Source organism: Cannabis sativa, chromosome 8 (assembly GCF_029168945.1).
Source record: "Cannabis sativa cultivar Pink pepper isolate KNU-18-1 chromosome 8, ASM2916894v1, whole genome shotgun sequence".
In the NCBI taxonomy this organism is placed as follows: Eukaryota; Viridiplantae; Streptophyta; class Magnoliopsida; order Rosales; family Cannabaceae; genus Cannabis; species Cannabis sativa.
This window is the reverse complement of record NC_083608.1, coordinates 35,695,154-35,767,242: the sequence shown is the minus strand read 5'-3', so window position 1 is coordinate 35,767,242 and position 72,089 is coordinate 35,695,154. Positions and strand designations below refer to the sequence as shown.

Genomic DNA, 72,089 nt, shown 5'->3' with positions numbered 1-72,089 from the left:
AAGTCAAAGTCAAAGTCAACTCTCGGGAAAAGTCAACTTTGGATCAAAACATGCAAATCAAGCTAGAAAACTCATCTACATCAAGACTACAAACAATCAAATGGTATAAATTTGATTTAGTCTTGTTAAAGTAATTTGCATAGTACACTAGGATTTATAAGTTCAAAAGTTTGGCTCACTAACTTGTGCGACAAGTTATTTCACAAAAAATGATATCTAAATTTTCTAAATTGATTTTTAAGATCACATATCATTTAACTAAGAGAACGCAACTGGAATTTTTGAAATCGGATAAACGAGTAAAAAGTTATGCACGTTTTAGTTCGAAAAATTGAACCTTTTGCATCTGGAATTCTGGTTGCCAACCGGAATTCCGGTTGTAACCAATCCGGAATTCCGGATCACGGCTGAAGTGGCCTCGAAAAATGTGCTAACGGCTATAAACGGCTAGTTTTCATTCCTACACTATATAAACTCGTTTTTCACTCAAAAATGGAGGTTGGTTGAGCTTCTATTCATCATATAACATCATTCTAAGTGTTCTAAACTAAAGAGTTATCATCTTTTCATAAACACACCAACCACACACACTTGAACCAAACTTGTTCTTATCTTCTCTAGTGTGCTTGCAATTCTCTCTAGGATTTTACTTTGTTTTCCATCTTATTAGAGAGAGTTTGCTTTGTATTTCAAAATTACATATTCATTGTATTGAGAGGTGAGGTTGGCACCGGTAGAAAAACAACTCGGTTGTAGGTGAGGTTGACACCGATTTTGTAAACAACACGAGAAAAGTGAGATTGGCACTTCAACAATCTGGCGAGGTTATAGTCCTTGGAAGAAAACTATTGTGAGAGGTTTGGGAAAAACCTTGGTGAAAAATTCCTTGCCAGGGTGGTTAGTCAAGCCCGTTAACTTGGCTCGATATTGGAACTCAAAGCTAGGTCCATAGCTTTGAAGACCAAGGACGTAGGTGGCATAGTTCTACCGAACCTTGTAAAAATCGAGAGTTTGCATTTTCTAATCCTTAAACTCTTTACTTTACAAGTTTGATTATTTGTCATAATATATTGCTTGCCATATTACTTGCTTTTATTTGATTAAGTGGCTAATTGCTTAATTTTGTGTTAAAAGTTTTGATTTACCGAAATTAGTATAAATTTCCAATTCACCCCCCCTCTTGGAAACATATCTTGGGCTAACAACCACGATATAGATACGTTATGATTATCCATTGTTACAATCTTAATAGTCAAAGATCCTCTATAGATGATCTACATTGAATAGGGACAAATTTACTATTCTACCCTTCAATGTGTTTTATCCTTAAAACACTTAGCTACCTATAAATGATACTTCAGTAAACTAATATAATTACTGAAATGAGGCCTCAATCATTTATCTCTATTCCGCCAAGCTTGAAGGAAATCCTTGTTTCACTTCTAAATACTTATAGAAGCTATAGATTCCATATCTATGATCAGTGCTCCCACTCAATTGAACTACCATGTTCCCAAGATGTAAATATCTACCAGAACCATTAGTTAGCTTCCACGAACAACTTGAAGAACATAAATAATACAACTAAGTCGAATCTAACCATATAAGGATTAAGATCCATAGACTTAAGATCAACCATTGATATTGATTTAGAAAGATATAATGGTAAGTTTATGGTATCTTATTAAAGATCAATATCGATCCCTTCCAGTGTATACTCCATACATCTGATACTGGTAAACTTTGCCAATGCCTTGGAAAGGACATAACAATTATCCAAGGTGTAACTATACCCTATCGCCGATTATCATGTCAGTCTAAATCCAGTGAATTGACAAATCATGGAAATTAAACTTTTGAACATATAATCATGATTATATTCTACTGTGCTGACGATACTATAATCATGAACAAATATATATTAATATATTTATATATGTTCTGGACTTGATAGAATCTACCATTAAACATAATCATGAAATAAATCATGTGAACCATGCAACATAAAATAATTTATGATCTTATATTAATTAGTAAATATGATTATATTGAAATGAGTTTTATTTACGGTACAAAACCCAACAGTACTGACACATAGTAGAAATGGATTAGCACTCTTAGCTCACCCTAACATGCTATTAAAGTATTAGGTTGATACTTTCAAACTACAGTATATTTGATAAATAAACTTTCCACTCTAATCCTGTAACATAAATCACCATTTCAAACCCTTTTTAATAAGCTGCCTGACTATTCCTTTCTCAAAGTTTTTGGCTCATTTTATTTTCCTTATATAAGACCTTACCAAAACAACAAATTCCAACTCCACTCACTCAAGTGTATGAACCTAGGGTACAATAATTGTCACAATGGGTATAAGTGCTTGAGTTCAACAGAAAAAGTGTATATATATATATATATATCTAGAAATGTCATTTTTAATGAAAATGAATTTCCCTTTAAATGTGGGTTTTTAAATACTTATGCCCAAAAGAAAGTGACAATAGTTCAAAAAAACCCACTAAAGTCAACTATGTGATTTCACTTCACTAAATTTTCCCAACCGATTGTCACACTAGAAGTTGATGATAATTCTAATGATTCATCTCTACCTTCCCTTGGAACACCATCTGCCACGCAGAATCAACAAGAGGTAAGTGAACATACTGATTCAGCTATTGATAATGTTGAACACTTGGTCATCCAGTGCAATCTCATCCAATAGTGATACGTGACAAAGGCATATTCAAGCCTAAAGTTTACCTCGAACAAGCAAAATAGAAGCCTAACATTGCTAAACCAAGCACCCTTGAAGAAGCCATGAGCTTAAAAGAATGGTCTTCAACAATGGATGTTGATTTTAATGCTTTAACAAAAAAATTAAACTTGAACTCTTGTGCCAAGAAGTGATGAATACAATTTGGTGGGAAATAAATGGGTGTACGAAATAAAGATTAATGTTGATGAAACAATACAATGCTATAAAGCAAGATTGATAGCTAAAGGATTTCATTAAAGAGCTGGTATAGACTACAATGAAACATTCAGTCCTGTTGTAAAGGCATCAACAATTAGAATCGTCCTCACTATTGTTGTGTCTAGAAACTGGTAAATCAAGCAACTAGACATTAATAATACTTTTCTAAATAGAACTTCCAAAGAAGATGTCTATACGGTTCAACCACCAGGTTATGAAGATCCCAAGAAACTAAACCATGTGTGCAAGCTCCATAAATCCTTGTATGGCCTAAAACAAGCCCCAAGGGTCTGGTTTGATCAATTGAAAAAAACCCTTCTTGAGTGAAATTTTACAAATTCAAGAGAAGACTCATCCATGTTCTTTTACATAACTAATCACACTATTATCACGATCTTAATCTTTGTGGACAATATTATAGTGACAGGCAATGATAATGGATAGTTGGAAGAATTCACAACAAGACTGAACAAAAGTTTTGCTCTTAAGGATCTTAGAGCACTGCTTTTTTTCCTTGGCATAGAATTACAACGGGATGAAACTAGGTTGTGTCTAACTCAAACCAAATACATCTCAAATTTGTTACATGAGTACAAAATGCTGATACTCAAGATGTGTCCCACTCCCATGGTCTCACGGAAGCCTCTGTCAAAGTCTGATGGAGTAGAATTGTCTAATCCAACTATCTATCGAAGTGCTATCAGAGCTTTGCAATATATGTGTCATACCAAACATGATATTGCATTTTTTGTAAACAAATTAAGTTAATTCTTGCAGGCTCCAACTACTAGTCATTGGAGTGGAGTAAAAAGGGTGCTAAGATATTTGAAAGGAACAATCAACCATGGATTGCAAATCAGCTATAGAGATCACTTGTCTCTTGTTGGGTACTCAGAAGCGAATTCAACTTCTTGTCCTGATGACAGATGGTCCATTATTAGATACTGTGTTTATTTTGGAGATACCCTTGTTGCTTGGTCATCAAAGAAACAATTAGTTGTATCAAGATCCAACACCAAGTTAGAGTATCTTACCCTAGCTCAGATCTCATGGATTGAATCACTGCTCAAAGAACTCAAATTCAGACTCCCTAGTAGATTAGTCACCTAGTGTGACAATCAAAATGCAAGTGCACTTGCCTCCAACCCAATTTATCATGCAAGAACTAAACACATTTAGAGTGATATTCATTTTGTTCGAGACAAAGTGCTAAAGAAGGAGCTTGAAGTTTAGTATGTGCCAACTTCAGATCAAGTTGCACAAAAGGATTAACACACTCAAGATTTCAGATCCTCGTCGACAAACTTGGAGTGAAGGTATCACCCCTTTGTTTAAGATGTGGTGTTAAGAATGAGGCCTAAGGTACACTGTTGTATTGGCTCTTGTTGTATCGATCTTGGCATTTTACTGAAATCATCTCTCTCAGTATCAATTGAGCTGAAAAACAATTTCCAATTGTCCTTAAAATCTATCTCTCTGTAACCTCAAAATTTTTAAAACTGACTTTTAACTATTTAATTGTAGGAAGCTATATAATGAAATTCAAGTGATCCAAGACTTTAAACGAATAATAATGACTAATTTTGAAATGACATCTTCCAAAAGCTCATCAGCGAAGAACACTGTCATGAGTAAATGACGGCCTTTATCTTAAATATACTGTTATACAGTTCACAATACTATGAACAAGGAACACTGTTACATGTGAAGATAACACACTATTTTGAAAAATCATACAAAAAAATCTGCCTACCAAACACTCCAGGTAGAGCAATATCCCCTATACTAGATGGATTAAATAATCATAATGACTGCTGCTGCCACTTTTCCCTTGGTTGTTTGTTTTTTCACTATACAATTGAACCTACAAATCTTCAGTGGTCAGCTTTTCAAGCATCCTCTCAAAGATTCTTTCATGAAAAAATTCCAAGCTAACCAAGCTGCACCAACTGCAGGCTCCACCTAATTTTCATTCAAGAAAACAAATATACAAAACTTGTATCAATTTTACATGGGGAAGATTTATTGAATGTAGTGTCACATTAACAGTTCGGTCGAATAATGTGCACGGGTGCATAGGCTTATTATTCACTTCACTCTTATCATTAATAACTTCAATGGTATCACCAACTATGCTATGTCTTTTATTGTTTGTTAAATCAAAACATGAATCAGTGTCTACAGTATTGCCTACACTGCATCCAACCCAAATAACTGGGAAAGGAGATGATTCTCTTCATATTACCTAAACTAACATTTTGTTGTCTAAAGAAACTCAAGCATGCAAATATTTTTGGAATTGGACTACAGGTTGCAATTGAAAGCAAAAGCTTTGGATTTCGAATAACAAATCATTACTAGTATCAAATCCACAAAAGACTGTCAAAATAGGGTGTCAAAAATTATAAATGTTGCCATTATGATGGTCCCTTGGAAAGAAAGAACATCAGAATTTTTTGAAGGGTTGGAGGGAGTCATTCTGAACTAAGGTTAAAGCTTATGGCTCTCTGTACTTTTTACGATAAATGTTTTGAAGATAAAGTGGACTTTGCAGAAGGGCCTTTGAGAGAAAGTTAATTTTTGGTTAGCAACTTGCGTTTTTCAAATTAAAGGCTTTGAGGGTTTATATTTTCTTGATCTTAGTAAAGAGCGGGAAACTTTTATGTTCATTTTACCACGTACTGTTTCTATGCTTACAATTTAGCTTCTTGTGATCTGCACCTGATCTCTTACCTTTATGTTTTAATTAGTATTGATACAAAGACATTTCTTTTCTTTTTTAAACGAGTCTCCTGATGCGGGTAAGGAGTGTCAAGGATTTAAGACAAAGAAATTTCACTTGAAGAGTTCTGTTAGCATCAGGAAGTATTAGAAGATGAAATTTAGAACCATAATACAATTTTGGTTTCTAATTTTGTCTCTTGGTTGAACAATTTAATGATGATTTCTTATGTAATCATATGTAATTACTTAGTATAATCTTTAAAAATAAGAAAACAATAAAAATAATTCATTGTTATCTTTCGTCGTTTCTTTATTATAATTGAAATAATAATAATAAAGTAGGAGGAATATGCTTACCTTAGGCCTAATTGAAATGACACCAGGGTAGTCCTTATTGATGTACTTCACAACTTCTTTTCCTATATCCCACCTCTTATTTGCTTCAAGTACACCACCAACCATGACGAGTGGAAAGGAGTGTTTTCCATCTGCGATAATATTTTTCACAAAAATCACAATACTGAAGATAGAACTCTGCAGAAATTAGGGGAAAGGCATGTTTATATCTCCTACTTCCTAATTCATCTACGCCGGTATTAGCTGCTTCAGATGAAAGTTAAACTAAGTTGGGCCACACCAAACTAAAAATCCAAATGCGTACAACTACATGGTGAAAGCTGTGTGTGGAAATTTCTCTTCTTACTAGACTACCTGGATTTGACCATATCAGTGCATTGTTTAATCGTGTATGATCTCATGGCTACAACAACAATAAGAACCCAAAAAATCTATCTCATAGACCCATGTTAGTTTTGTACATCATACCTTCTCCACCCAAGTCAAGTCTTCGAACAACAGCTTTCACACTTGATGCCAACTCCTCGACAGAATCATACAAAATTCTATTTGCAACATCATCACCAGCCTCCGCGCAAGATACAACAACTGGGACAAGTGCAGCAATTCGAGCCCAAGATGGATCTGCATATGTCCACCTAAATTCCAATAGAAAAAGAAAAAATTGTTTCAGCTGCATACTCAACAAATATACAAAATGCATGATACTTTCTATATTACATAACATATTTCTCATGAATGAATGAGAAAACACATACAGCACAACATTATTTAAACATATACACAAAAACCACCAATAATGAGAACGTCAGTAGAATGACTACAAGAACAAATACAGTGGTGCTGTATAATCATTCAAATTAACAATAACTATGAAAAAAAAAAATACAACCGTTTCTTGAACAAGTCTAAGGATTTTCTAACAAACAAATTTCGAGATAACGATATAAATCTCATCCTTTATATTCTCCAAACAGTGCAAAACAGATTGGCTGCGTAGCAATAAGAGTTTCAGATATATACCCAATTAGTTCATCTGGAGAAGAAAGATCAAGCGATTGTAAAATACTAGATGTAAGTCTTGTATGTGAACCACGGCCATCGTGGGCCTTGATAACTGCAGTTAATGCCTGTGAAGCTATTCCATATCCACTGCAAGTAAACAAGATTATCTAAATGAAATAACAATGGGAAAAAATGAGACAAATGAAAAAGAATGCAGAAATAAAAATTACCAACAGATATGCTGAATATTGGACTATAGTCTTATGGTGAAAAAAAAGAAGATAGCTAACCAAGGCAGTCATACAAGAGCAAGTTCCAGCTCTTTTCTCTACTTTAAACGATTTCATTTTACTTGCTAGTTGTTACATGTGGAAAAGAACTTCTTACATTGTTAACAGCAAATGAGATTCAGATTTGAAGTTCGTCCATGCAATGCTCATTAATGTTCTTCAATTATGTATGATTTATATCCAATCAAAAGGGGGAAAAATGTACATCTATAAAATACATAATGAATCCATGTCTCAAAATTGAACTATTGCTTTCAGTTTTTGCAAAACTTTCACTCTTAATGGACAACAGTACTCACATGTATTTTACTATTTTATGTGTCCACGTGTGTGTGCGTGTGAGAAATGAAACAAAAAAAATTATAATCATATACCTTCCCCAATCACCTAATACAGGCCCAGCACCCGCAGCCCTTGCTTCTCTACCATCTTCTGTGAATCCATAAGCAATGGTTCCTGTTCCGGCAATTAAAACACATCCATGGAGTTTTCCCATAGTTCCGCTTGCCAGAGCAGCTACAGCATCATTCTGAACATATAGCCCGACATGGGTGGGAAAGATATCCCTGTTTATATCAAGAACAAAATGAGTTAAAAGAAACATTACATACTAACTTACCGCTAAAATGTGAAATGCATATTTTCATCTTGTTTCCATATATTGGCTAGATAATCAAAATTACTACAAGTTATGCACTGCAGCCAGAAATAATGCAGTAATTAAACTTAAAAAGTACACCACCAAAGCCTATTCAACTAAAGCCAAGCCACCTAGATTTCATTAACTATGCTGTCCATGACACTAAACATCCAGGTTTGGAGTGCTTGTCACATCAATGAGCAGAAGAAATTTCCTAAGGGATTTGAAATTTAAGTTGAGGGCTTTACTCTACCCCTTCCCATCTGTTTACTTATAATGCCCCAACTTAAATATCCATTTCAGAGATTTTTGATTGTTTTTCTTATATGGGATGCTACAAATACAGCTACTAAATCTTAGTGTCCCTCGAAGTGTACAAATTTTCTTTTCTTTTCCCAATAACTGTTGAGCAACTAAATGCAATCGAATGCTATTTTCACCAGATGATAGCTATCAACATATGATTTTGGCTTCAATTCTAAAAAGTTATGGTACCTAAGCCAGTCTAATATTCTTTCCTGATCAGTTGGATGGTTAACACCAGACACAGCAAGACAAACAGCTCGAACTGCAGACCGGTTTGAACCCGACTTCAGAAGCGCCTCCGCCATAACTTGCTCCAACGTCTCCCTAGCAGCAGCTTCTACAAACACAAAGAAAGAACAGAACTTGATGTTAACAATAATGTTTCCAACCAAAAAGTTAATATCCCACAAGCTAAACATTCGTGATGACAGACTTAAATTTGTTCCCAATACTCTTTTGGTCAAAGTTTTTTAATTTTGACCACCACCATGAGAGGGGTACCTCCTCAAACGAAATGAAACCAGATCACTTGACAGACAAGACACCAAAATACCATTTCCTATACAGGCTCTAATCAAACATTTTCATTCAGTTCAAGTACCTAAAAAAACAATTTTGATTATTCAAGAGAAAAGAATATAGAAAGATCAAGCGAAATTACCACCAACGCTGTTGTGGTTGGAGCAGCCGGCGACGGCGCGTGCGAGCACGTGCGGGCGGTCGGGGAGTGGGTCAGAGAAGGGGATGACCGGCATGCAAATGCAGACAGTAGAAGTAGTGCCACCGTCCAAGCCCAGAATAACATCTCTAGCAGCTAAAGCCAGGGGAACGTGGTGCTCGAAATCCCAAATTTCGCCATTTCTGTACCTTTTCATATTATCACACTCTCTCAAAGACTGACTGATTGGTTACTAGGAATAAGCCCAAAAGACCAATACAAAGGGGTCTCTCTCTCTCTCTCTCTCACTCAACAAAGTCAGTCAATTGGATAAAATGATTTGATTTTGATATTAATTTTGACAATTAAGTAATGGAATGAGACTTAAGTTGTAACTAAAGGAGATTTTGTTTACCAAATATATATTTTCTAATAATAATGAGGGAGATTATGATGATTATAAGTATTTGGACGGCCTAATGGGACAAAAGCTTGAGGTCGGAGTTGGAGTCTTATGCTTCATATTTATACATGTCTTTCCATACTATGATACAACAGTGTATTACAAATTATGTTGATTGAAAATTGTTTCACGTGATTAAAAAGAAAGAAAAAAAGGTAAAAGGTCATTGGTTTGACTGTGATGGATTTTGATTTATACTGTTTGGCTTTGAATCAGAATACATTCCTTCTAATCAACATTTGTTGTGGAAGTGGTGTTGCTGTCATTTTCATTTATTGAAGAATTGAGTTCCAAATTACTTAAAAAAGATGAATAATTAGCAATTTTTTTTATTGAATTTTTGACAATATTGATTTTGGTTTTTAAATATACGGCTTGTTAAGAATTTTTCTTGAACTATTACATTTAAAGAAATTTAGTACGTTCTGTCCTATTATTCTGTTTAAATAATGACGTGTCTTTGTCAATTAATAATTTTACCTCTTAAACTTTAACAACTATCAAATCGTACCCCTCATAATAAAAATAAGAAAGATTTAATATTTTTTTAGTAAATCTTAAAAAAAAATTATTTTGAATGATTAAGAAATTAAAATTTTAAAACTAATTATGGGATATGAAAAATTATTTACTTTTTATTAAAAAATTCATTTAGATATTAAAAAAAATATATTAAAAATTTAATTTGTAAAAATATATTAAAAACTAAATTTTACATGAACAAACTTGAATATATTTTTTTTTATCAAAAAAAAAAATATAGTAAATATAACATTTTTTTTTGTTTAATTTATAATTTTTTTCAAAATAATTTTATATTTTTATTGAATTTTTAATTATTTTTTTATTTGTTAATGTATGAGTTTGTAAATATAAATAAGTTTAATTTTTTCTTTAAAAAATCTTAGTTCAGTTAAATTATTTATTAGATTCTCAATAATTTTGGTTTGATTTTTTAAGATACGTGTGGATAAATAAAATAAAGTTTGAAAATATCTTTTTAAGTAAAATTAATATTTTTTTAATTAATTTAATATTTGTATCCAATTTTAATAATTTTTATTATTTTTTTGAATTAATAGAATATTATAATTTTCAAATTTAATTTTTTTTAATAAAAGGGGGCAAAATTTTGTATTGGTCAAAGTTTAGGGGGTAAAAATACTTATTTTTAACGGTAAAAGAAACGAAACCTAACAGAAAGGACATGATCATGTAACTGTTATATTTTAGGAAGAATTTTAGACAAGCCGTATGTTTTAGGAGACAAAATTAGGTAATATCGAAAGTTCAAATGACTAAAATACTAATTATTCTAAGAAGAAATAGTAATTTGCGGTAAATTTTTAGTTACACTTTTGAAACATTTGTACATCTGAGCATTAAATAGTGTTGGACGAGATAGTCAAATTTTTTAATCTTTTAACAAATACTTATTATTGGAGTGAAAAAGAGTATAAGTAAAGAGAGAAATGCTAAAAATTATCTTATGTGTCAATATTACTAATGGTCTAACTATGTCTCGGATCTCATATAATTTAATATAATAACTTTTAATGAGTATCGCTAGTCAATCGCAAAGCGACACGTCTAGTAGTGCTAGGCACCAATACGCATAAACACTGCTAATGTGAATTTATTTGAGATAAGTTAATGAATATTTTTTATAATTATTAATTAACTAAAAATAATTTCACATTAAAATTAATTGAAACATACTTGCTTTTATGAGAAATGTACCCAAAATATCCTCACATAAGTTAATCACTATTAACTCCTGAAGTAGCCTGAAGTGTTCAATCAAATAGACTTGTTGTGGTATTTTTAACACGCAAGTGTACGTATCGTAAACAAGTAATAGACTCACAAAGAGTGAGGTCGATCCCACAAAGATTGCAGTTAAGTACTTTAAAATTAAATTTTTACTTCTATTTGGTGAATTCAAAATTAAGAGAAAATTAAATTTAAGAACACTAAAGAGAAAGTGAAATTAAAAAGCAAGTAATTCAAAAGAAAAATTAACAATGATTAAAGTTAGGGCTTCGATTTCAATTGTATCTATTGATTATGGCCTAATATGATTATCTTCCTGTTACCAATTTCTATATAATAACAAGTTTACTAAGATAATTTATAGTCTTCTCAGATATATAAATCTCAATTATATGCAATTTTTCTACTCTCGTGATAAATTAAACATACAACATGCATTAAACACATAAATCCTATAAGCTATCTAAACCATACAAGTACTCTCGTCCTATATCAAAATTCAGTTCTATCTCACTATAGCATAATTGACACTCACTTCTCAGATCTCGCATCAAAATCATAGCCAGTTAATTGGTGATCAGGCAATTAAAAGTAATTAAATACGAATGAAATTGTAAAGACCGGTTAGTTTAATTTAGAAATTAGCAGTTTATCATGTTTAATTATGGAAAATTATTTATAGCTATTTAAATAATTATTTATACTATTATTATTGAATTCTCAAAATGCATTTTATGTCATTTAGTGATTTTCATAATTTTATATTTCCGGTGCCCGGTAACATGGAACTCGGTGTTTGGCTCAGTAAAATCACAACTTAGTATGTTAGTATTGTGGGACGGTTTATTAGACATTGGGAATGTCGGGATTAGCCGGGAATTTAGAATTTCCCAAAAATACCCCTTTAGTGCTCTTTATGCTATTTTAGTGTGAAGGGGCAAAATTATCATTTTGCCCCATTTATGTTTTGTCCTTTAGTGGACTTAGAAATCGGAAATTTAAATGTTAATTGATTTTATGTTGGCTGAATATAAGGGATTTATGCTTATTTTCTTTTATTTTCAAAAGTTAGAAAAATTTAGAAAAAGAAAAATCAACCATTTTCTCTCTAGCCTCTCTCTCTCTCTCTCTCTCTCTCTCTCTCTTTCGGCCTCTTTGTGCAGCAAGGGTTCTTGGATTTTTCCTTGTGATTTCAACTCTTTTTGGTGTTCTAATCAAGCTAGGTTAGCTTCCAATCATTTCCTCTTTAAGTTTGTTGAAAATGATGAAAAAATGAGTTATGCATGTATGGTTTTTGATGTTGTTGCTGCTGTTAATTGTTGTTGTTGTTTCTTGGATTATAATGTTTGAATTGAACGGATTAGATAGGTTGAAATGCATGTTGTTTGCTTTGATTCAAGCTTGGTAGTTTTTAGCTCAAAACTATGGTTTTTCTAAGTGAAAAGGTGAAAATAGCTGCTGTAAAGTTTGATTGTGTTTGAGTTCTGTTTCTACAGTTTTAATATGCATGAATATGTGATTTTAATCAAGGTTTGGTGCATGTTAGGGTTGTTTGATCAAGTTTGAGTTTGGAACTCAAAGCTTGATGCTTTAATGGTGATTTTGGTTTGTTTGCTTGAAGCTCAGTTTTTATGCTTTAGAAATGTTCCTTAGGGTCTATATAGCAGGTCAAAAAATGAAAAAATATTTTTCATGGAAAACGAAACTGTACAACATCAACATTCATCAACTAACACATAAACCAACATGAAACCATCCAAATCAACACAGAAACATGCAATCATCGTTTTAATTCATATTACATGAAAGTAAAACATTACCATGGCTCTGGTGCCAGTTGTTGGAAATTATTTTACCAGGATCTAGATTTACTAACAAGTATGTTGGATTAACAACCTAATATGAATTCTAAAACAATGAAAATAAACACATATAAAGTTAGAAAACCTTACAGTGGGTGCAGCGGAATAATATGACTCCTTCCGTTCAGATCTCTAGCCCTTGATTCCTTTCTGTAGCAGAGCATCACCAAGATCTGAACCTGGATCTTCTTTTCTCCTTCCTTGATACAGAAATTCCATAGTCTTCCATACTATGATTGAGATACCACTTGATGTGTGTGGGCACTACTCATTCACTCAAGGGAATTCGAAAAACAGAGAAGAAAGAAAGAGAGAGAGTGGCGGTTTCATAGTGTTTGAGAGAATAAACTGTAAAGTGTGTGTCTCAAACCTGAAACCTTTACCTTCTATTTATAGAATACCACATGGGGTTAAAGTTGAATTATTTGGCATTTAAAAATAAAAAATAAAATGAGAAATAGAAGCATTAAGTGGTCGGCCATTCATTGAGGAAAATAAATCCTTCCACTTTTCAAACTTTCCTATTTCATCATTTCTAGTTTCCCATTTTCTCAAAATTGCCAATTCTCTCTTTCAACTTCATAAATGTCAAATCTAATTATTTAATAACTATAATTAATTATTAAATAATATATTGTCATTTATTTTATTTATTAATAAAAACTAATCAAAGTTTCCCAATTAATAAATATACCCTTTAAACTCTCTATTTACTGTTTTACCCTTGCTTAGTGAAAATTCATAAAGTAGACATAGTCTAACTTTTAGAATTATAATCGATTAATTAAAATCAATTAACTGAGTCTTACAAGCAGTATGGTCTCAACTACTATGGGGACCATGGGTCTATATAACCGAGCTTCCAATAAGTCGAACCGAATTTACCAAGTAAATTCCCTAACTTATTAATTCCTCATTGAATCCACACTTAGAACTTGGAATTGCACTCTCAGTCATATAGAAACGCTCTATATGTTCCACGATATAGACGCGTCATTAGTTATCCATTGTTATAACCCAAATGTGATCAATGATCCTCTATATAGATGATTTACACTGTACAGGGTTTAAATTACCGTAACACCCTACAATGTATTTTATCCTTAAAACACTTAACCCTGTATAAATGATATTTCACCTAAGTGAAATGAGATCTCCACCATTTATCTTCGTTTGGTTAAGCTCGAAGGAAATCATCCTTTACTTCTATTTGCCAAATAGAAGCTATAGATTCCATATTTATGTTAGCGCTCCCACTCAATTGCATTACCGCGTTCCCAAAATGTACGTATCACCCTGATACAGAAGAAGGCTTAACTAACAAATCAAAGAACATGAGTAACACTCTTGAAATTGAGCCTAACCATATCAGGATTTCGATCATGTGATCTAGGATCAACAGGTGATATTGAATTGAATAGATATTACGGTAAATTTCAATATATCTAATCAAAGTTCAATATCGGTCCCTTCCGATGTATACTCAATACATCCGATACTGGTAAACTTTGCCAATGTCCTGGAAAGGACATAACACTTTTCCAAGGTGTAAGAATACCTATCGCTGATTATACCATGTCAGTCTAAATCCAGTGTTCTGACAAATCAGGGAATAAACTTTTGAACATATAATAAAGATTATATTCCACTGTGCTGACAACACTATAATCTTTAACCAACTCATATGTTTTGGACTTAAAAAAAATTCATACATTATATAAACATATAATCATGAAATAAATCATGTGAACCATGCAACATAAAATGTTATTTCTGATCTTTATTAATAAGTAAATCTGATTATATGAAATGAGTTTTATTTAGGGCATAAAACCCAACAAACTCCCACTTGCACTAATATAAAACAAAAAGTGCATTTCAAATAATCATTAACACCTTGATATACCAATAAAGTGTAATAGTAGTAAACTCCTCGTAATGGGATCTGACAGGTTGAATTAAACACAACCTCTTCTCCACCATTACTCTTCCTTAATCACAAAATCCTTGATAATGTGAAATTCCTCTCTATATGTCTACTCTTTTGGGATACTGGATTCTATACTTTTGGGCAACTACTCTTTCGTTATTCAGGAAGTAACCCTAGTAGTTAAGGCAAGTTGGAACACTGCCACAAATGTATAGAACTTTCCTTAGACTGAAAAAGTATCTTTCCTGCAACTTTTAACATTCAGTCTCTTTCTGGTAGACCAAGAGATTTCAGATAGGTTTTTACACTTCTCCAAAATCGCTACTCCACCCCCAAAGTAATCACCATCTCATCAGCAGACTTTCTAGCACAAAGGCAAGTCTTGAAATCTGATGTGGTGTAGTCTAAGAGTTTTAAACAAACACCCTTATTGACTAACATATAGTTCCTCTTCTTAATCTTAAAATTTACTTGATTGTCTTCCAATGTTCCTCTCCTGGATTAATCTGACACTTACTCATTACTCCCACTCAACAGCAGGTGTCTGGTCTAAGGCATACTAAAGCATATCTGAGACCTCTCACTGTTGATTTAAGAAATTCTTTCATGGCTTTATCTTCTCTGGAATAGTTGAAACTTTTCCTTAGATAAATAAAATCTATGTCTAAGAAGTTGTGAAGCTTCTATAGATTTCCATTGGAAAGAAAATGCATCAGCATCTTACTAAAGTAAGTTGCTTGCATTAGAGTAAGTAATTACCAGGTATACCACAAGCCATAGGTTTAGATAAACTCAAACCTACAATACTAGGAATAGGAAGTTTTGTTAAGTCCATTGAATAGACTTATGAACGAAAATTTCCTATCATGTCCTTGTAACAGAAAACTTTAGGTTACTCCATGTGAATGGATCAAACCATAGTTCTCTTGGCTTTCTTCTTAGTTTCTTATCTTGACAATCCATTACTTGTTTAAACTCACAATGGATTTTAATCACTAGTGTCTTCCAAGTCATGAGAAGGTAAAGTTCCTTGAAACTCTCCCACTACGAGAAGGTACCGTGAACTATGTCAAAGAAAACTAAATGGTATTGACCTCTTCAGTTGTGTTAAGACAACAGAGGCAGTGGGGTCATCTTGTAAAATAAGATGATAGAACACTTTTGGAATCAAGAAAAAATATCTCCTTTATTTGCTACTTTATTTTCAGACTTAGTCATTTTCTTAGAAAAGTAGTATTTATTTAAACAAACACTTTCTTATCTAATGAATATGGGATGCTCCACCCCTAATCACTTAGAATAGCTAACAAACATGCAAACCAGGGTTAGCAGTTCTAGCTTTTCTTGAGATTTCGATTAGGTCATCCATGAATCTAGTAATGATTTACATTAAGTATACAACCATTATATCATTCTGAAATTTTATTTCCATAGATGGATTTAGGCAACGACTAGTAACTAATCATCAATATGCAACTCGAATTTCTGGGGAGGTAAGTTTGGATATAATTCAAAATCAAATTAATGATCTTTGAACTGCATATCTACTAACTTTTTCTCCACCCCTATCAGTTCGCAAGATCTTTAACCACTTACCATTGCTAGAAATTCATGAAATTTTTCAAACATTTCAAATTTCTTTTGCATAAGGTAAAATCTAGAGTGATCGTTTTAAGAATACAACGAAAACTCATATCCACCCCTGAATGTACATCCATCTACGAATGAGATGAAATTACTTTCAGTGGATATAGGCATATTAACTCTTTGCAGAGAATGATCTTGTCAAAACCACTATGAACAAGATACAGATGCCATAGATTTATAAAATGTGTGGTTGAATCTTTTGATGACTTAAGTTACATCAAAGAGTTCTTAGAATAGTGCAAGTGGATTCTGGTCACAGAATACTAAACTCATACAGATTAAATCCATTGAAAGAAAATGGTTATGAAACACTTGTGAAAGTGTAACTGTATAATTAGTAATTCTTTCTTGGACCACCACTACTAATCTAACTCTATGATTTGCCTATACAAGTAGGAGATATCTAAGATTGAAGATTTATATCATTTAGGGATAGAATTCTGGGAATATAATCATATGCGTCATCTAATTTCTTAAGAGAAAATATGACTTTATATGATTTATAGACCATTCATCCAATGATATGTCATTAAGCTAATTCGAAATGAATAAGCTAAGAGGAATTAGGATAATTTCGTTTTAAATAAGAATCCAACGATGCTCCGATTAGCGAGAGTCAAAGTAATCTTATTTATACAATCTTCTTGTTTCATATTGTAAAACACTAGTCTAAGGTGTCATCAATTGATGAACAACTAGATGTTGCATATACAATATTTATCTTTCGAGATCTAACACTATTATGTTAGTCTAATGGTGAAAATCCATTAGGGATTTATCTCATTAGAAAAACAAGCTAAGTTAGACCAACAATGAAGATTCGAAATTAAACTACAATTTAATAACAGAAAATAACATGGTTCAATACAAATTCATACACAATTCAGAAATTATGAAGCACATAGCAAGTAGGAATGACAAGTGAAAATACTAAAACATACAATCCTAAATAATTTCCAAGGTTTTCAACAAACTGATTTCAGTGTCCCGTTTAGGCGAGAGTCAAAGCTATCATCCATTGAATAGAGTTGTCAGCTCATCTAAAATGATCAACATTCTAGCAACCTTTTATTCGATCAAGATTGAAATCCGCGTTGTCCCGTTTAGGCGAGAGTCAAGGCTATTCTATCTTATGAGCTTCCACCATTGTTTCATATTCTTGCAAGTCTTATATAGTCGCCACCATTAGGGTGATCATAAACTATATAAAAAAACTTACAAGATTACTTATCTTTCGAGATTAAACGGTGCTAACTTGCTAATGACCGTTCCTCCATTATAGAGGATTACTCACTAAAATAATAGCTATGTAAAACCAACAATGGAGATCGAATATCCTTATAATAATAAAGCTCATTATTTAATGAAGGGTTGTATTTTCTTCTAATATTTATTTTAATCCATTTATTTTAAATATATATATTTATTTAATTAAAATTTCCAATTTAGAATGAAAAATTCCAAATATAAATTTTAATTTAATATTTATAAATTATACTTAGATGGATATGAAAATAACGTGAATTATTTCCATCTTAGTCATAATTTCCATAAATATTTAGAAAATTATTCAATTTAAGTTGTTTCAAAATTAATTTAAACTAATTTACAACTCAAATTTAATTTTCTATAAATATATATTGCATTTCGAAAATGCTTTAAAATAAAACAAAATAAATCCTGGAAAATTACTCTAATTTTATGTTGGCCCAAAATTAATAAAAATTAATTTTCAACAAAAAATATAATTTTCCTATTTAATTAAATATCTAAGAAAAAATTTCTAATATTTAAGTATCATGATTAAAAAATCAACTTAAATATTAATTTTCTATTTAATTAAATACACTAGAAAAATACTTCAAGCAAAACAGATAATATCTATCTAGACTTTCATAGACTAATTAATCCAATTTCTAATTATAATATATTTTAGTTCATTTATTTTAATTAACCATTAAATGAAAAAGTCATTGATTTAAGTTGGTACAAAATTAAATAAATAATTTTCAACTTTCATCTATTTTTCAAATAAAATTCGAAATTTCTGCATTAAAGAAATGCAATTTCGAAATTTTGGGAAAGTGATTAATAAAATAAAATAAAATATATTTTGAAAATTATTCAGCTTTAAGTTATTCTGAAATAAGATTCCAAACTTAAAATAATTTTCAACTTTAATTAAATAACGTGAAAATAACAATATTAAAGTATCATGATGAAAATCAACTTAGATATTGAAATTTTCAATTTAATTAAATGTATTAAATTCAAGAAACAAATAATTAAGTAAAGAGGAAACTTAATTATTAATTCTAGTTTAATACTAGGAAAATATTCTAAACTTAGATTGTACCAAAATTAATTAGGAAACAATTAATTTCACAATCTATGATATTTTCCTATTTAATATTAGAAATAATAACTAGTACTAGAAATAACTATCTAGAATATATCATTGACTAAGTGTTTTTCTAAAATTAACTTTAAAATATTACAATGAAAAATAAATTTCATATATTTTAAAAGTTAATTATGTTGCTAATTCAATTTTAATTAGGTTAGACTAATATAATTAACCTAATACAATTATTTAAATAAGGCAAATGGGCTTTCACAATTGGGGTAGTTCATGTGAGGGGGAGCTGGGTTCAGTATGTCGTACCCACTTCTATGGCCCCCAACTCTCACACAAGGCCCAAAAGAGAGGAATTTAACCTTAAAATAAACAATTGTTATTCATTGAATAAGCTCAAATCTAATTGGGCCTAAATAAATTTCCTTATGTCAAAATTTATTTTAGCAACCTAGTCCATTTACTTAGTAAAAACTTAAATGGGCTTCCTATATGCATCTAAGCCCAAAAGCAAACATATAGGCTCACACAGGTCAAATGATTTGGATGGGTCCTATCATGTTACTAGGTTTACACAGATGAAAGAAGTACAAAATTTACCTGTTACAAATTATTTATAAGATCTATCGTCAATTGGACTATGATTAAAATCAGATCATTGGATCATGATCTGTCAACAAGTTAATCATAGCAATTTAGATCAGATAAATAATAGGTTTGTTAAAAAGTTTTTGAATAAACAATATAAATAAACAAACATTGTCCATGTAACAGATGTGAATCAAGATATTAATATAATTAAATTATTATTCTTAAACTAACCAAATAAAGGAAACTAATTTTAAAATATCTAGGTTTATTTGAATCAAAATTAAATTAAATATATAATAAGATCAATGATTTGAAAAGAAAGAATCTTCAATATCACTTTCAGATCTTATAATTTAATAAAATAAACCAATTTTAAAATAGATTTGGTTAGATAATTATTATTTTAGGAATAAAATAATAAATGAATAATAATTACCATAATTATATGTCAAAATATCTCAAATTAAGCAATATTCAAATCTCTACAAAAATATCTATGTTATTTAAATATTTAAGATATGATTTATAAATTTCTAATAAGGAAAAAATGATATATATAGAAAAAAATATCATTTTTAAACTTATAATTTATAAATAATTAAATATTTAACAAAATAACAAAATTTTGAATTTGAAAACATTATGGTAAGTATATCTATAAAAATATCTATGTTAATTTCAAATTTATTAATTATTTAATTTGTCATATAAGATAATTTTAATATAATATTTTAAATAAAAAGACAAAGTTATCTTTTAATTTAAAATATCTTAAATATCAAAATATCTAATCTTATAATTAAATAATAAAGATATATTAAAGAAGTTAACAAATTTTTAAATCTGACCATAATAAGAAATATTTAAAATTGGAAAACATTCCAAAATAGAAATATTTAAAAATTGGAAAAATTCCAAATTGAAAATATTTAAAATTGGAAACATTTCAATTTAGAAATATTTAAAATAGGAAAAATGAATTTTTTGGGAAACAAACCCATGAAAAAATTGGATTTTTGGGAAAAAATCCCAAAAATCGCAATTTTGGGTTTTTGCGCCGATGGCCGCAATCGGCCAAAATAGGCTGCATGACACCCAAAACGCGCGCGGAGCAGGTGGTGAGCAGCCCTATCTGCCGAGAAATCTCAGCGGGCTGCAAGCATCCTGGGCGAGACGCACGGGCGTGCTGCAGGGTCCTCAAGGCTAGTCACGCGCGCGGAAGGGGAAGGTGTCCGAGGGTCTGGTGCGCATGAGCACCACCCTCGACACCATGAAATCCCGATTTTCAAAAATTCATATCTTTTTCGATTTTTATCGGAATCGAGTTCCGTAAAAACGAAAATTGCTTAATTTTTCACAAGGAATCCAAATAAAATATTTTCAGAAAATGAAAAATATTTTTCATGGAAAACAAAACTGTACAACATCAACATTCATCAACTAACACATAAACCAACATGAAACCATCCAAATCAACACAGAAATATGCAATCATCGTTTTAATTCATATTACATGAAAGTAAATCATTACCATGGCTCTGGTGCCAGTTGTTGGAAATTATTTTACCAGGATCTAGATTTACTAACAAGTATGTTGGATTAACAACCTAATATGAATTCTAAAACAATGAAAATAAACACATATAAAATTAGAAAACCTTACAGTGGGTGCAGCGGAATAATATGACTCCTTCCGTTCAGATCTCTAGCCCTTGATTCCTTTCTGTAGCAGAGCATCACCAAGATCTGAACCTGGATCTTCTTTTCTCCTTCCTTGATACAGAAATTCCATAGTCTTCCATACTATGATTGAGATACCACTTGATGTGTGTGGGCACTACTCATTCACTCAAGGGAATTCGAAAAATAGAGAAGAAAGAAAGAGAGAGAGTGGCGGTTTCATAGTGTTTGAGAGAATAAACTGTAAAGTGTGTGTCTCAAACCTGAAACATTTACCTTCTATTTATAGAATACCACATGGGGTTAAAGTTGAATTATTTGGCATTTAAAAATAAAAAATAAAATGAGAAATAGAAGCATTAAGTGGCCGGCCATTCATTGAGGAAAACAAATCCTTCCACTTTTCAAACTTTCCTATTTCATCATTTCTAGTTTCCCATTTTCTCAAAATTGCCAATTCTCTCTTTCAACTTCATAAATGTCAAATCTAATTATTTAATAACTATAATTAATTATTAAATAATATATTGTCATTTATTTTATTTATTAATAAAAACTAATCAAAGTTTCCCAATTAATAAATATACCCTTTAAACTCTCTATTTACTGTTTTACCCTTGCTTAGTGAAAATTCATAAAGTAGACATAGTCTAACTTTTAGAATTATAATTGATTAATTAAAATCAATTAACTGAGTCTTACAAGCAGTATGGTCTCAACTAGTATGGGGACCATGGGTCTATATAACCGAGCTTCCAATAAGTCGAACCGAATTTACCAAGTAAATTCCCTAACTTATTAATTCCTCATTGAATCCACACTTAGAACTTGGAATTGCACTCTCAGTCATATAGAAACGCTCTATATGTTCCACGATATAGACGCGTCATTAGTTATCCATTGTTATAACCCAAATGTGATCAATGATCCTCTATATAGATGATTTACACTGTACAGGGTTTAAATTACCGTAACACCCTACAATGTATTTTATCCTTAAAACACTTAACCCTGTATAAATGATATTTCACCTAAGTGAAATGAGATCTCCACCATTTATCTTTGTTTGGTTAAGCTCGAAGGAAATCATCCTTTACTTCTATTTGCCAAATAGAAGCTATAGATTCCATATTTATGTTAGCGCTCCCACTCAATTGCATTACCGTGTTCCCAAAATGTACGTATCACCCTGATACAGAAGAAGGCTTAACTAACAAATCAAAGAACATGAGTAACACTCTTGAAATTGAGCCTAACCATATCAGGATTTCGATCATGTGATCTAGGATCAACAGGTGATATTGAATTGAATAGATATTACGGTAAATTTCAACATATCTAATCAAAGTTCAATATCGGTCCCTTCCGATGTATACTCCATACATCCGATACTAATAAACTTTGCCAATGTCCTGGAAAGGACATAACACTTTTCCAAGGTGTAAGAATACCTATCGCTGATTATACCATGTCAGTCTAAATCCAGTGTTCTGACAAATCAGGGAATAAACTTTTGAACATATAATAAAGATTATATTCCACTGTGCTGACAACACTATAATCTTTAACCAACTCATATGTTTTGGACTTAAAAAAAATTCATACATTATATAAACATATAATCATGAAATAAATCATGTGAACCATGCAACATAAAATATTATTTCTGATCTTTATTAATAAGTAAATCTGATTATATGAAATGAGTTTTATTTAGGGCATAAAACCCAACAAACTCCCACTTGCACTAATATAAAACAAAAACTGCATTTCAAATAATCATTAACACCTTGATATACCAATCAAGTGTAATAGTAGTAAACTCCTCGTAATGGGATCTGACAGGTTGAATTAAACACAACCTCTTCTCCACCATTACTCTTCCTTAATCACAAAATCCTTGATAATGTGAAATTCCTCTCTATATGTCTACTCTTTTGGGATACTGGATTCTATACTTTTGGGCAACTACTCTTTCGTTATTCAGGAAGTAACCCTAGTAGTTAAGGCAAGTTGGAACACTGCCACAAATGTATAGAACTTTCCTTAGACTGAAAAAGTATCTTTCCTGCAACTTTTAACATTCAGTCTCTTTCTGGTAGACCAAGAGATTTCAGATAGGTTTTTACACTTCTCCAAAATCGCTACTCCACCCCCAAAGTAATCACCATCTCATCAGCAGACTTTCTAGCACAAAGGCAAGTCTTGAAATCTGATGTGGTGTTGTCTAAGAGTTTTAAACAAACACTCTTATTGACTAACATATAGTTCCTCTTCTTAATCTTAAAATTTACTTGATTGTCTTTCAATGTTCCTCTCCTGGATTAATCTGACACTTACTTATTACTCCCACTCAACAGCAGGTGTCTGGTCTAAGGCATACTAAAGCATATCTGAGACCTCTCACTGTTGATTTAAGAAATTCTTTCATGGCTTTATCTTCTCTGGAATAGTTGAAACTTTTCCTTAGATAAATAAAATCTATGTCTAAGAAGTTGTGAAGCTTCTATAGATTTCCATTGGAAAGAAAATGCATCAGCATCTTACTAAAGTAAGTTGCTTGCATTAGAGTAAGTAATTACCAGGTATACCACAAGCCATAGGTTTAGATAAACTCAAACCTACAATACTAGGAATAGGAAGTTTTGTTAAGTCCATTGAATAGACTTATGAACGAAAATTTCCTATCATGTCCTTGTAACAGAAAACTTTAGGTTACTCCATGTGAATGGATCAAACCATCGTTCTCTTGGCTTTCTTCTTAGTTTCTTATCTTGACAATCCATTACTTGTTTAAACTCACAATGGATTTTAATCACTAGTGTCTTCCAAGTCATGAGAAGGTAAAGTTCCTTGAAACTCTCCCACTACGAGAAGGTACCGTGAACTATGTCAAAGAAAACTAAATGGTATTGACCTCTTCAGTTGTGTTAAGACAACAGAGGCAGTGGGATCATCTTGTAAAATAAGATGATAGAACACTTTTGGAATCAAGAAAAAATATCTCCTTTATTTGCTACTTTATTTTCAGACTTAGTCATTTTCTTAGAAAAGTAGTATTTGTTTAAACAAACACTTTCTTATCTAATGACTATGGGATGCTCCACCCCTAATCACTTAGAATAGCTAACAAACATGCAAACCAGGGTTAACTGTTCTAGCTTTTCTTGAGATTTCGATTAGGTCATCCATGAATCTAGTAATGATTTACATTAAGTATACAACCATTATATCATTCTGAAATTTTATTTCCATAGAAGGATTTAGGCAACGACTAGTAACTAATCATCAATATGCAACTCGAATTTCTGGGGAGGTAAGTTTGGATATAATTCAAAATCAAATTAATGATCTTTGAACTGCATATCTACTAACTTTTTCTCCACCCCTATCAGTTCGCAAGATCTTTAACCACTTACCATTGCTGGAAATTCATGAAATTTTTCAAACATTTCAAATTTCTTTTGCATAAGGTAAAATCTAGAGTGATCGTTTTAAGAATACAACGAAAACTCATATCCACCCCTGAATGTACATCCATCTACGAATGAGATGAAATTACTTTCAGTGGATATAGGCATATTAACTCTTTGCAGAGAATGATCTTGTCAAAACCACTATGAACAAGATACAGATGCCATAGATTTATAAAATGTGTGGTTGAATCTTTTGATGACTTAAGTTACATCAAAGAGTTCTTAGAATAGTGCAAGTGGATTCTGGTCACAGAATACTAAACTCTTACAGTTTAAATCCATTGAAAGAAAATGGTTATGAAACACTTGTGAAAGTGTTACTGTATAATTAGTAATTCTTTCTTGGACCACCACTACTAATCTAACTCTATGATTTGCCTATACAAGTAGGAGATATCTAAGATTGAGGATTTATATCATTTAGGGATAGAAAACCTTGTATCCTATCTGTAGCAGAGTATCACCAAGATCTGAGCCCGAATGTCCTTCTCTTGATTCTGGATTCTTCACAGTGTTCCACACTATGATTGAGATACCACTTGATGTGTGTGGGCACTCACTCTATCACTCAAGGGTATGAAAAATTTAAGAAGAAAAGAGAGGAATAGTGGTTCGGCTATAGGTATAGAATAGGTGGCTCAATTTTTTTTTTTTTTTTGAAGACAAGAAATTTATTTTTTTAAGTGTGAGCCATCACTATCTATTTATAGGTAACTACTAGGTTTAGGTTAGGAATTATTAAGCATTAAAATAATGAAAATATTAAGTGGAAAATCCTCAACCAAGTGGCCGGCCACACTAATGGGCCCCACTTTAGAATTTTTTCACTTTTGACAAAATTACCCTTATTTTCTCAAAAATGCCATTTTTCCAATTCTAACCATTTAAATGCTAAAACTAATTATTTAATAACTAAAATTAATTATCAAATAAAATTGTCATTTAATATATTTATTAATTAGACTTAATAAATTCTTTCAATTAATAAATAAAACCTAGAATCTCTTTTCTTCACAATTAAGCCCTTGCTTAGTGAAAATTCATAAACTAGACATAGTCTAATTTTAGAATTATAATTGATTAATTAAAATCAATTATCTGAGCCTTACAAGCAGTATGGTCTCAACTAGTATGGGGACCATGGGCCTATACAACTAAGCTTCCAATAAAGCCAAACTAGAATTTACTAAGTAAATTCCCTAACTTATTAATTCCTTGTTGCATCCTCTCATAGAACTTGGAATTGCACTCTCAGTCATATAGAACGCTCTATACATTCCACCACATAGATACGCTATCAACATTTAACCATCGTTATAATCTCAATAATCAAAGATCCTCTATAGATGATTTACACCGAGTAGGAATAAAATTTACCGTTTCACTCCTCAATGTATTTTATCCTTAAAACACTTAGCTTCCTGTAAATGATATTTCAGTGAACTAAAATATAATCACTGAAACAAAAGTTCTTCCATTTACCTCTATTAAGCCAAGCTCAAAGGAAATCATCGTTTCACTTCTATGTCCTGATAGAAGCTATAGATTCCATATTTATGTTTAGCGCTCCCACTCAATCATACTACCATGTTCCCAAAATGTACGTATCACCCTGACCAGAAAAGTAGGCTTAACTAACAAATCAAAGAACATGAATAGCACTCCTGAGATTGAACCTAAGCATGTCAGGATTATGATCTTTTGATCTAAGATCAACTAGTGATATTGACTTAGAAAGATACAACGCTAAGATTATAATATCTTTACCAAGATCAATATCGGTCCCAGTCCAATGTATACTCCATACATTCGAAACTAGCATACTTTACCAATGTTCTGGAAAGAACATAACACTTATGCAAAGTGTAAGTACACTTCCTCGTTGATTATTACATCATTGTAAATCCAATGCACTGATGAATCAGGGACTTTGTCTTTTGAAGCATATAATCACAATCACATTCCACTGTGTTGACATCACTGTAATTGTAAATGACTATATGTTCTGGACTTAACAGATTTTGTATATATTAAACCATAAACATGAAAACAACATGTAAACATAAATGACCTCTAATCTTTTATTGATAACAAATCAGATTAGATTGAAATGGATTTTATTTAGGGCATAAAATCCCAACAAAAAAATGGTAAAAAAAGATTAAAACAAAAAGGCTAAAAAAAAATCTATTTTGCTTAGGATTAGAAGGGGCAGGCCGCGGCCCATGATTTCCATGCCTAGGCGCGGCCCCTTTATTTGGGCAGTGAGTTTTCTACTATGTTGACTAATCGTATTTTGGGCACAACTCTCTCGATATTGCTCAAAATTAGACAATTCAAGATTTTTCGAAAAGATGAAAGAAAGATCTAGAACTTTTACGTTTTGACTTTTTCCAAAATCTAATTAGAACATAGTCGAATTCAACCTTGAAGTTTTAACTTTATTTTTTTGCACAATTTTCTCTATTTTATAGATTATCTTTTTCAGAGATCTTTTTATCTTTTTTCCATCTTATTCCTTTAATATTTTCTAATCTTCTTCTATTTTAAAATTGCAAAAATAAAAGATAAAAAGCGTAAAATTGCTCCAAACAAGAGTAGAACTAAATTAAAAATACACTAAAAATCAACTTAAAAATAATACTAAAAGAAATCTAACAAATTCCCTCAAACTAAACATTTACTCGTCCTCGAGTAAAACACTAAATAAAAAACAAAAGTTAAACAAGTCAATCTCCATAACATGAGTAATTTTCAAGTAGACTCAATAACATGATTATGAAAAATTTTCACTTATGCATATAATCCAGAATTTCAGTTCAATTACGCCCTTGACACACTTCAATTTAATTTCATCCAGCTCATGAAACCATAGAACGCAATTAACTAACAATTGAACCAATTTATGCATGTCAATTACAACCATCAATCTACTAACCTAAAATTTCATATGCTTGCAATACTTACTCCATTAATACAAATTAATGCACAACCAAGAATCAGAAAGTCTTTCTAGGCTTGTAATGTTAGGCTTAGGTAAGAATAGTTGAAATGGTCATTTAGGCTTTTCTATACTATAAGCTTCTCCAATCATGTCACCCAAAAGAAATTTTTCACACACAATCCCAATTTCCCTTTTCTAATTACATGAGAGAATTTTTTTTCATTTTTTTCAACAAGATTGCAACAACTTTATATTTATTTATTTATTATTATTTTTTTAAATTTGACACTGGTTGTTAGATTTTTCTTTTTTTTTTTTTCTTTTCAAGTTGTTGTCAATCTAATTTTTTTTATATATATATATATATATATTCTTTCAATTTTCACACTTTTTTCCACACACATACAACAAACCTCCTATCCAAATTCTCTCAAACTAAAAATCTACTTATGATATAATTAGGGTTAAATTTTGGATAATCATGGGTTTTTTATCTTTTCTAGGCTCAGAATGTGTAGAAACAAAGAATATGTTAAGGCTCAAAAGAGGGTAACTAGGATAAAATTACAGGGGTGGTTTGAAAGGCACAATCGATCCAAAAAAAATATCTAAATCACTTTCCTAGTCATGCATAATTTATTATTTCGCCTCAAATAGCAAGCAAACAAGTTCTAAATTTTTTTTAAACAACTTTCCACATATCAAATTTAGCATACATAAACTAATTCAATTACTTGAAAATTACCTAACATGATTCCATGTTCTTTTAAAGCATAAAATTGAAATTAGTCAAGAATGTAATATCACCAAGCACACGGATTTTTCAAAAATATAAATGAACTTTTCAAATCATGCTATCTACCTACTTTCAAATTGACTCATCTTAAGCAAATTGACTCAAAACAATAAAAACTAAAAACTAAAAAATTAAAAACTTAAACTTAAAAACAAAAAACAAAAAATAAAAATTTAAGTCAGCCCGCCAAACTAAAGTGACACATTGTCCCCAATGTGACATTAAAGAAAAAGGAAAAGAAACTTACATGAGCGCCACATCAACAAGCGATTGACGCCCATAATAAGAGTAATGCAAGACAACTTGAAAAATGTTATTGTACTTGCCTTCAAGCTTGGCAAGCGATGAATTTGAACCAAAGTCAACACCAACAACATAAGACTTAGGATGATGAGCTTGGGGAGAAGTCTTTCGTAGCCCGTAGAGAATATAATATGGTTTTGATAAAAAATATGGATCCATTGGTGGTTTATTAGTCAATATCATTGATGAAATCGAATCAATGATGTCATGTGCTTCCTCATCCTCCAATGTCATAGTATCTGCACTTTCATCTTACAACTCTTCTTCTTGTTGCTTGCTCTCCACTTAGCTATCCATACCCTTACTTGTGATTTCATATTCAATGATTTCCTTATTATGGATGAATTCATTCTCTTCCATGATTTCATTCACTACACGACATTCATTATTTATCAAGTAAGAATCTGATGTAGTCAAATTTTGAGTTCATACCACTTCAATAGGATCTTGATCTTCAATTGTAGGCTCATTATCTTCCTTGTATTCAACTAATGACCCTTCTTCATGGTAATATTTTAATTTGTTCACTTTGTAACATGTAGTGATCGCTTATCAAGTTGAGTTACAATTCCTAGAAAAAAAGTGACTCCAATATTCAAAATTGAAGAGTGTTGCCATTAACCTCCTATTATAGTCTCTTAGCCAATTTTTATGCCACAAAATACATGCTAGAATATTTTTTTTAAAAAAAAAAATTTATGGCAACGTTCGTTATAGTTACAACATCATCCTTGTAATTTTTTGAATATTTTACAGTGCTATAAATAAGTTTGAAGTTTTTTGAACATGCGTGGTAGACTGAAATATCAGGAACTGTAAACTAGTCATGAATATTGCTATGAAAAAAAAATATTCCAAGATGTAATTTCAAGCGTAGAAGTTGACTAAGAGATTGTACTTAGCACATCTTCAAAATTTATAACTTTGATTGTAATAATAATTCAATGGGAGGGGGTCATGTCTTTTGACTTGTAAAGTTGTCTCTCTATTTTAGAGTGTTAATGTTGTGTTTGTGATTCATTTTGTTGTGAGATTTTCATGTTTATTTTTATAGGGATGGCATCTAGCAGCTGTTTGGTTTAGGATATTGTGAACAAACGACAGACATTAATTTGGCAGAAGAAGGAGTTTTAGACATTTTAGGGGTGAGATAGAGGATGTGGCCATTGACACACGTTAATGTTTTGTTGGAAAGCTTTTGACTGGGAAAGTGTCAGATTTTAATGTCTTTCAAAATATGATGACATATCATTGGAAGCCGGGCATGGGAATGTATGTTAAAGAGTTAAATTCTAATCTTTTTTTTATTCCAATTTTATCATGAAGTCAATATTCAGAGGGTGATTGTAGGTAGTCCATGGACATATGATAGAAAGCCATTTATTTTTACTCGATTGAAGGAAAGGAAGAATCCGAGAACATTCTCGATAAATTATAATGGACATGTGGGTTCAAATACATGTTTTACAGACAGGGTATATGACAGAAACCGTCGTCAATAAGGTTGGTAATTATATTAGAGAAGTTGTTGAGCCGATCCAAATAATTTTCTTGGCGTGTGGAGAGATTATTTACGAGTCCAGGTTACTATGAATGTGGAGAAGTCAATCAAGAGACGTATGAAGATTCGTCAGGATGGTATGTCGTGGTTCTGGGTAAATTTTAAGTATGAAAGGATTCTAGAATTTGTTTTATATGTAGAATAATTGGTCAATCAGAAAGATATTGTTCCACATTCACTACTCTACTTCATCTTATTGAAAAGCCATATGGAATTGGATTGAAAAATTTGCCACAAAAGAAACATGCTAATATTGGTGCTCAATGTTTAAGAACAAGTGTTGCAATAGAAGCTAATTCGTATATTGGTGGGCAGTAAGAAACTGGTAGGGACGATCTTCCTAAGAAAATTTTCCATGTGGGTAATCAAACCGAGATAATGGAGGTATTGATTGGCCAAAATGTTGGAGCCGAATTACAAGGGATTTGTAACTGGGTGTCTAGCCCAACATATCAATCTTCACGATTAAGAAATAGCATTGATAAAGGTAGGTTAAAAATAAGTAGAAAAGGAAAAATTTCCAATCTGAGATATTTAGTGTGATTGAGAGTAAAAGAAAAATTCCAATAAATGAGGATGCAAAATTGGGTCAAGAAAATGAGCTGGAAAATTAAGATGATAATATGGATATGGTGTTATTGGGTTTTAAAAAAAAATGAGGTATGACGAGTTTTGGTGTTCAAGCCCACTAAGAGCCATGAGTAGTATAAGTTAAAATTGTCGTAGGCTTGGGAACCAGGGGCGGACCCACATTGTAGCGAGGGGGGCAGTCACCCCCCCTGAAAAAAAAATCGAGAAAAAAATGTATATGTATTTTAATTAGTTACAGCATCTATTTGTATTAAAAGATGATATTTATAGACATAATAGTAATCTTGGTGTAATGGTTAAGGTAGTTGGTAAATAGGTTAGAGGGTGAAGGTTCAAATCCCATTAACTACACTTTATATTTTTTTTTAAATTTATTTACGCCCCCCCTCACTTTAAATTCTGGGTCCGCCACTGTTGGGAACCCGCAGGCCGTTCAATTCCTAGTGGACTTAATGTCATAAAAGAAGCTCAATACTTTATTTCTTTGTGAAACAATTTGTAAAAGTGTTGTGGTGGAAAAGGTTAGAGCCTAGTTGGGCTTTGAGGGGTGTTTTGTTGTGGAGGCCCAAAGCCATAGTGTGGGTCTGGCTCTTTCATGGAAGGTGGAGAGTGATGTTGTTTTAAGGAAGTTTTCTAAGGACTATATTGACATTGTCGTTCATATAGATGGTATGGTGAATCGGAGGCTTACAGGAATTTATGGGGAACCAAATCGAGATTCAAGATGGCATACGTGGGAGTTGCTTCGTTCTCTTAAGGAAGAAATTGATCTTCCTTGGTGCCTAATAGGTATTTTGAATAACTTGGGAGCTCAAGGAGAGAAGAGGGGTGGGCATAAGTATCCAGAGCAGTTGATTGTGGGGTTGTGTGAAGCTTTAAGTGATTGTGGCCTTTTTCATTTGGATCTTAAAGGCTATTATTTTACTTGGGAGAGGGGAAGAAATACTGATATGTGGACTGAGGAAAGAATCGATAAGGCTATGGTTTCTAATTTTTGGATTCAAGCTTTTCCATTAGCCAAGCTTCAAAATTTGGAATTCTCAACTTCAGACCATACTCCTATTTTACTTATCCTTGTTGTTGCTACTGGTGTGGGTGGTCAAGTCTTTTTCAAATTTGAGAATGCATGGTTGAGAGAACCTATGTGTAAACAACTTGTTTTGAGTTGTTAAGATTCATATGTGTCAGATTCTATTCAGCAAAAGATCTCTAAGTGTAGCTCTGTGCTTGCTAAATGGGGAGCTAACATTAGGCTAATTTTCAAATTCGTAATTCCTGATGGGGAAGGGATGCTGGATCTATTAAACAACACCATGAGGGAAAAGATTTGTTGGCTCATAAAGAAGCATTTTGGAAGCAAAGATCAAAGGAATATTGACTCCATTTAGAAGACAAATATACTAGGTATTTCCATGTTGTTTCTCATAATAGAAAGCATAATAGTATTATTCGAGATCTAAAGGGTAACAATGGGGATTGGGTCTCTTGGGATACTGGTTTATCAGAAGTTATAGTGAGTTATTTTCAAAATTCTTTTTTGGCTTCTGAGGGGAATTTGGGGATTGTGTTAGAAGGGGTGAGGTCGATTATTACCTCTGAATAAAATGAAAAGTTGCTGGAAGAAATCTCTGAGGAGGAAGTTCATAGTGTGCTCTTTCAAATGTAATCGAATAAGACCCCGAGGCCAGATGGTATGAATCCTGCATTCTTTCAAAAAAATTGGCCTATTGCTGGGAAATATGTTGTGTATTTTCTTCGTGTTTTTGTTCATATGAGTGCATTTCCAAGAGGTATCAATAAACCCATATCGTCGCATTCTGAAAAAGAAAAATCCTTCTCAAATTAATGGGGGAGCTTAGGCCGATATCTCTTTTTAATGTTCTTATAAGATATCTTTCAAAGTTTTAGCCAATCGTATGAAATGGATATTGAATCAGGTTATCTCGAAAACTCAAAGTGCTTTCATTCCTGGGCGTTTGATAATTGATAACATTATGGTGGTGTTTGAAGTTGTGCATTATCTGAAAAGAAAAACAAAGGGGAAGTAAGGTTATATGGTATTGAAGCTCGATATGAGTAAAGTCTATGACTGTGTTGAGTGGTCTTTTTTGGAGACATCAATGAGAAAATGGGGTTTAATTCTCGGTGGATTGGACTTATTATGAGCTATGTAAATACAATTTCGTATCATATGATTCATGGGGGCCATAAAGTAGGGCCTATTTTTTTTCCTACTGGTGAATAAGACAAGGGGATCTCCTTTCTCCTTATTGTTTTATTATCTATGCAGAAGGTTTTTCAACCATGATTCAGAATTTTGAAACTAATCCTCTTATCACGGGTTGTCGGGTGGCGCGAGGTGATCCATCTATGAGTCGCAATAAGTCGATTATCTTGGGCTTCTTAAAGGATAAAATGAGTAATAGATCAATTTAGAGTTGGGATAATAAGTTCTTATCTAGAGCGGGAAAAGAGATGCTTATTAAAACGGTTGTTCAAGCCTTACCTTCGTATGCTATGAGTATTTTCTCAAATCTGGTTGGTACTTGCCATGCTATTGAGAATCTTATGGCTAATTTTTAGTGGCAGTTGGCCTCTAAGAATAGTCAAGGGAGGAGTATAAATTTGATGAGTTGGGATAGACTTTCAAAGCATAAGCATGTTGGTGGTATGAGTTTCCATAATATTTGTGATTTCAACATAGCTATGCTTGGAAAACAGGGGTGAAGATTGTTGGTTCATCCTAATTCATTAGTTCGTAAGATTTTCAAGGCCCAATATTACTCTTGGGAGGATTTTTTGGTTGCTAAAATTGGCTCGAACCCAAATTTTATTTGGTGTAGTATTTTGGAGGCTAAAGGGGTCCTATTAGAAGGTTTAAGGAAGAGGGTGGGGAGTGGTGACTCTATCCAGATCACTAGGGATCCTTGGCTGCCTTTGGATACACAGTTAGTACCAGTATCAATCACTCTTGGACTTGATAATTTTCTAGTTAGCAACTTATTTCAGGTGGGTTGTCGAGCTTGGAACACGCAGGTTGTGGAAGATCTCTTTTCTCATGAAGATGCATCTGTTATCCTTGGTATTCCGCTAAGTAATGTGACTAAGGAGGATTCTTGGTATTGGGTTAAAGAAAAAAGGGGTGTGTACTCTGTTAGGAGTGCTTACAATTTTATTTAAGAGTTAAAAGGTAATTTTACATCGGAGGCAAACTTTGGCTTTTGGAAAAAACTTTGACAACTTAAAGTTTCTCCAAAAGTCAAGGACTTGTTATGGCGTGCTCTGTCTCAGTGCCTTCCTACTCGAATTAATTTAAAAGAAAAGCATGTTAATGTGGTGAAAGAGTGCCCTTTATGCGATATTTTTGCTAAATCTGTTGAGCACTGTTTTATCAAGTGCTGGTTTGCTGAGGGGGTTTGGAAAGTTGCTAGTTTTGTTGTAGTAGGATGGAATTTTGATTCCATTTGTGACTGGTTTAAAGCTCAAGCTATTGCATTTGATCTTGACAAGTTTGGTAGAGTAGTAATGTTATGCAGGGCAATCTAGAAAGCAAGAAATGATAAGGTTTGGAATCAACGAACTGAGACTGTGACTGAAGTTATTGTGTTTGCGGATAACTCTCTTGACCAATGGTTTAAGGCTCAAGATAGAGGTAATATTCCTTTAACAAGACCATTGCTTGATGGCGATGGGAGGGAGCTGTGGGTGAAACTATTTTCACACGTCAAAATTAACGTGGATGATGCAATTTTTCCTTTGGAAGGTCAGTTTGGGGTTGGCTTCATTGTCTGAGATTCGTCTGGTATGTTGGTGGTGGCAAGAGCAAATTGTTGTCCAAGTAGTGTCGAGCCTAATGTGGCTGAGACTCTCGACGTTAAGGAGGTACTTAGCTAGTTTAAAGATCAAAGTTACTCGTCTGTGACTCTCAGACAAATAGTTTGGTATCTACTGAAACTATCCAAAGTCCTATAGTGTTTCGTTTTATGTTTGGTTTAGTTATTGAAGATTTTAAGATCATGTTAAGGTCTTTTCATAATTTGTCTTTACAATTTATTAAACGTTCTGCTAATCGAGTTGCGCATGTTGTTGCTAAAAATTCTCGATTATGGGCTGATCGTATTTTTACCGAGTCTTTTATTCAGCCTTTGCTATTTTCTTCTGTTTTCTTGTATTGCTCTTTTTAATGAAAATCTTTGTGTCAAAATAATAATAATAATAATAATAATAATAATAATAATAATAATAATAATATTTCAGTGGGCGTAGCCGTAGCTAACCAAAATTAAAAATCCCCCGTTTGTTTTTTTTGGGTAGCAATCCCCAGTTTCAATTCTTCTTTTGATATTAATGCAAATTATTTTTGACTTTCGAATATAATAATAATAATAATAATTTTCCTTGGTTTGGCAGTTACAAATAATAATAAGAAGAAGAAGAAGAAAAGTGCATTCTTTTTTTTGTTGAAAGAAAATAAAAGTTTGCCTTATTTTGTCAAAAAAAAAGAAAAAAGGAAAAACCTTATCGAAATAGATATAAATAGTGATAGATTGGTCATCTTCTTCTTCCTCAGATTGGGATTTCATTTCATTCTTACAGCTCTGAAAATGACACACTCAATCGTTCTCTCACCTTCTTCTTCTTCTTGTTTCTCTCTCTTCACTTCTCCCAATTCTACTACTTCATCCTTTTCTTCATCTTGGCCTATCCGTACGGACACTTTCCCCATTAGCTCATCCAAGAGCTCACGATTTCCTTCCATTTCGAGCCCACAGCGACGACTTGTGGTGCAATCCGCAGTTTCGATCGAGAAAGAGACGCCGGAGGCCCACAGGCCCGACACGTTTCTCCGGGGCGAGTCATCCTCTTCCTCTATCAGGGCGCGCTTCGAGAAGATGATAAGGGACGCACAGGATACAGTCTGCCAGGCCATTGAGGCAGCCGATGGAGGCGCCCAATTCAAAGAGGATGTTTGGTCCAGGCCCGGTGGTGGTGGAGGTATCAGCAGGGTTCTTCAGGACGGTGCCGTTTGGGAGAAGGCCGGCGTCAATGTGTCTGTCGTTTATGGCGTTATGCCTCCTGAGGCTTATAGAGCTGCTAAGGCTGCTTCTGCTGATACCAAGCCTGGTCCGGTGCCGTTCTTCGCCGCCGGCATTAGCTCCGTGAGTACTTGGAAATTCCTATCAACCTCGAAATTTTATGGGTATTTTGCATAATTTTCTGGACCTCGATTTTCGATTTTCTTTTTTCCCTTCAGGTTTTGCATCCCAAGAATCCTTTTGCGCCTACTTTGCATTTCAATTATCGATATTTCGAGACTGATGCGCCTCAAGGTAATAATTTTATATGCTTCTGCTAAACCCATAGAATCCTATTAACAACTATGAAGCCCCCAAAATGAGAGGCAGCTAGCAGGGTAGCATGTTTTGTCTGGCTCCACTGAAAATCTCATTGTCTTTTCATGCTGTCAAGAATATTTTGATTTAAAAAGCATTATCAATCTGATGATTTCTTAACTCCCGGGATAGTTGAGATATAGGAAGATATGAAGGCAAAATACTGACTTAGCTTGTACCAGAGGTTGAAGATGTTAGCGATAGTATTTCATTATTTTGCGATGCTGGGTTAGACTCTTACCTGCAGAGAAAGTGATGAATATAGTTTACTGTAGCGGTTGATTGGTGATTATTTCATATTATGATTCAGTTAGCATAAAGAACACAATCATATACTATGAAGTGGTGGACCTAGTGCTAGTAGTTCTTCCGTTATGTGCAAATGAAGATGAAACAGCAGTTGGGATATAAACGCTTTTTGTTTTTTTTGTTTCACCCCATACACGTCTCTTGCCTAATTTTTATCTGTGTTATTGATGACTATACAGTTTGCATTTTTTTTCGGTTTGTCAAATTCTGCAGACACTCCTGGAGCACCTAGGCAATGGTGGTTTGGTGGTGGTACTGATTTAACTCCTGCTTATATCTTCGAGGAGGATGTCAAGCACTTTCATACGGTATGCTATCAAAATGGACAACCTTTCTATTAATTAAATAGCACATGATTAGTTTTATAGAACAAAATAATGCCAAGAGAAATAGAGAAAGAAAAGGATAACTTATAATAGTTTATGTCACCTCTAACATAGTGATAGTACTTTAAGCATCATTTTGCTTTTAGATGTACTTGATAGATCGTAGATTTTTCACATTCTTCTTCTTGTGCTAAGCAACATTTTAGGATTGTTGTGGCTTGTAGATGATGCACAGACTTTTTTTCAAGAATTTTATATTGACATTAGCTTCTTTCTGCAGGTTCAAAAATCTGCTTGTGACAAATTTGAGCCCACATTCTACCCAAAGTTCAAGAAATGGTGTGATGATTATTTCTATATCAAAGTATGTTTGTAAGCCTCATAAGTGGTTAGAGGGTGATGTGATTGGTTCTAATATTTAGTTGAAGTAATAATTAGTCAAACAAGAATGAGTATGAATATATATCTTTTTTTTTGTTTTGAAGGAACGCGTAGGAATATTTGCTTTCTTTTTTCTCGTATTGAAAAAAAACAGTTTCGTAGTCCAAATTAACTGCCTTTCTACCATCTATATTTTGAAATGTTAAGAATTATGATCATTGCTTAGCCGTATATTTTATGTTCATTTCTGTGTGCAGCATCGAGGTGAGAGGCGTGGTCTTGGAGGAATATTTTTCGATGATCTAAATGATTATGATCAAGAGATGCTTCTTTCATTTGCAACTGGTAATTGATCTACATTTGTTGAACATTTTGCAATCTTAAAAAAGCATGTACTAATTCTGTATAACTTCCTTTCGTGCACTTTTTCCTGAACTTTGCAGAATGTGCGAACTCTGTTATTCCTGCATACATACCCATCATAGAAAAAAGAAAGGATACACCATTTAATGATAAGCACAAGGCATGGCAACAATTGCGGAGGGGCCGCTATGTTGAATTCAATTTGGTATGGAAAAGAGCTTTTAAGGATGATAAAAGTATTATATACAAATATGTTTAATTGAGGTCCTATTTATATGTTCTTTTTCAAATCGAAGGTCTATGATCGTGGCACAACATTTGGACTGAAGACAGGAGGTAGGATAGAGAGTATTCTTGTTTCTCTTCCTCTCACAGCTCGGTGGGAATATGATCATGTAAGCAAATTGTATTCTCACTTCAAATTATAGTACAATATTTTTGAGTCTCCTAGTTAAAAGAGGCTTTGTTTTCTGATTTACAGAAACCAGAAGAAGGAAGTGAAGAGTGGAAATTATTGGATGCATGCATCAACCCAAAGGAGTGGATCTAATAAGCCAAGTGTTTTTTGTATCATAGAGTAACAATGTTTTTTTCCCTTTCTGTCATTTTACTTTCCCACAAATTTATGTTTGTAGCTGAGGGTTAGAAGAAGTTAGAGGTTATCATCTTGTATGCGGTAATTAATTAGAGGTAGAAGTGGATATAATTGCTACAGCTGTAATGGTTTTGTATGAATCAATCATATTTCGGAGAATACTTACCATCTTAATAAGGCAATTAATTCAAAAACTCTAGTGCTTTGACATGGCTTCTTTTTTTTAGCAGGATGATACATAAGTTTAATGAACATTACCTTGACCAAGCAATATTTTATGCCTTTCATATTCTTTGCAACAACATTAACTTAAAAATTGTCTTAATGATGCCAGTTCCCAAAATGTTCTCCTACATTGTGATTCTATTTGACAAAGTAATTAGTCATGCAGATAATCATATACTGAGAAGTCACTATACATCAGAGAACCATCCTTGTAGTGCAGAAGGTAATAACAATTCTCACAAAAATAGCAAGGATTCCCTTGAGCCCATTTGTCATCTGCAGTCACCTTTGTAGCTCTATAAATATTACAAACAAAGCATTTTTGCACACGAGGTTTGAGTTGAAATATGACAATTGGATAAGCTGCCTGGTTTTGCACGTCCTCCTGATGAAGAAGCCTCATGTCTCGTATGACTATTGTATGCTTGCAGTCTCCCTGCACAAACCAAAATCGCCAAACCGAATAGATTTCAGTAGACATAAATGCGAGAGCAGTCTAATAAGAAACCAAGCATAGATGTTGAGAGAGGAGAGATGTCAAAAAATTTGATATTAAAAACCACAACTCAAAGTGATATTTACCTGATGGCAGTACAGATATCCGTTGCCAATCCGAAATTTTAAATCACAAAAACGTGTATTTTGCATGTCCACTGCTTTGAAATGGGGGAGTTGCGAGACAGTAACATTGCCAATAACTGCCTTCTGCTTTTGTTGCAACTCTCCAGTAATGATGCAATCCCATTTTTTGTTAACTTCTTCCTCATTGTTTCTTAGCCAATCAAATACAGGTTCGCTATAATCTATAGCAAATGGATCCCTCAAATCATTGCAAAAAACATCCTGCAAACAGAAGTGTATTTTGTTAGGTTTAGTGATCAAATAAAACAGCTTCATGAAAAAAGAATGGAATACACAGAGTTTACCTCTATGAGAAAATATCCTGAAGGATCATACTGCCCCGCCTTTTGCATAACATGGTCTGTTACGCAGTAAATTTTATCTCTCAGTTCAGTCAAAGCTTGCTGTCCTACGACCAAGAATTCCTGGGTCTTCACACAATTTCACAGCAATATCAGGCTCAGCAAATTTGGGGAAAGAGTTACAAGGATAAAAAGCAAGAGCACCAACTGTGCTAATGATAAAAAAAAAAAAAAAACACATGGTATAATACAAAATAAATTGTTCGTGAGCATATCTCATTCATATTTTCACTGCTATAGAAGCAAAAACATTTCTACATTCTCAATGAAAAAGATTATTGTAAGAGAAATATAAAATATACGTGTACTACAAGCAAAAGCTTTCTGTATTGATTTTCCAGAATTCATTTTGACTGAGGTCGTGGGTTGAAAAAATGATATACCTTTATCCATCTTTTTTTGTTATGGTATACCTCAATGGAAAGAACAATTTCTGGATGCCCCAAATGAATATATTCATGATAACCCGATGACCTCACCTGCTTTGCATTAAGGCATAGAAGAGTATGAGAACTAAGAACTTTCAATGGTCAGAATAGTCCAAGAGGTAATTTCAATCAAATTACAGGGTTAACATTCATGGTAAGGAAAGAGACTTTCAACACAGAAGCAGAGTTAGAATGATCAAGCCAACCACGTCCATATATGGAGATAACTCCCATTCAAAATGGTGAAGGTAAAAGAAGAATTGAAGCAGGAACTTGCACAAAAGATTTTTTTTCTAAAAAAAAAAAAATCCATAAATTGAGGCACAGTCGAATTTACTAGAAGCAAATACTGTAAACTACAAAGAATATTAAAATATCAACAGCCAGGTGATTTTCATCAGAATCCATAATTATTTTGAAGTACTAATGAAAAATCTACTAGAATTCAGTTCTTTCAGCTCAGCCACAAAATTCAATAACTTAAGGGGCCAAATATAAATCCAGCTTTATATAATCTATCATTAATTAAGCAAAAAAAAATCTCTCATTAATTAAATAGATAGTGAATGATCATGGGAGTAAATTTAGAGATACAACCGGGTGGGTAGAACTCACTCCCAAAAGCTAGCCTAAGAGAGGAGGGTGCCCAAGCAGTTGTATAATACTAACTAATCTCATACTTGGTCAATGTGAGATCCTGCTACAGGGGATTCTAAATGTATGATTTAGAAGGGTGTCGATGGGACCTGAGTAAATATTGCAAAAATGAAACAACCAAAATTTGAACAGAAAGAGCAAATAAACAAAAACTCGTAAGAGCAAACCTTAGTTCCTGCAGCTGCAGACCTGAGGGGCTTCAGCCTTTCAGATTTCTCAAAGGAAGGAGTGGTAGACTCAATTGGTCTGCAATTGTGACTAGAGAAATACAAATGAATTTTATTAGTAAAGTAGAGTAAGAAATAATTAAATGAATTTTAAAGTCATACTACGAACTTGAATGAGTGCAGCCTCACTGATGCTTTATCTTCATCCTGCTTCTGTTTTATTTTTGCAAGTTCTTGTACCTTAGCAATGTACACTTCCTGACAAGATGACGGTGAAGTTAGTAAATCTGATTATAATAATTATTTATAAATAAACAGAAATACTCATAAGGTAATCAATTATAACACACAGGATTCTGATATGACTCAAAAACAATTTTTCCTCCACTGAGTGAGAAATAGGGGTGGGGAGCTAATTTGAATAATTATTCTTTCTTTAATAAGACTGAAGGAAAAAGAACTGTTATATCTTTAAATTTAAGAAAGCTGTAGCTTCAAGAACACACACACATATTTAAAAAAGGTAACAGGATGACCAGTGTGGTCACCTTTATAGACAAAGGATGTCGCTCAGACCCCAAGTTTAGAAATGAAAATAAAATTAGAGCGACTAGTTTATTAAGACCAATGGCTGATTTCAAATTTTACCAGGCAATACCATAAATCAGGGAGCAGAAATACCAATAAATTTTAAGGAAAACGTACCTTATCAGCGCGATTCTTTGCCATGCTTCTTTTTCTTTTTGTTATCTTCCTTTTGCTTATTATCTCACTGTTGGGCCGCGGGTGATCATCTTCTTGTTGTAACTGTACCTTATCCACATGATCTTGTGTTGTCCTTCCTTCTCTTTTCCTTAAGCTCCTTCCACCCATTACCCCATTGCAATCATCTTCAGTGGTATCAATCACAGAAACTTCTGAACACCCATTTTTATCATTTGTACAGAACTGTGCCTCGTCTGCGTGATTGTTTGCCATTATCCTTTTGCTTTTCCTTAAGCTCCTTTCGTCCATCATCTCATTCTCCGCGGTATTTGCTGTATTGTTTACAGAATTTTCAAAGCATCCATTTTTTCCTTTAAAAATTTCCTGATCATCTTCTGTTCTGTATAAAACCCAAAAACATAGACTGCATTACTAAGACTAAACCTACCAATTTAACATGGTAGAATAGAGATTAAAAATTTGAACCAAACTGGTCATGTTGCATAATGAACAAATCAGATAACGAAACTGTAGCACATGAGCCAGAATTAGGAAATGCAGGACTTTAATTTTCATCCATAGAACTTAAAATCCACAAACTAACGTAACATCTTTTCAATTTCAGAATTCACAATTAGTTAGTAACTGAAAGAAGTATATCTTGTGCAGGTCTACACGAGTTATGAACATAAAAAAGATATTATGGTATTAAGTGACTGACTCTTTGTTGGAGACCCTGGCTACTACTGTTGAAGGCTTTTCCACATCTTCACCTTCCTACAAACATTCACCACCATAAAAGTTACCAAACTCTGAATTGGGAAACTGAGAAAGCATAAAAATAGTTTTTTCAGAGCTTTAGGAGGAAGAACAAAATAATTTGTAACGAACCTTAAATGCTTCCTTCATTGCCATATCCACTAACTCTTCATCAGTGAAAATTTTAAGTTCATCAACTCTGCACAGTGAAATGGCCAATAAAGCAATTCAATCAGTACTTACTCTTTAAAAAAAGGAAAAAAAAAAACACAAGAATGAGAATGGAAACATACGAAATATCTTCTTCAACTGATGTTGCATCCAAACTGAGCTCGGCCTCTAAATTCTAGAAAAAGGATTAACAAAAGAAGAAGAAGAAGAAACCCTTAAAATTAATTGAACCCATTATATTATACAGAACAAAGACAGTGGTGAAAACATGTACCTGAAGTTCAAGGAGAAGACAAGACTGAAAGTGACGAACACTGGTGAGTGGACTCACCAAATTGGGAATGTAAAGAGGTCCGCCCCTAGGAACAGATATCAATTCCCCATTTGTATTACCATTATTGGGTTGCTTATCTCCACTGCCATGGTCGACGCCGTCCGTCGTGTTCCGCCTCTCACTCTGCCCATTCATATTGATATTGTTGAAATTAATATTTGGTTGGTTATCTGGGTCAGTGCCGAGTTCTGCCATATCCATAAGCTCTGCCATGGAGTAGTAGGGTAGCCGAAGAGGTTTCGAGTGGGTACTTACTTCTCCGTGGTTTATTGGAGCTTCGTCACGAGAAAAACCATTTCCTAATATTAAATTTTATCTTTAATCCCACTGATTTTGTAACTTGGAAATAGAAGAGTCGCTTGGAAAATGATGTGGAGGAAAACTCCGATGAAGTAGGTGGCCGGAAAATCGGTGTTCCGCCGAAGGAATGCAGAAGAAGCAGCGGTTTGGATTAGTACGTATCGTTCCTTCTAAAAAGCATGACTTAATTTGTCAAAAGAAATAAAGTTTTTTTTTTTTTTTTTTTTTTTTTCTTTTGAAATAAAAGAAATAAAGTTTTGTTTTCTTTTTGAAAATAAATAGATTGGAAAATTAGACCGGTCATTACAAATGATAGTCTTTGGTATTGAGGATACCTCCACGAAACCTGAAATGTTTTGGGGCAAGGCCCATTTAGCCACATTATGGGTAGCGAAGTTACAACCTCTAGAAATAAAAGAAAAATTACAAGATAAAAAACACTTAGAGAGTTGATTACAGACAGAGACATAATTATCAATATTCCAAAAATAGTGAGACCCTTTTAGCCCTTTGATAACAGTTTCTGAGTCACTCTCCACCAAGACATAGTTATGCTTTCTGATGCGAGGCGAATCAAGAGCAAGATGACACACCGCCGCCTCACCAATCAACGGGTCTCTGAAGTTGAGTTTAGAAATAACGGCCCAAACCACCGTCCCGGTATGATCTCTCGCCAGGGCCGCCATGCACAAGGAGTCTCCACCAACTTTGACATCGCAGTTGATTTTGATCTAGTCCTCCGGTGGAGGGGTCCAAACCGGAGTTGTCGCAGAAACCGTCGGAGGGAATAAGCAGGAGGCATAATCTGTGTAACTGTGAGAGATAGAGTCAATGATAGTCACAATATTACTCTGAAGAGAGTTATGTACCTTGTTATTACGGGTACTCCAGATTGTGTCCACCACGATAGAAGCATAAAGAAACATCTTATCTAAGTCCACCCCTTCCAACCTTATGCTCCACAGAAATTTCACCCAATCCCAAACTCGACTCCTAGAATCATGGATCGGGAAGACTCCCCAAGGAGAGGACCTCCAAAGGTGGTAAGTAAAGTTACAATAGAGGAAAAGATGTTCCATAGACTCTTCAGCCTCCCCACACAAGGGGCAAGTGTCATCTTCGATTGGGATCCTCCTAGCTAGGATGTCGCGGATCGGTAAAGCGTCAGAGAGAATACCCCACCAAAGGAATTTATGCTTTTCGAGAATTTTGGAGTTCCAAAGTTTGTTCCATAAGGTCGGCGCCACCACACAGGCAGGGGTTCTCTCGTCTGCCAGAAGCAAATAAGCAGACTTAGTGGAGAATTTTCCGCAACTTTCCTTAGTCCAAATCCACCTGTCTCTCCCCTGACCACATGGCCTCCCCCCTTTAAGGATATTCAAGATCGTGTCAGAGTCAAACAAGGACCTGAGAATGGAGATATCCCAGTCCCCCTGACTCGTGAGCAGATCCGCCACCTTAACCACCCTCTCATGGTCAGAAGAGATGGGTTTGGGATAAAAATCCTTTCCATGGACGATCCACTTGGAATATATTTACACTAAACTTGTGTAAAATATATTTACATTCATGCAGTAACTCTCATAATTTACACTAAATATTATACCAAATATCTCACTAAATAAATATATTTTACTAAGAAAAATCTCACATGTAACACTATTATTGATAAACTAAAATAACTAATTTATAACATAATTATATGATGACTATTAATAAAAATTTAAGATCTTAAAATAAATTTATAAAAAATATTTATCAAATCAATTAAAAATTACATATTTTATTTTTTTAATAAAAAAATATATAAAATCACCTTAATTATTATAGGTTTCCTACATATGATCAATTAATACACTTCGAAGAACATAGTGAGTATTCATTGCCTTGATTTGTCTATGTCGACCAGAAAAATATTAGAAACTAACATTGTCATTTGATATTTGTATTCTTGATTTGTTTATTTTCATTATGTTATTCTTTTGAATTTTATAATTTAGCGTTATGTTATTTTTATTTTATTTAATATTAATATTAGTATTTTTGTTATTGTTATTTTGAATTTTTCAACATGTTAGCATTTCAATTAAATTAATTATTACTTTTGTAATAAATTTTTTGTCTCTAAACTCTACAAGGCTAGATATTTTTCTAATGGGAATTTTCTCTTTGCTGAATTGGGCTCTAACCCAAGTTTTATTTGGCGAAGTGTTTGGGAAGCTAAAAGTTTGCTTAGTTCGGGTGCAAGAAGAACTATTGGGGATGGTAAGTCAACTGCTATTCTTGGTGTGCCGTGGCTTCCTGGGTTAGAAAATCAGTGTATTACAACTGACCATCCAAGTCTTGTTGGTAGAAAGGTTGACTGCCTTATGAAGGTGAATAAAAAGGGGCTGGAATGAGGAAGTAGTGCATGATATTTTCAATGAACATGACAGGAACTTAATCTTGTCAATTCAGTTATGTGAAAATCCTTGTAGTGACTGCTGGTGCTGGTCTAAAGAAGTTTCAGGGGAGTATCCGGTTCGAAGTGCATATAAGTTGCTGCAGCAACTAAATGGAAGTTGGCCGACTGCTGGTGCAGAAAAACAGTGGCAGCAGCTTTGGAGATTGAATGTTCCTGCTAAAGTTCAGCATATGGTGTGACGTTCCTTGACAGGTTGTCTTCCTACTAAGGTACAACTCTCATCCAAACATGTTAGAGCATCTCCAAGGAAACACCAAATTTGGTGTTACACTATCACTAAATTTGGTGTCAAAAAGTATTTCTACTCCAACCATAACACCAAAAATTACACTAAAAAAATATTCCTTATTATTATATTAATTTTTTAATAAAATAAAAAATAATATCATATTAATTAACAAAAATGATCACAATTGTTATATCAGTGCACCACACTTTTAAAGAAGTGCATTATTTTCGGCATATTAAATTTTTCTAAATTTTACAGAATGTCTTAAATAATGATAATATATACTACTATATAAGAAAAAAATAGACTAAAAAATTTGTCGAGTGCCGAAACAAATAGGAATAGATTCGTACATCACTTTTAAAAATATGCACTGTAAAATTTTCCAAAAAATAATTTTTAATTTTACAAATACAATAATATAAATATATATAAATATTAACTAAATTATAAAAAAAAAATGTCGTGACTGCAGTGCACGATATATACATAAAACATCAAAATGCTGCATGATATGCAGCCTCCTTGGAACATATATACACACCATACCATTTATTTGCAGTCTCCTTGGAGCTGCTCTTAATGTGGATTTAACATGTCCCCTTTGTCATGTTGATGTTGAAACTATTTCCCATATTCTTACTCAATGTGACTTTGCTAAGTCTTGTTGGAATATTTCTGCAATCGACTTTACTGGTGGGGGGATCTCTGATTTTGCAAGTTGGTTTGGTGATGCTCTGCTGAATAAAAAAACTAAGATTGTGGAAGAGATGGCCATGATTGCTTGGCGTATTTGGTTGGCTCGTAATGAAATATATATTGTGGAATAAAAAAACTACTATAATTTTTGAAGTGGTAAGATCGGCAAGGACTAATCTTGACAGTTGGAAAAGTGCTCAAGCTCAAAAGGCAGCTCCTTTACTTAATGTAAATTATGGTAATGGAAGAGAGCATTGGATGAAACCTATGAATCATAAGTTCAAGATAAATGTTGATGGAGCCATTTTTGAAGCTGAAAATAGTTTTGGTGTTGGTTATGTTGTTCGAGACCTGTCGGCAATGCTTGTAGAGGCTGGTTCTATAAGCAAATTTGGTGTGGTTGCTCCTGAAATCGCTGAAGCAATTGGAGTGAAGGAGGCTTTGAGTTGGATAAAAAAACAACATTTAGATGATGTGGAAATAGAGACAGATTCATAAGTAGTAGTTCAACCTATTAATGGAGGTGTCAAAATGACCTCTCAGTTTGGAATGTCGGTGCATGATTGTCGTGTGTTAGTTTCTACTTTAAACAATGTCTTAATTTCTTTTGTTAAGCGATCTGTAAATAGGGCTGCCCATTGGATTGCTAGACAATCCTATTTTCTGTCAGATTGTAATTTTAATGAGCTTAATGCTCCGTCTGAGTTGATTTCTATTGTAATGGATGAACGTTTCAGTTTAATAAAAAAAAATCTAAGATTATTTTTTAGAAGAAATTAAAACAAGGGTTAGAATACAAAAGAAAAGTTTTACACCAAATTGGTGTAGATTCAAAATTCAACACCATTAATGGTATAGAATTTGGTGTACAATTTACTGTACCATTGAAGTGAAATAGTGTGAAGATTCCACACCAATTTGGTGAAATGTTGCACCATTAGAGATGCTTTTAGTAATTTGTGAGATTTATATGTCCACAAGTCATATCTCTAGGAGTGTTCACTGAACCACATTCAATATTTTTAGGACTATCTAGATTCGATCCAATGATATATTGGATGTTAGATTTTACCATCCGATCCGATCTAATTAATTTCAGTCATCCAATTGATCCAACATCTATTGGATGTTGGATTGGATCGGTTCTATCCATTGGATATATTTCATATATATTTATTGGTTTAATTTGGATTTATCCAAAATTTTAGACCTAGTATTTATTAGATCCTATCGGATTCATCCAATATTTTAAGTCCACTATACATTGGATTGGATTAGATCTATCCAATCCAAGAAAATGAGTAACATTTTAATGTTAATTTTCATATATGTTAGACTTTTATTTGGGCTTACATTAAATTTTATTGGTTTTATTAAAACTTGAGTTGATTGGATAGTTCTTTGCTGTGTTAGCCCATGTTGTTGGTGATCAATTGTTAATGGGCTTAGCATCTGTGTGTAAAGTCTAGGTGAAGCAGAAGTGTGGGCTTTTCTAGTTAACTGAAGCCTTTGATGAGCAGGCCCAGTCCAACTAGGGTTTTGTAGCTAAGTCCCCTCCCTAACTCTATAAATACATATTGTCTCATCACAATTGTATACCTTTTGATAATCAGATAAATAAACTGCTTCTGATTTAGAGATCTAGGGAGGAAGACTTAGTTGATAGTATTGCACTATCAAAGTGGAGTAACTGCTGTGGATCAAACAGTGATAATTGCTATGGATCAATCAGGTACACATACCTAATTATTATATCTTATTATTGTGTTCTATGTTATATACAAATTGATCTTGGGGTTTATATTAATTTTTCTAACATGTGGTATCAGATTGCCTATTGTATATGATTTAGAACCTATAATTAGTATAATTAATTTTTATATGTTAATTATCTAAAATTACATATCAATTTCGTTATTATTTTATGTTCAATTTTTTGTTTTTAAATCTTAAAACTTTAGGGGTTTTATTGATCGTTAAATTCTCTTTCAATTGATATATTATTTGCATGAAATCATTATGTATATTATGAGAATTTTAAGTTTAAAGTTTTAGGGTTTATATAATTATAATATGAAATTATAATTTGTGTGCTTTGATATTATTGTTTTTGATCTAAAATTGATTATAGATATCTCATTATCAATTGTTTATCAACCTTCTTACACCATTTATTTCGTGTTTCAATCGGAATTGATATCACAATCAATTTTTTTTTAAGTTCTTAATTTTCGGATTGGGTTTGCCATGAAATCTAGAGATTTAATCTTTAATACCCGAAATTAGTAGCATAGATAAATTAGAATTTCCATCCCGAGCAAAACCCATCAAGAATCGCGTATTTTCGTCGTTTTTTTGGCCGGAAAACTGGACAGACTCGACTGGGGCCGACCGGGTCGCGTGACCCGCATCCGACCCGCTGGAGGTTGAAGAAGACCGTCCCAGCAGCAACGCCCACTCGCGCAGGAGGCGCGTGAGGCCTCCTGGAGTGTCGTTTTTCGACGTTTTTTTTTCCATCGTGTTTAAAATTAAATTTCTGATTTTTCTATGATTTTTAATTAATTTTTTGACTCCTTTTAATAATTATTATTATTTTAATGATAATTATGTAGTTAAAAAATTATTAAAAATATTTTTTGATGATTTTTCGAAATCTGTCGATCATAGAAATTTTTTTTGGGTTTCTTCTCGTTCCATAAGACATAGTCACTCTCTTATTTGATTTATCTTGACTATGTAATCTCCACCAATATTCTTTATTTCACATTTTTCCATTATTTGTTGTTCTAAAGTTATAAAACTTGATTGTTTGATACAAAAATAACGTGTTATGGTGGACACTTTATTTTTTGATTATCAATATAATAAAAGCAATTATATATCTCTTTTGGAAATTTGGTTGAAAATTATTAATTTTCAATGACTATTTTATCACCAAATTTCACATGTTGAAGAAAATATTATATCTTTTGGTTGACTATATGTGTAATTACTTGCCCAAAGGTAGTATTTACATATATTAGTTCACATTCCATGAAGTGAGTTAATATTAAATGTATATATTTTAATTATTTGCCCAAAGGTAATAATTTAAATATATAAATTTATTATTAGTTTTTTGCTTGAATTAATACATATTTTTAAAAAATTTATTTGCCCAAAGGTAATAAAATTCTTAAATGATATGTATTTTTTCTTTGTTGTTAACTTCATGAAGGTAGATCATGTGTGTGTTATATTCTCACCCCAAAGGGGAGTTTATAATGACCAGTTGACTCTACAATATTTTCTAATGCATTGCTCATATTGCTTATTCAAGTTTTAATTTTTTGGATTTTTCGGTCTCCTTTTTGCGAACAACAATAACGTTTTCATCTGAATTCTGAATGCTTCAACTTTAAGACATGGAAACGAGATGTGAAAATTGCTTTAGGCATAATAGATTTGGACTTATGCCTTCGAGAAGAAAAATCTGCTGATCTTATACTAATATCAGAATTGTTGCCCAAAAATTCTTCATGCACATTGGAAAAATTCAAATCATCTTAGTCTCATTGCTATGAAACGTTTAATTCCTGAACATCTTTTGGTGGTTTGCCAAACACCACAAATGCTAATGAGTTTTTCAATGTTTTAGAAAAACTATATGACACTGGTGAAAACGCTGAAGCTGGACATCTTATGGATAAAATGACAACCATTAAGTATGAGGAATTAAAAGGAGTGCGAGATTTTATTCTGCATTTTTTAATGTTCAGTCCAAGTTGAAAGATCATAATATTCCTCTTCCTGACTTTTACACTATTCTTCAAGTTCTTCATGAACTTCCTACCTCTTTTAGATTTATCAAGACAGCCTAAACACTTATAATAAAACATGGAGTTTTAGTGATCTAATTTCTCAGTGTGTAGCTGAAACAAGCAAGCTAACAAAATGAAAAAAATGAGTCTTCTCACTTTGTTTCTCAACTCAAGCCCAACAAAGGATAAAGAAAATATGAAGAGAAAAAACCACAACCAGAGGCTAAGGGATTTCAAGAAGATAAGTGCGAAGGAGTCAAAGCTTAAAGTGGCACTTATGTTAGCGATGATGTTATCTATGTTGGCATATTTATTCTTGAATTACAGTTTAGTGTTCAGATTGTTTTGAACAGTACTTTCTTGATTCTTACTTTTAAAGTAATTCAGTTTCGCTTCCGCGTTTAGTTAAACAATAATTTTCTTTTCGTTTTACCAATTATAGTGTTAACATTATGTTTGACTCCGAATAATTGGAAACTGTTTTTACTCTGATATTCTTTTCAAATTATCATTGACTTCCTTAGCTTCCTTTTTCAATGCTGTGAATATTGTGGGTAAGAAATCTTATATTAAAATAACATCCTTATTATTATGGCACGATATATTGGGTCATATTTCTAAACAAAAATGATCGATTCCTTCTAGCTAAAATTCTTCCTCCTGTTGATGTTTTTGGTTGGGATACTTGTGTTGATTGTACTCGTGGAAAATTGACTAAAACAAGAAAGAAGACTGCAAACCGCAGTCAATCTTTATTGGAAATTATCCACACTGACATTAGTGGTCCTTATTCCACCACGTTGTGCAGAAACAAGTATTTTATCACTTTTATCAATGATTTTTCTCGTTATGGATTCACCTATTTAATTAAAGAAAAATCTGACGCCCTTGATAAATTCAAAATTTTTCGAAATGAGGTTGAGAAACAATTAAGAAGAGTCATCAAAGTTGTTCATTCTGATTGTGGAGGAGAATATTATGGTCGTTATACAGAATCTAGACAACACATGGGGCCTTTTGCAGAGTACTTACAAGAAAATGGTACAGTTATTCAATACACTATGCCTGGTTCACCTGAGCAAAATGGCGTTGCTGAAAGGAGAAATCGCACTCTCATGGATATGGTGAGAAGCATGATGAGTAGAACAAATCTTCCAGAGTTTTTATGGGGTGAAGCACTTATGACTGCAACTTATATTTTAAATCATGTTCCCAGTAAATCTGTTCCCAAGACCCCTTTTGAGTTGTGGACTGGGCGGAAGCCTAGTCTGAATCATCTTCGTATATGGGGTTGTCCAGCTGAAGTAAAGATTTATGATCCTAATTTGAAAAAGTTAGATCCGAGAACAAATCTTTGTTATTTCATTGGTTATCCAATGCGATTAAAAGGCTATCGCTTTTACTGTCCTACTCGTGGTACGTGAATTGTTGAATCTCAGACTGCTAAATTTTGATGTTGCTGAAAATATTCATTCACCATCTCTTGAAATGGGGGAGTCATCTAAAGGAATTTTTATTCCTATGTCTTTTTCAAGAGATGATAATAATAGCAGTCTTATTCTTACTCTAGTTGATAACGCTCCCATTGCTGATGAATATATTGCTCCTACTATTTAAGATGACGAGGGTCCTACTATTGATGAGGAACCTATTATTGAAGAAGGTTTTGTTGTTGATGAGGGTCTTGTTATCAGAGAAATCTAATTGTGGAATATGTCATTCAAAATGATGGTCAATAAATAGAGGTTATTCCAGAAGTACCTCCTATATGGAGATCTCAAAGACAAAAGATGTCAATAAGGTGTGATGATAATTTTATTTACCTTGGAGAAGGTGAATGTAATCTTGGTCATTTTGTGGAACCTCTCACTTATAGTGAAGCACCTAATTGTCCACATTCTTCAAAATGGATAGAAGCTATGAATGATGAGATTAAGTTCATGGACAAAAATAATATATATGAGGAAGTTAGTTCTATTACCTGATGGTTTCAAACCAATAGGTTGCAAATGAATTTTTTTAAGAACTAAAAGGATAAAATGGGACAGATTGAAAGGTTTAAAGCGCGTTTAGTGGCTAAAGGCTTTACTCAAAGAGAAGGTATTGATTACACTGAAACTTTCTCACCTGTTTCTACTAAAGATTCATTCAGAATTATTATGACCTTAGTTGCGCATTTTGATTTAGAGTTGCATCAAATGGATGTTAAAACTATTGTTCTGAATGGAGAATTGAGTGAGCAAATTTTTTATGTCTCAATCTGAAGGCTTCGAGGAAAATAGAAATGACAATTTGGTTTGCAAATTGAAATGATCCATTTATAGTCTCAAACAGGCATCTCACCAGTGGTACTTGAAGTTTAATAAGGTTGTGACACTGTTGGGTTTCATCGAGAACAAGTTTGACTAGTGTATTTATATGAAGATCAGTGGGAGTCATCATATTTTTCTTGTTCTTTATGTAGACGATATTTTACTTGCCAGCAGTGATTTCTCATTACTAAATGAGACCAAAAAATTTTCCGTCTTCCAATTTTGATATGAAAGATCTTGGAGAGGCATTCTATGTTTTGGGGATTGAGATCCATCGTGACAGGAATCGAAAAGTTCTTGGCTTACCTCAAGAAGCTTACGTTACTCGTGTGCTCAAAAGGTTCAACATGGATTTGTGTAAAGCTGGTTTCGTTCCTATTCTGAAAGGGACAAATTTACTAAGCAACATTGTCCCAAGAACAACTTAGAAAGAGAAGCAATGAAGAATATCTCATATGCAAGTGCAGTAGGGAGTTTGATGTATGCTTAGGTTTGCACTAGACCTGATATTGCTTTCATGGTCGATGTTCTTAGGAGATATTTATCTGATCCTGGCCATGATCATTGGGTTGCAGCTAATAAAGTTTTAAGATATTTGCATAGAACGAAGAGTTTTATGCTTGTGTATAAGCATGTCAACAATCTTTAAGTTGTTGGTTATTCAGATTCAGATTTTGGTGGTTATGTAGATGATTTAAAGTCAACTTCTGGCAATATTTTCACTTTTGTTGGTGTTGCTATTTCTTGAAAAAGTGTTAAATAGACTTTGATCGTATCATCTACTATGTATGTTAAATTTGTTGCATGTTATGGGGCATCTTTGCAAGTTTTATGGTTAAAGAATTTGATTTTAGAGATACGACTAGTTGATCCTATTTCCTCTCCTATACTAATCTATTGTGATAATAGTATTGTTGTTTTCTTTTCAAAGAATAATGAGATTAGTAGTGCTTCTAAATATAAGGAAATAAAGTATCTCACTATTAAAGACTTGGTTAAGAAAGGAGACATTGTGATAGGATATTGAAAGACCAAGTTGGTGTTTGTAGATCCTCTAACCAAAGGATTAAGTGTCATATTGTTTGATAAATATGTTTTTAATATGAGCATTTTATAATCTTTTGTTCCTTTGGGTTAGTGGGAGTTTCTTGCTTTATCTTTTGAGATTACAATTATATGTAATTTGCTTGTTGATGTTATGAACTACTTTGTGGGCCAATACTTTTTTTGATTATTGGATGTTTATGCTTTCAGTTAGGCTTTGTTATATTCTCGAGAATAATTGAATTGAAAGCATGTAGTTCATATCTTGTTGTGATCATTGTCTTTTAAATTTATTTGCTTAATGACAATGATATGTTGTTGGCTTAATTCTTTAAGCATATTTAGTGACACTTACTTATTTTAAGTGGTGTATGTTTAATTTCACTGGCTTATTTATTAAGCATCACGGTATCAGTGAAATTGAAGACTGATAAGGATATTATGTTATTTTAAATTGATCACATGTTGAACATAATTCCTTACCATACTACTAGACTTATTGACCATGTCGATTTAATACTTTGGTATTTGTGATTATGAATGTCTTTTGTTGAGTTAAAAATAATATGATTGTCATAGTTCATTATCAAAGGTTAAATTGGACCGGTATGTTGAGATGCTATCAGAGAACTATCATTTTTTAAAGTGGCCACAAATGTTTTTCTGTTGTTCAACCCATGAGTCGTTTTCAAACAAAATTATTTTGATATATAATATATATGTATTAAAGATTAATGTAGCCCAAGTGGGAGAATGTTAGACTTTTATTTGGGCTTACATTAAATTTTATTGGTTTTATTAAAACTTGGGTTGTGTTTACCCAAATTTTGACAACGATGACGTGTCAAGAATAGCACCACGTGGCACAAAAATACCGGGACTAAATTAATGAAGAAGGAGTAAAGCCATGACTGTTGAGATGCCCCCTTAATATGGGTGTTTGTTCTTCTCCCCCCAAAAGAAAACTTGGGTTTAAGGGGGGGACCCCCCCCCAACTTGGGTTTAAGGGGGGGAACCCCCCCTCTCTCTCTCAAGTTGGACCATGGGGGAGTCACCTAACTATGATAGTGGTCATCCCCCCTCAGCGAGAGTCTCGAGGGTGTTACCCCCAAGTATGGGCTTAATCCTCAAAGGTGGTTGACGACCATGTCACACCCATAAGGGACCCTTGTCATCAGTGACTCCTTCAAATGTTAAAATCCCGCGAAAGGCTCAAAGACAGTTGTCAACCCACGAAAATAGCGGGATATTTTCCTAAATATCAGACTCCAACCGCCTCCGAAAATCAAGGAGACGGTTCCGCGTTGGTCGCGTCTCCTGAAGCGAGAAGCACCGACCCCCCTCCCCTATATAAGGGGTCACCCATGACCTGGGAAGGGGATCGGCATTCTGAAACACTTAGAAAAATAAAGATTTCTCATTCTTTGCAATCAAGAGCCTGTTCTTGACTATTGCAACTCAGATCAATAAAACTCAAGGGGAGTAGGCTATTACCGACATCCGGGGCCGAACCTCTTTAAATTCCGGTGTCTTTTATTTACATTTATTACGAATTCCGGCATTATTAACTGCATTTATTATTGTGATTTTGGTCTAAATCTCATTTATTACGACTCCGCGTCGGTTGGCTAAAAATCCAGTCAACATTTTGGTGCTTTCATTGAGAGCTTTAGCCAAAATCTTCAAGTTTTTCCCCGGAAAAAATGGTGTTAACCCGAAGATCTCAAGAGCGACCTGACGAAGAGATGGAAAGTGCCCACCAAGTTCCATCAGCGAGCAACCTTGCTGGAAACAATGGAGAACGACCCCCACGTCCAGGAAACGGCGGCACTACCACCACCGCTCAAACCGCAGGCCATGGAGCAACTGGTCGAACTACAGTCACTGGACAGACAACTGCTGGGCATACCACCAATGCCACTGCCGCAGGAGGCGGCGCTGCTGATGGCGCCATCGGAAGAGGTAATCCTAGAAATTTTGTCCCACCTACTAACGGGGCGGGCCAAGCTCAGACTGGCCGCGGCCCTGGCATCTTTACGCCGTGTAATGAACCCCATGTTGACATCGAGGGAATTGACCCCGAGATGGATCAAATGCGAGACGCGATAGGCCAGATGCAAGGCCAGTTTCAAACTGTGCACCAAGAGCAAAATCAAACTCGAGAGGCCCTGACTGAAAGTCTTGCTAATCAAAGGAGAGAATTCCAATCTTGGCTCGAAGATCATGCTCGTGAGATGAGGAGGCGCCAAGACGACCAAGATCGTCGCACCCAAGAGGCTGCTGACTTAATACGTAGCTACTTCAACCAAAACACTCAAGGGATGGGTACTGATGCCAACAATCAACAGGTACCTCAAACCTACCCTCGGGAGGTCCTTACCCCAAGGAACCATAGGGAGAGGGTGGTCTATGGACCTGAAGAGCGCCCAAGGAATCAAGAAAGGACTAGAAGTCACCCCTCCAACAGGGTTCCCCGCAATAATAACCGACCACCCCCGGTTGATGAGCAAGTCTTACCCGGCCATCATATGGGACGCGATGACTCCCACAATGTCCGTTTAAGGCGGAGTGGTGGAGGAAACTCTAGAAACAATAATGGTGATCGTAGCAGAAATAGTGGAAGGACACCCCAGCGTAGGGAATGGCAACCCCGTGATCAACGTGGCCAACCACGAGATGGCAATGATCGCCCAAGAAATAGTAGGCCCAGAGAGAGAAGAGAAGACCCTGAGGTCAACAGTGACTACCATCCAGACTACCCTGATGGTCATGGAGATGATGAAGCTGAAAGTCGGGCTAACAACCAGCCAAATCATGAGATGGGGGGTTATCAAGCTAGAGGGCCGTATGCCCCTAATAGGCAACATCAACCTGAAAATCCACCCCAAAGGGGTAGGAATGACCAAGTACCACCCCCGGCTGATGGAAGGGCTGATAGTCAGAACGCTGGAAGGAGGCCAAGAACTGGCCGCTTTTGAACGGTAGGCCCCCGGCGGGCAGACTGCGAGACGCCCTCAACAGAAATAGAGACAATCGCGGTTCCAACATAGTGAACCCACCTGAGCCAGACCAAGGGGACCAAGCAAATGTTGGTGCCAATATTGCTCAACCTCAACCAGCCACAGATCCGGTGATCCAGGCTCGGTTGGACGAGTTAACTCGATTAGTCAAGGACCTTACCGCACCAAAACCCACTGATTTGGACCTCGAAAGGAGGAGAGGGTCTGCCTTCTCCCAAATGATTAATGACCTCCCTATTCCAGCCAAGTTCAAGATGCCCACTTGCAAGTACACGGGTAGTGAAGACCCATTAACTCATGTGGAGAACTTCAAAATCCAAATGGACCTTCAAGGAATCAGGGATGACCTTAGGTGTCGAATTTTCCCTGCAACCCTCACGGACACGGCGCAACAATGGTTTACTAAACTACCCCCAGGAAGAATTACTTCTTGGGATGAATTTGAGGGGTTATTTTACACCCAATTCTCTTCAGCCCGACAGATACCAGCAGAGTTGGGTGACTTAGTCGCCATCAAGCAGAAGCCCGATGAGCCACTTAAAGACTACATTCAACGTTTTATGCAAGAGGCAACCAAAGTAAAAAATCTAAGCGATGATGGCAAGCGGGCCGCCATCATGGGGGGCATCCTTGTGGGAAGTCGGCTATGGAAAGATACAAGGCGGAAACCAACCCATACTATGAGAGACTTTCTTGACAGAGCAGATGAGTTTATTAAATTGGAAGAAGCCGAGCGAAACGCTCAAAACTTCAACCACACTAAGAATAAAAAAAACGGAACAAGCTCAAATAGTCAAAGCTCTCAAGGGGGTAACGCTAGGAATGGCTCCAACAATGGTAAGAGAGGGAATAACAGTAATGGCGGTAACAACAATGATAACAAAAGACTAAAGAATACCCCCGAGCCGCCCAGGCGAGATCCAATTCCAAGGTTCACCACCTATAGCCTGCTCCTGGACACAAGAGAAAATATCTACAATGCAACTCACTCAGTGGTACCGTACCGCAAACCTTATCCCATGAGAAAGGACATTAGCAAACGCGACATGAACAAGTTTTGTCGATTCCACAATGACTACGGTCATGACACCGATGAGTGCAATAATCTGAAGGAGGAAATAGAGTTTCTCATAAGACAAAACAACCCCAACTTGAAAAGATATGTACGACGGGACAATGACCGGCCCCAACGACAACAACAACAACAAGCAGTTGGAGATGACCAACAATTGTTACCTCCCCCCGTTGCGGGCCGTTTGGACATTATATCTGGAGGACCTCACCTTGCGGGGAACTCCGGAAAGTCCCGAGAGAAGTACGCTCGGTCTCTGCGACATGAACTGGGTAACGATGTGTTGGCTGTCCAAGAGCGAGCTCCCAAGCAACCTCGTTATGAACATGAGTTAATCACGTTCTCTGAAGAGGACACCAAACACGTTCGATACCCACACAACGACCCTTTGGTAGTAGAGGTACAAATCGCCAATATGATTGTGGCAAGGACAATGATTGATAATGGGTCATCAGCCAATATCCTCTTCAAGTCCTCATTGGAAAGGATGGGTTTGGGAGCAAAGGATTTAGAGCCCTGCGAACATCTCATCTATGGATTCACAGGAAGTGGTATGGCACCAGCTGGACTTATTAAGTTACCATTGACAGTGGGAACAGCCCCCAAGAGTGTCACTATCATGGCCTTATTCGTGGTATTGGATACAATATCTCCCTACAACGCCTTAATCGCCGCCCAACCCCGTATGACCCGAAAGCAAATACTTCTATCTTTCACCTCCTCGTCAAGTTTCCTACCAAGGGTGGAATTGGCTACTTGAAGGGCAATCAAATAGTAGCACAAGAGTGTTACAACCTATCCATCACAACCAAGGAGAAAGCAGCCAAATCCCTCAAAGTTGCGGCGAGTAGTTCTCAACAATGAAGGCTCGCCCAAAACGGGGTCGAAGACATTGATCCCCGTTTTGGGGACATTGATACAGGGGTTGGTCCGATTGAAGAATTGGAGGAAATGCCATTAGACCCCAAACAACCATCCAAATTAATCAAGATCGGGAAAAACCTTCCTGAGGACATAAGATCCGCTTTGATCCAGTTCTTAAGGGAAAACCAAGATGTCTTCGCTTGGTCACACGAAGACATGGAGGGAATAAGCCCCACCGTGATAAGTCATGCTTTAAACATCGACGTCGAAAACTTCAAGCCAGTTCAACAAAAAAGAAGGCTACTCGACAAAGAAAGGGCCAAGGCATTGAAGGAAGAGGTGGAAAAACTATGGAACAATAATTTCATCAAAGAGGCCTACTACCCGATGCAGGTATCGAACCCCGTACTAGTTCCAAAGCCAAATGGCACCCGGAGGGTGTGCATTGACTTTACGTACTTAAACAAGGCATGCCCAAAAGATTGTTTTCCTTTACCGAGAATCGATCAATTGGTAGACGCAATGTAGGCCATGAAATTCTAACTTTCATGGATGCGTACTCAGGGTATAATCAGATAAGCATGCACCCACCTGACCAAGAACATACAAGCTTTCGAACGGACGTCGGCTTGTATTGCTACAAAGTGATGCCGTTTGGCTTGAAAAACGCTGGAGCCACCTATCAAAGGTTGGTCAACCGGATGTTTAAAGAGCAAATAGGCAGAAACATGGAGGTCTACGTTGATGACATGCTGGTCAAATCTAAGAAAGCCCAAGGGCACATCGAAGATTTAAAAGAATGCTTTGAGATCCTAAGACAATACCGAATGAAGCTCAATCCTCTTAAGTGCTCTTTCGGAGTAAGCTTGGGAAAGTTCCTTGGATTCATAGTGAACTCTAGGGGCATCGAGGCTAATCCAGAAAAGATAAAGGCATTGATCGACATGAAGTCCCCAACTAAGGTTAAAGACGTCCAAAGCTTAACAGGCCGAATCGCCGCCTTGAGTAGATTCGTCTCCAAATCAACCGACAAATGTGTCCCTTTCTTCAACATCCTAAGGGGTAACAAAAAATTTGAATGGACTGAGGAATGCGAAAATGCCTTTCGAGCTTTAAAGCAGCAATTATCCCAGCCTCCGGTTCTTTCGAAACCCCTAGATGGTGAAGGGTTAAGCTTATACCTAGCAGTAACAGAACATGCAGTTAGTGCAGTCTTGGTAAGGGAGGAAGATAGAGTACAACACCCAGTCTACTATGTGAGCAAAAGGCTGATTGGGGCAGAGTGTAGATACCCCCTCATAGAAAAGCTTGCATACTGCCTTATCTTAGCATCCAGGAAGCTTCGACCCTACTTTCAGGCTCATCCCATTATGGTACTCACTGACCAACCCTTACGCCAGGTGCTACAAAAACCCGATACATCGGGGCGCCTCCTTAAATGGGCAATAGAGTTAGGGCAATATGACATAACGTATCAGCCAAGATTAGCTATTAAAGGGCGGTGCCCCGGCTGACTTTGTAGCCGAGTGTACCGGAACGCAAGAGGGCGACCAACCAACAATAACCAGTGACGTCCAAAGGCCTGACCTGAGCGATTCACCTGAACCACACGTCCATAACTCCGAGAAAAATGAAAACCAAGACTACCCCGGTGAAACCTGGAAGCTACAAGTTGATGGTTCTTCTACCGACCAGTCATCAGGAGCGGGGATCACCCTAACAACACCGGAGGGACAACGAATTCACACGACCATTCGCTTTGGTTTCCCTGCCTCAAACAATGAAGCCGAGTATGAAGCATTAATTGCCGGTCTGAAACTAGCAAAAGAGCTGAAGGCCAGACACTTAGACATTTACAGCGACTCCCAGCTGGTTGTAAATCAAGTTTTGGGAGAATACATGGCTAGATGAGAAAAAATGATGGCCTACCTTAGCAAAATACAAGACTTGCTTGCCCAACTGGAAGGGTACACCATTCAACAAATACCACGAGAAGAGAATGCTACCGCTGATGCCTTGGCAAGGTTGGCAACAAGTGAAAAGATAGATAAAGCCAGCCTTGTGCCAATAGAATACTTACCCGAGCCAAGCATCCACACTAAAGAAGAAGTACTCCTACTCGATACAACTCAATCGTGGATGACCCCCATAGCCGCTTACTTAGAACAAGAGACATTGCCCACAAACAAAAACGAGGCAAAGAAAATGAGAAGGAAGGCCACCCGGTACCTAATCATTGATGGTGTCATGTATCGGCGAGGGTACTCAATGCCCCTACTACGATGTGTACATCAAGACCAAGCCCAACGACTAATGGAAGAAGTCCATGAAGGTTTTTGCGGTAATCACGCTGGGGGGCAAAGCTTATCCAAGAAGGTACTGAGGCAAGGATTCTTCTGGCCAACCATGATAGAAGACTCCATGGAGTATGTTCGAAGGTGTGAAAAATGTCAAAAGTTTGCAAAAATACCAAGGGCTCCACCCAACGAGCTAACGCAAATGCAGAGTCCATGGCCCTTCGCTATTTGGGGTATAGACTTGATCGGTCAGTTGCCTAAGGGCAAAGGAGGAGTGCAATATGCGGTAGTAGCAGTCGATTACTTCACAAAGTGGACAGAAGCCGAACCCCTAGCAACTATAACATCCAAGAAGGTGCTTGACTTTGTGGTCAAGAACATTATATGTAGGTTTGGATTACCCCATAAATTGGTATTTGACAACGGTACCCAGTTTGACAGTGTCCTGTTCACAAATTTCTGCATTAAGCATGGCATAGTAAAGAGCTTCTCGGCGGTCTCGCACCCCCAGTCAAACGGGCAGGTAGAGGCGGTGAATAAGACCTTAAAAGACACTTTGAAGAAAAGACTCGAAGAAGCGAAAGGAAGCTGGCCAGAGCAATTACCCGAAGTTTTGTGGTCATATAGGACGACAGAAAGAACAGCTACTGGTGATACCCCCTTTGCCCTTGCTTATGGGTATGATGCGATGATACCGGTCGAGCTAGACCCACCCTCCCACCGACGAGTGACATACAACCAAGTCAGTAATCACCAGATGATTAATGAATCGTTTGACCTATTGGAAAATCGTAGGGAAGCCTCACAAATACGGTTAGCAGCATACCAACAAAAAGTAGCCAGATACTTTAATTCAAAAGTTAAGGAAAGAAGCTTCAAGGTAGGAGATCTAGTACTACGCAGAGTCTTGGCCAACACTAAAGACCCAACAGCAGGAGTATTGGGGCCAAATTGGGAAGGTCCATATGAGGTTACAGAGGTTGTACCCCCCGGCACGTATAGGCTCGGCCGGTATGACTCTAACATGAACCTTATACCAGTACCCCGATATTGGAACGGCCAACACCTCCGCAAATATTATCAATAACAATTGCTTTTCAGCAACAACTCATGCTAAGGGTGTGCCCGTAAGCAACTTAGAATCTTTATTAGTATTTAGTCTTTTCTTTTAGATTTGCTTTAGTTTTAATCACATACTACTACGTAGTGATGTAATAAGGCGTTGTCGCCAATTTCATTTATCAATAAAATTGCAAGTTATTTTCATATAATGACGCAGCTTGTATGATTGTTATTGAATCAAATTGCAAGCCTCACAATGGTCATAGATATATGGGTAATAGTGAGCAACCAAGACTTAAAGGTAACACCCCGGTCATAAGATAAGTGACCAAGAGGTAAACCTACATAGTCACTTGGGGGGCAACCACACCCATATATGGACTAGTAAGCAAAAATGCACCCTCGCTTAAGTAGATATTAAAATTTTTAGAGTGTCGGTGCAATACTCAATGTTTTGAGCAACTTGTGTGTGGTGAATGGTTGACTATAAATATATACCCACGCTAAACAAAAGTCAACATTTAAAACCATATATAAAGATAAAGGCCCCGATGGCCAAGTAAAAAGATTAAAGACACAAATGTCTCAAAAGTAAAGTTACGGGATTAAAGACTGCCCGGACAGTCATGAATCTCTGAAGAGTACTAGTGGGCATAAAATCTGTAAAAGTAAAAATACATCAATAGGAACCATCAAGTAAGTCATCGAGGGGACAGTCATCTGTTGCCTCAACCCCAAAGTTGAGGTATGAATCGGCCTGAATGCAAGCAGTCTGCGCCTTCTCCCTGGTTTCTGCCTCCTCACGATTGCGACAATAAGATAGCATACTTTCCATGTTCTTACCCAGATAATTAAAGTCAGCTTTCTTGTTGTTTAGCCAGAATTTGAAGAAAACATCGGTGGAGAGGTCTCCGATCTGTTTCACCTCCGCAGCTAGCTTCTCACACTCCTTGGCATTAATGTTGTTTTCCTCGACAACCTTCGCATGAGCCTCCTTCTCACTTTCAAGCTCACCCCTGAAACGCTCTTTCTCGGCAGTAACACTTTCAAGCTCACCCCTGAAACGCTCCTTCTCAGCAGTAACCCTTTCAACAGAAGTTTCTAGATCGCGAATCTTCTGGGAGTATTCCTGGCGAAGGGCATCAAGTTCAAGTTGGAGTGAGGCTGCTCCTTGCTTGTTGTGCTCCTCTTGTAGGGCGAGAACCCTAGATTGACCATAAGAAGTAATGGTGGCAGCCTGTTACACATCATTACATAAATGTTAGATAATGGTAAAAGGAAAGAATTTTCACAAGTAGGAGAAACTTACCCTAATCATCTCACGGCATCCAAGAGCAACGATCTGGGCAGGGGGCAAACAATCAAGCCTAGACATGGTCTTGTCCATGATGTCCATAAGGCCCTCAATATGGCCATGTGCCCCCTTCAAACCCGTAGATAAAGCCTGACAACGACCCTCTAAGGGCAGCGCATCAAGTGACTCGGCCCCTGTGGACGTCGAACCAATAAGGGTTGTATCATTGGCGGACCCGGATGCGGAGTCAGGAGGAAGCGGCCGAGACGAGGCAGGCGATCCAGCAATAGGGGTGTGAATATCAATAGCCAGGCGAGGGTTAGTCTTCCTAACCTTACCAGGAGGAGCCATGGGAGAGGCGGTAGAAGGCGAACCCTCTTTCTCCTGGTAGGTTGTTTGTCGCAACAAGCCGGCCATATCTGCAAAACACACAAAAATGATTAGTAACAGGCAAAATAATGAAAAAATGTAATAAGTAAGACAAATAGCGATCATCACCAAGAGGGTCACACTCCCTAATTGGCCTTTTCTTAGCAGACCCGGGCATAGTGCTTTTCGCTATAGCCGTCTGTGCCACTGGCGGAGGTCCTAAGGGTCGCGGGATTTCCCGCACTCCGCTAGAAGGAGTAACGACAAAGTTGAACCCAAAATCATCTAACGCCCGGGGGGACGTTAGAATGTTTAGATCCTTCTTATAGTCAGGCAATTGGGCTAACGCAAGAGCTCTCTCGTACATGGCAATGGTGGGGGAAGGCTTCTCGAATTGGTCCACCATTTGGAATTTGGTGTGTTTAGTCCCAATGTCCTTCACAAAAAAATAGAGAGTTTTGAAATCATGTTCCTTCGACGATTTCTCCATACCATGAAGGAATTTAACATTCCTGTGTGCATGCTGAAAAGCGTAATATCCCGACCGATACTCGCTGTTAATCGGTCTCAGATCGAAGAGATAGTGTACCTCATGGCCTGTTGGCCACTTCCATCTCATTAGCTTATATAAAACAAATATGCCAGTCAGGACTCGTATGGCCAAGGGAGAAAACTGCCCCGGACTAAGGCCAAAATAATCAGCCACGTCTTTGAAAAAATTATGAAGGGGGAGTGCCCCCCCATAAGTAATATGGCGACGGGACCATGCACACAGCCCCTCCCCAGGGTCATGCGCCAACTGATTCGGAGAGGGGAGCGCTAACCGGCAGTCCTTGCCATTCACAGTCGACTCCTCCACATATTGGAGTTGGGTCTCGGTGAGACTGCTAGAAGGGGCCACAAAGGGGGTCTGCTTAGTCTTGCAGCGGGAAGTGCGAACTTCCTTGAGCACTTTAGGGGCGAATTCACTGATTTTGAGAGTGGCTGGTTGGGAACCCTTGGTTGTTTCTTTCTCTTTGGCGGCTTTATAAAGGGTATTCTTGGCTTCCTCTTCCACCCATTTCTCAAACTCTTTGACTATCTCCTCCATGGCTCCATCGGCAGAATCAGCCTCAACATCGTCAGATACCCTCCGTTTAGTAACGACTTCCGCCGTATGGGAACTGTCAGAAGAGCTAACCCGACTCTTCTTTTTAGTGCGAGCCATGGCGTTCAGCATGGTAGGTAGTTTTGCGGTGGTTATAGCAGTCTCGGCCAAAGGAAACCCCCCTGACAGGCCGATGGGCACCCCTACTGGAATATTGACCTCACCAAAGGGAAGAGTGTATGTCCACTCTCGAGGCAGATAAGATCGTATCCCTTTTTCAAGCTCCCAAATATGCCTGTTGTATGCTTCACCGCCTATTCTCTCTCGGTAGAGGTGGTCGGGCGTCTCTGACACACTACTAAGCCCCTCCTCCCCAGACGAGTTGTGTGGGGGCGACGCGGGACAGTCTTCAAACAAAAGTTGAAGAAGGTCTTCGTCTACTCGGTGTTCACCCCCCAATAGTCGCTATAACGCATCTGCAAAAAGGAAAAGGCGAGGAGGTGAATACACCGAGTAATGCTAGTAAGCTATCCATGATGGACTCACCTACTAGTACAAAAATAAAAGGAGAAGAGAAGATATGCACAATAAAAATTTACAGCGAGATAATCATCTAAGCAACTAAATGAAAGGAGCAATAATGGTCATTACAACGCTCAGTATTCTTACTAAGTGTAAAAAGTAAAAATAACGATTGGCTCCAAATCGCAAAATTACACCACGGTCGTCCCAAGGCATCACCCCCTATAAATGGTCTCGGGGTATATTACCCCAACCCCCGCCTACAGCAGGGTGTCATCCCGGCCTTCAAGGGGTAATTAAGGGATAACACTCCGGCTTCAGGGAGTAAGGGGGACCCCCCCCCCCTTTTCGACTTACAAAAGGATGTAAGGGGCGGACCCCCAGCTTCGGGATGTAAGGGGGGGACCCCCCCCCCCCCTTTCGACTCACAAAAGGACGTACGGGGCGGACACCCGGCTTCGGGGTGTAAGGGGGGGACCCCCCCCCCCTTTCGACTCACAAGTGGACGTAAGGGGGGGACCCCCCGGCTTCGGGGTGTAAGGGGGGGACCCCCCCCCCCCCCCCCTTCAACTCGCAAGGGGATGTAAGGGGGAGACCCCCCGGCTTCGGGGTGTAAGGGGGGACCCCCCCCCCCCCCCCCTTCGACTCCCAAAGGGGCGTAAGGGGGGGACCCCCCCCCCCCCTTCGACTCACAAAGGGGCGTAAGGGGGGGACCCCCCGGCTTCGGGGTGTAAGGGGGGACCCCCCCCCCCTTTTCGACTCACAAGAGGACGAAAGGGGCGGACCCCCGGCTTCGGGGTGTAAGGGGGGGACCCCCCCCCCCCCTCGACTCGCAAGGGGATGTAAGGGGGGGACCCCCCGGCTTCGGGGTGTAAGGGGGGACCCCCCCCCCCCTTCGACTCCCAAAGGGGCGTAAGGGGGGGACCCCCCGGCTTCGGGGTGTAAGGGGGGCCCCTTCGACTCACAAAGGGGTGAACTATAACCTCTAAATATTTGAAGCAAACACATCCAAGGAAGCCCCTACCTCGGCAATGGCATCTAGTCTCGGGATGTCACCCCGACATCCAAGGAAGCCAAGTCAATTAGTCGCCCCTACCTCCAAGAAGGGTGGCTCGGGGTACCCCCAACCCACCAAAGGGGTATCTTGGGGGGGGGGGCGGCCAAGAAAAAAAAAAAAAAAAGGGGTCCAAGATCAATGCTCACCACCACAAACACATTTCTATCAATTTGATGAAAATCAAAGATGAAAAAATGGAGGGAAATTGAAACTTTTCATGTTCATAGTGTTCTTCAACATTCAAGAACACCACCAACCTAAAAGTTTCAAATTTCCTTATTTTTTCATCAAATTGAACCAAATCAAAGCCAAAAACACATTGCCCATCACCTATACTACAAAACCCAAGCCTCAAACAATCACATTATATCAAGAAATCCAAGAATCCCAATCAAGCATGTCAAATTCGGCCATAGCAAAAAAACCAAGAAAAAGTTTCAAAAATTCCACCAAAAACATGATTTCAATGAGAAAAATGACTATAGAGGAGTTAGAAACTTACCCATAGTGAAGAAATATCTCACCAAGTGTCCAAGAATCACTCCAAAGCTTCAAAATCTCCTCCAATGGTGAGAAGATGCCCAACCCCAAAAATGAAGAGCAAAAAAATGAAAAAGATGGTTTTTTTTTTAAATGTGAAGGTTTGTCATCATTTTCTCTTACATAGGGAATTTTATTTTTGCAAAAAGAGGGCCTTTTAACCCAAAATTGCTATTATAACCCTCCACTACCATTGAGGGCTAATGAACAATTTTTATTAGTCATTTCTTTGTAAATGGTTATATTTCTTTGAAATTTATTTATTCTCTTGTAATTTATTCTTCTTGGGAAATTATTATTGGGCTATATTGTAAAAATGTGAAAATTAGTGAGTGGAAATTATTTATTTGATTTTTTTTAAGAAAAAAAATTTAATTATTTTAGTATAGACATAGTATTTTTGGTGCCGCTGTGCCAAGCCGTCAACAACAGAAGTAAGACCCGAACAACAAAGAAAGTTTCTACCGTATGGTCATACCGCTCGAAACTTGGGGGGCAAATGTTTACCCAAATTTTGACAACGATGACGTGTCAAGAATAGCACCACGTGGCACAAAAATACCGGGACTAAATTAATGAAGAAGGAGTAAAGCCATGACTGTTGAGATGCCCCCTTAATATGGGTGTTTGTTCTTCTCCCCCCAAAAGAAAACTTGGGTTTAAGGGGGGGACCCCCCCCTAACTTGGGTTTAAGGGGGGGACCCCCCCAACTTGGGTTTAAGGGGGGGACCCCCCCCTAACTTGGGTTTAAGGGGGGGACCCCCCCCCAACTTGGGTTTAAGGGGGGGGGACCCCCCCTCTTTCTCTCAAGTTGGACCATGGGGGAGTCACCTAACTATGATAGTGGTCATCCCCCCTCAGCGAGAGTCTCGAGGGTGTTACCCCCAAGTATGGGCTTAATCCTCAAAGGTGGTTGACGACCATGTCACACCCATAAGGGATCCTTGTCATCAGTGACTCCTTCAAATGTTAAAATCCCGCGAAAGGCTCAAAGACAGTTGTCAACCCACGAAAATAGCGGGATATTTTCCTAAATATCAGACTCCAACCGCCTCCGAAAATCAAGGAGACGGTTCCGCGTTGGTCGCGTCTCCTGAAGCGAGAAGCACCGACCCCCCTCCCCTATATAAGGGGTCACCCATGACCTGGGAAGGGGATCGGCATTCTGAAACACTTAGAAAAATAAAGATTTCTCATTCTTTGCAATCAAGAGCCTGTTCTTGACTATTGCAACTCAGATCAATAAAACTCAAGGGGAGTAGGCTATTACCGACATCCGGGGCCGAACCTCTTTAAATTCCGGTGTCTTTTATTTACATTTATTACGAATTTCGGCATTATTAACTGCATTTATTATTGTGATTTTGGTCTAAATCTCATTTATTACGACTCCGCGTCGGTTGGCTAAAAATCCAGTCAACAGGTTGATTGGATAGTTCTTTGCTGTGTTAGCCCATGTTGTTGGTGATCAATTGTTAATGGGCTTAGCATCTGTGTGTAAAGTCTAGGTGAAGCAGAAGTGTGGGCTTTTCTAGTTAACTGAAGCCTTTGATGAGCAGGCCCAGTCCAACTAGGGTTTTGTAGCTAAGTCCCCTCCCTAACTCTATAAATACATATTGTCTCATCACAATTGTATACCTTTTGATATTCAGATAAATAAACTGCTTCAGATTTAGAGATCTAGGGAGGAAGACTTAGTTGATAGTATTGCACTATCAAAGTGGAGTAACTGCTGTGGATCAAACAGTGATAATTGCTATGGATCAATCGGGTACACATACCTAATTATTATATCTTATTATTGTGTTCTATGTTATATACAAATTGATCTTGGGGTTTATATTAATTTTTCTAACAATATACACATATATATTTTGCGTATAACAATATAAAATCTAATTACTCATTCAAATTAAATGAAAATAATAATTAGTTCGATTCGATAGTGGATGTATTGTATTTTTGGACACCCCATCCAACGACCGATATGATCCAACCAATTGGATATTTAAAAATAAAATTCAATCCGATCACAATTGAATATTCAATGTTTGGCGGTCAATTGTAATTAAATCGATCGATTATCATTAGATTGGATCAACTTATGCACACCCCTCTATGATAAAGTTTTGGTTTTTTTTACTAAATGTTCATTGTATTATTAATTAAAGTATAAATCCACTAATAAAATAGCATGAAAATAAGCAAGACAAATACCCCACTGAATCGACGACCTGAAAAAGAACGAGCAGCGCAAGCCAAATATTTTAAATCAACTTCAATTAGGGCTGAACATATTGACCGGGTTTGACCTGGACCCGGCCAACCCGCCCGCACCCGACCTGGTCAACCCGAAAAACTAAAAAAATTTATTTTTTTTGGGCGGGTCGGGTTCAACCCGGTACACTTACGGACGGGTTCGTGAGTTGATTTTTTATGGTCACCAGGTTTCAGGTTGAACCCGAACCCGCCCGCCAACCCGATCACTGTTAATTTTTTTTATTTTTAACTTTATTACATATATAATATATTAAAAATAAAAAAAAAACCTAATCTAATCATTTTATTTATATTACATAGATAATATATTAAAAATAATAATATATAATATATTATATAGAGATATTGACAGCTAAACCACCTGAATTTTACGTTTTGTAACACTTAACTACATAAATTCAATTTTTGACGGCAAAACCTACTGAACCCCCATTCCGTTTTGCCGTGTACCCCTCTGTCCAAAAATCACAGTTAAGTGTCACGGTGGACTGTCCACGTGTACACACTTGTACACACTTGTACACGTGGTAAATTTTTAGTAGTCCACGTAATATTAATTTTAAAAATAATTATAAATATTAAAAAAAATTAAAAAATTAGAAAAAAAAAAATTAATATTTTTTTTACTTTTTTTTTTATCAAGAAGAAGAAACTTCATTAATCGAACAAGCAGAATACACCCTCAAACACTTCTCAAAAAAAGAAAGCTCAACCTCACCACACTTAATTACAAATTAATCTATGTAAAACCTCCATCTCCTCTTTGGATCCTTTCCTATCTTTATTTTTTCTTTTTTTTTAAAAAAAAAAAAATAATTTAAAAATTAAAAATTAAAAAATTATAAAAATAATTGAAAAATTATAAAAAATAAATAAATTATAAAAAAATTATTATTTTTAATTTTTTTATTTTATTTTTTTTTCTCTTTCCTTTTTCTTTTCTTCTTCTTCTTCTTCACTAAAAAACCCTACCAAACCCTAGCGAACCCTAACGCCGGCGACCACCCCCAACCCCCTTGTGCGGCGTCGGAGCCACCAACGGACTAGGAGACCACAAAATTGGAATCCCGAAGCCCCGAAATCCAAAACCCCGACCTCCTCCTCTCCTCAATCTCTCGACCAACCCCGACGACCACCACGAAGAGAAAGACCTCCGGAGACCACCACGAAGAAAGAGAGCGAGAGAGAGAGAGAGAGAGAGAGAGAGAGAGAGAGAGAGAGAGAGAGAAAGAAAAGACGAGAAAGAGAGGGTTTGGGAAGGAGAAGATTGGGAGAGAGAAAGAGAGGGAAAATGGCTCCGCCTCCGCCTTCGGCCTGGGTGCTTCGGCTCCAGTGGTGAGACGAGAGAGAGAAAGAGAGGGCCTGGGAGGGGTTCAGTAGAAAAAGAAGAAGAAAGAAGAAGAAGAAAACACTACTACAATAAACTAGTTTTTTTGTCGGTTTTAACGTCATTAAAACAACAAAATCGACGCAAAAAATTAAAGGGCAAAATTTGCATCGGTTGAGAATAAACACTGATTTTGCGTCAGTTTTGGCACTAATTTGCATCGGTTTTGAACTGAGTTAGCGTCAGTTCAAAACCGACACAAAAAATGCATTTATGAAAAAAAAACCAATTATGGGCTTCAGCCTAATACACTTAAAATTAAACATAATAACCCTAACTCTCACCACAGCTGCCCCCTTCATTCCACAAACTCTCTCTCTCTCTCTCTCTCTCTCTCTCTCTCTCTCTCTCTCTCTCTCTCTCTCTCTCTCTCTCTCTCTCTCTCTCTCTCTCTCTCTCTCTCTCTCTCTCTCTCTCTCTCTCTCTCTCTCTCTCTCTCTCGCTCTCTCTTTATCACGCGCACATACCCTCAACAGCCGCCTCGACCACGATATTCACCGACGAGTTGGTAGCAGATCACGACCTCTACCCCGAGATGACCACGACTCTCGTCGCTCACACCAAGTATGGTTTCTCACCCATTCTCGGTCTCTTTCTCTTTCTCTCTCTCTCTCTCTCACACACACACTCTTTCTCCTCCGTTGCTAGTACTCTCTCACTGCCTCTCAATTTTCGCAGGTGGTTGGTGGCTCGCGGTTTGAGCAACGATGGTTGGTGGCAACTTCTCTACAAACATTTGATTTGTGTATTACATAATATATATATGATAATTTTCATGTAATATATATATATATTGTGTAATATTTGAGATTTTAGTTTTGATTTGTGTTTATTTTTATTTTTGATTGTGCTTGAATTTGGTTTGTATGGGCTCAGATCTGAAGTTTATTTTTTTTTGGTGTATTTATTTAGTGTGTATGTTATAAACCGACGAGATAAGTGTAAAATTTATTTTTTATAATTGTTTGTGAGTGTTGAAAACCGACGAAAATAATTTGAAACGACTATTATTAACTGACGCAAATACAGATTTTTTGCGTCTACAGTATACACGTCGGTTGGGGGAACCGACGAAAAAACTTTTAACGTCAATTAAAAATTGACGGGAAATGTGCTTTTTGTAGTAGTGAAAAGAAAAAAAAAGTAAAAAAAAAATATTTTTTAATATTTTTTAATATTTATAATTATTTTTTAAAATTAATATTACGTGGACCACTAAAAATTTGCCACGTGTATAAGTGTGTACACGTGGACAGTCCACCGTGACACTTAACTATGATTTTTGGACGGAGGGGTACAAAGCAAAACGGAATGGGTGTTCAGTAGGTTTGGCGTCGAAAATTGAATTTATGTGGTTAAGTGTTACAAAACGTAAAGTTCAGGTGGTTTAGCTGCCAATATCCCTATTATATATAGTTTGGAACTTCACTTTTGTATTTTAGATTTGAAATTAATGCATTTTTTATTTTATTTAAATCTAACGAATATAGATTATGGTGTTATTAGTTTATAACTTATATGATTAATTTAATATATAGAAAAAACCACATAAAAATTTATTTTATTTTTTTTTAAAAAATTAATGGGTTGACTGGGTTGAACCCGAACCCGCAAACCTGCAAACCCCTGAGCCCGAAACCTGCGAACCCAAACCATTTCACGAG

The 72,089-nt window shown here is 35.8% G+C and overlaps 5 protein-coding genes across 6 annotated transcripts; 3 read left to right on the top strand and 2 right to left on the bottom strand.

Annotated features, from left to right (window-relative positions):
• Positions 1–4,605: 4,605 nt before the first annotated feature.
• Positions 4,606–9,446, bottom strand: LOC115701507 (uncharacterized). 2 transcript variants are annotated; one of them, XM_030629321.2, is made up of 7 exons: positions 8,961–9,446; positions 8,489–8,636; positions 7,728–7,919; positions 7,082–7,210; positions 6,527–6,696; positions 6,059–6,189; positions 4,606–4,939 (listed from the first exon to the last, which is right to left on the bottom strand). In XM_030629321.2, the coding sequence occupies exons 1-7, from the start codon at positions 9,172–9,174 to the stop codon at positions 4,859–4,861; spliced, it is 1,065 nt and encodes a 354-aa protein (XP_030485181.2). In that variant the 5' UTR covers positions 9,175–9,446; the 3' UTR covers positions 4,606–4,858. The 2 variants fall into 2 exon arrangements, with proteins under 2 accessions (XP_030485181.2, XP_060957903.1); XM_061101920.1 differs by lacking the exon at positions 4,606–4,939 and having other exon boundaries at positions 5,877–6,189.
• Positions 9,447–35,203: 25,757 nt separating this feature from the next.
• Positions 35,204–38,491, top strand: LOC115699003 (oxygen-dependent coproporphyrinogen-III oxidase, chloroplastic). The gene is made up of 8 exons (XM_030626212.2): positions 35,204–36,089; positions 36,185–36,260; positions 36,846–36,940; positions 37,239–37,322; positions 37,597–37,684; positions 37,783–37,907; positions 37,999–38,097; positions 38,184–38,491. The coding sequence occupies exons 1-8, from the start codon at positions 35,535–35,537 to the stop codon at positions 38,250–38,252; spliced, it is 1,191 nt and encodes a 396-aa protein (XP_030482072.2). The 5' UTR covers positions 35,204–35,534; the 3' UTR covers positions 38,253–38,491.
• Positions 38,492–38,556: 65 nt separating this feature from the next.
• On the bottom strand, positions 38,557–43,300 carry LOC115699002 (snRNA-activating protein complex subunit). Its single transcript, XM_030626211.2, has 11 exons — positions 42,667–43,300; positions 42,515–42,567; positions 42,354–42,420; positions 42,184–42,239; positions 41,463–41,862; positions 40,927–41,015; positions 40,758–40,848; positions 39,889–39,984; positions 39,449–39,574; positions 39,105–39,365; positions 38,557–38,958 (listed from the first exon to the last, which is right to left on the bottom strand). Exons 1-11 carry the CDS (start codon positions 42,937–42,939, stop codon positions 38,677–38,679), a joined length of 1,794 nt encoding a protein of 597 aa, XP_030482071.2. The 5' UTR covers positions 42,940–43,300; the 3' UTR covers positions 38,557–38,676.
• A 727-nt stretch (positions 43,301–44,027) lies between these two features.
• LOC133030581 (uncharacterized) lies at positions 44,028–46,916 on the top strand. The gene is made up of 5 exons (XM_061103373.1): positions 44,028–44,069; positions 45,165–45,401; positions 45,484–45,665; positions 46,282–46,515; positions 46,604–46,916. The coding sequence occupies exons 1-5, from the start codon at positions 44,028–44,030 to the stop codon at positions 46,914–46,916; spliced, it is 1,008 nt and encodes a 335-aa protein (XP_060959356.1).
• A 9,932-nt stretch (positions 46,917–56,848) lies between these two features.
• On the top strand, positions 56,849–58,426 carry LOC133030580 (uncharacterized). Its single transcript, XM_061103372.1, has one exon. The coding sequence runs from the start codon at positions 56,849–56,851 to the stop codon at positions 58,424–58,426; it is 1,578 nt and encodes a 525-aa protein (XP_060959355.1).
• Positions 58,427–72,089: the final 13,663 nt, after the last annotated feature.

Coding starts and splice junctions, on each gene's coding strand:
- LOC115699002 (XM_030626211.2), bottom strand. CDS start 42,939: ATGGCAGAGCTTATGGATATGGCAGAACTCGGCACTGACCCAGATAAC. Junction 41,863..42,183: donor GCCAGGGTCTCCAACAAAGA/GTCAGTCACTTA, acceptor GGTTTTATACAG/AACAGAAGATGATCAGGAAA. Junction 39,575..39,888: donor ACAAAAAAAGATGGATAAAG/GTATATCATTTT, acceptor AATTGTGTGAAG/ACCCAGGAATTCTTGGTCGT.
- LOC133030580 (XM_061103372.1), top strand. CDS start 56,849: ATGCCCACTTGCAAGTACACGGGTAGTGAAGACCCATTAACTCATGTG.
- LOC115699003 (XM_030626212.2), top strand. CDS start 35,535: ATGACACACTCAATCGTTCTCTCACCTTCTTCTTCTTCTTGTTTCTCT. Junction 37,323..37,596: donor ATGATTATTTCTATATCAAA/GTATGTTTGTAA, acceptor TTCTGTGTGCAG/CATCGAGGTGAGAGGCGTGG. Junction 38,098..38,183: donor CTCGGTGGGAATATGATCAT/GTAAGCAAATTG, acceptor TCTGATTTACAG/AAACCAGAAGAAGGAAGTGA.
- LOC115701507 (XM_061101920.1), bottom strand. CDS start 9,174: ATGAAAAGGTACAGAAATGGCGAAATTTGGGATTTCGAGCACCACGTT. Junction 7,211..7,727: donor GTATTAGGTGATTGGGGAAG/GTATATGATTAT, acceptor GTTTACTTGCAG/TGGATATGGAATAGCTTCAC. Junction 6,697..7,081: donor TCTCCAGATGAACTAATTGG/GTATATATCTGA, acceptor ATTGGAATTTAG/GTGGACATATGCAGATCCAT.
- LOC133030581 (XM_061103373.1), top strand. CDS start 44,028: ATGGATCGGGAAGACTCCCCAAGGAGAGGACCTCCAAAGGTG. Junction 44,070..45,164: donor GGAGAGGACCTCCAAAGGTG/GTAAGTAAAGTT, acceptor AAACTCTACAAG/GCTAGATATTTTTCTAATGG. Junction 46,516..46,603: donor ATGATTGCTTGGCGTATTTG/GTTGGCTCGTAA, acceptor TAATCTTGACAG/TTGGAAAAGTGCTCAAGCTC.